The sequence below is a fragment of the Vigna angularis genome, chromosome 7 (assembly GCF_016808095.1).
Source record: "Vigna angularis cultivar LongXiaoDou No.4 chromosome 7, ASM1680809v1, whole genome shotgun sequence".
NCBI classification, from domain to species: Eukaryota; Viridiplantae; Streptophyta; class Magnoliopsida; order Fabales; family Fabaceae; genus Vigna; species Vigna angularis.
Window position 1 is genome coordinate 27,536,386 of NC_068976.1, and position 64,511 is coordinate 27,600,896.

General features: G+C 31.3%; 5 protein-coding genes, 1 long non-coding RNA gene and 1 other non-coding gene across 15 annotated transcripts in view; 5 read left to right on the forward strand and 2 right to left on the reverse strand.

Annotated features, from left to right (window-relative positions):
* Positions 1-381, forward strand: part of LOC108336180 (CBS domain-containing protein CBSX3, mitochondrial) — a 3,175-nt gene extending 2,794 nt beyond the window's left edge. For all 4 annotated transcript variants that reach the window (XM_017572517.2, XM_017572519.2, XM_017572518.2 and 1 more), the window contains exon 6: positions 1-381. This exon is cut by the window's left edge and continues 21 nt beyond it. In XM_017572517.2, the coding sequence (XP_017428006.1) occupies positions 1-122 (122 nt within the window). In that variant the 3' untranslated portion in view covers positions 123-381.
* A 5,016-nt stretch (positions 382-5,397) lies between these two features.
* LOC108337122 (uncharacterized) lies at positions 5,398-7,641 on the forward strand. Of its 6 annotated transcripts, none has more exons than XM_052880790.1 (8): positions 5,398-5,721; positions 5,926-6,014; positions 6,086-6,221; positions 6,383-6,457; positions 6,540-6,661; positions 6,739-6,810; positions 7,191-7,250; positions 7,410-7,641. In XM_052880790.1, exons 1-8 carry the CDS (start codon positions 5,611-5,613, stop codon positions 7,453-7,455), a joined length of 711 nt encoding a protein of 236 aa, XP_052736750.1. In that variant the 5' UTR covers positions 5,398-5,610; the 3' UTR covers positions 7,456-7,641. The 6 variants fall into 6 exon arrangements, with proteins under 6 accessions (XP_052736750.1, XP_052736751.1, XP_017429070.1 ...); XM_052880791.1 differs by having other exon boundaries at positions 5,399-5,721; positions 6,739-6,814; XM_017573581.2 differs by having other exon boundaries at positions 5,401-5,721; positions 7,349-7,641.
* Positions 7,642-10,628: 2,987 nt separating this feature from the next.
* Positions 10,629-12,944, forward strand: LOC108337265 (calcium uniporter protein 6, mitochondrial). The gene is made up of 2 exons (XM_017573750.2): positions 10,629-11,574; positions 12,320-12,944. The coding sequence occupies exons 1-2, from the start codon at positions 11,023-11,025 to the stop codon at positions 12,803-12,805; spliced, it is 1,038 nt and encodes a 345-aa protein (XP_017429239.1). The 5' UTR covers positions 10,629-11,022; the 3' UTR covers positions 12,806-12,944.
* Positions 12,945-18,191: 5,247 nt separating this feature from the next.
* Positions 18,192-18,264, reverse strand: TRNAF-GAA (transfer RNA phenylalanine (anticodon GAA)). Its single transcript has one exon. It is a non-coding gene; the product is annotated as a tRNA-Phe (tRNA).
* A 101-nt stretch (positions 18,265-18,365) lies between these two features.
* Positions 18,366-26,808, forward strand: LOC108338378 (sister chromatid cohesion protein SCC4). The gene is made up of 13 exons (XM_017575219.2): positions 18,366-18,800; positions 18,888-19,039; positions 20,882-21,023; positions 21,287-21,403; positions 21,842-22,343; positions 23,043-23,081; positions 23,182-23,303; positions 23,529-23,675; positions 23,895-23,984; positions 24,083-24,207; positions 24,794-24,999; positions 25,976-26,100; positions 26,187-26,808. The coding sequence occupies exons 1-13, from the start codon at positions 18,588-18,590 to the stop codon at positions 26,373-26,375; spliced, it is 2,169 nt and encodes a 722-aa protein (XP_017430708.2). The 5' UTR covers positions 18,366-18,587; the 3' UTR covers positions 26,376-26,808.
* Positions 26,809-28,301: 1,493 nt separating this feature from the next.
* Positions 28,302-49,479, forward strand: LOC108338172 (ABC transporter B family member 25, mitochondrial). Its single transcript, XM_017574912.2, has 20 exons — positions 28,302-28,870; positions 29,177-29,407; positions 29,506-29,680; positions 32,654-32,715; positions 33,062-33,105; positions 34,623-34,725; positions 34,943-35,050; positions 37,556-37,639; positions 37,728-37,788; positions 38,175-38,320; positions 38,604-38,720; positions 39,164-39,249; positions 39,399-39,487; positions 43,490-43,545; positions 44,218-44,298; positions 44,391-44,456; positions 44,554-44,646; positions 45,079-45,143; positions 48,495-48,630; positions 48,932-49,479. Exons 1-20 carry the CDS (start codon positions 28,577-28,579, stop codon positions 49,073-49,075), a joined length of 2,241 nt encoding a protein of 746 aa, XP_017430401.1. The 5' UTR covers positions 28,302-28,576; the 3' UTR covers positions 49,076-49,479.
* A 6,756-nt stretch (positions 49,480-56,235) lies between these two features.
* On the reverse strand, positions 56,236-59,983 carry LOC128197703 (uncharacterized). Its single transcript, XR_008250351.1, has 2 exons — positions 56,931-59,983; positions 56,236-56,672 (listed from the first exon to the last, which is right to left on the reverse strand). It is a non-coding gene; the product is annotated as an uncharacterized LOC128197703 (long non-coding RNA).
* Between the last annotated feature and the right edge of the window lie 4,528 nt (positions 59,984-64,511).

Here is a 64,511-nt window from a genome sequence, read left to right on the forward strand (position 1 = left end):
CTGTGATTGATGAGAAGGGGATGATTGGAATGGTGTCTATTGGAGATGTGGTTCGTGCTGTGGTGCGTGAGCATCGTCAAGAGGTTGAGCGTTTGAATGCTTTCATACAAGGGGGTTATTAGATGATGGTGATGATGATGATGATGAAAATCCCTGAAGAGCATTCAAGCTAATTTGGATTAAGTAATAAGCCTGAGTGCTTGTAAATATGTTTGTGATTTCAGTTCTATGAACATTAACCCCAATGGTGTAGCAGCTTGTTAATAATAACAACTGGATGCAGTTTGAATCTGTTTTCAACTTTCGAAAACATGTTTCGCTGATGATTGAGTGCAATTTCAAATCTGCACTCTGCAGATGGTAACTTTTCTTTTTGCCTTATCATGGATGTCACAGTTTAATATGTTACTTTTATACGTAATATTTTCAAATAAGTGCTTGAAAATAATTAAGAAAATAAAAAAAGAACTCCATTTATTTAGAGAAATTATGTATATAAGTTATCTGACCACTTTCTTTCAAAGAGAATAGGTTATATATTGATAGGATAATGTACTGTCGTCTAGGTATATATTATTTCATGATATTTACTTTTTTATCCTTGAAAAAATAAAATTTTAATTCGTAACTGTTAAATAAATTTATGAATAAAAGAAAATTATGATGTATAATACATTTATTTTAAAAATAACTTGTATTTGATACATTTATTTTAAAAATAATAAAATATGACGTGATATTTATGTATTTTTAAAATATGACGTGTGATATTTATGTATTGAAAAAACGTATAGTAATTTTTAAAAATATGATAATATATATTTATTATTGTATGAATCTAAATTAAAGTTATATGTAATAAAACTGTTAACATAAAATATTGTACGTTATTATTATTATAAAAATATTTTTATTATTTTATAGATTAGATATTTTATTAATAATAGAAAAAATTCAAAATTTTAAATTTTACACCTAAATATTAAATAAAAACGTTTTATTTCGTCATTTATTGATGTGTTGTATCATTAAGTTTTAGGTTGTACGTTGACTTGAGTAAAAACAACTTTTTACGTTCATAAAAATGGAAAATTTTAGATTAACACTCTTCATTTTCTCTGTACTTATAAATCATCTAATAAAATAATAATTCTTTTAATTTTAGAGGTAACCTTTTCTAAATTATTTTATATTTTAAAATAAAAAAGATATTATCATTAATGTTGGGTAGATATATGGAATAGGATTTCTGTGATGAGATTTCTAAAATAGGATTTCCGAAACATATGTATGAAATATATTTTGAAACAAGTTTTCGAGAATATGATTTCTGAAATAAGTTTTCTAAAATGTATATAATACTTTTCGAAATAAACTTTCCAAAATAAACATTCTCAAGCAAGCTTTCCAAAACCCATGAAATATATTTTAAAAGGAATTTTTCAAAACGAGCTTTTTTCTGCAACACGTTCTCTCTTTTCTTCTGCAGTCACAGTGATGCAACATCGGCAGCAGTGGTGTAGTACAGTGGAGGAGAGTATTTTAGTTTTTTAGGTAGTATGCGTTGCACTCATAAATGATGGGGTGCAGGAACCAAAAGTTTAAAACAAGAGCATGGGCTCAAACTTATACATGTAGGCCCACATTTTTTTTATTTGGGATGTTGTTCCTGCACCTCTAAGTGTCATTCCTCCATCTCTAAATTTCACTATGACAAATTTAACTTTTGAAATATATATATATATATATATATATATATATATATATATATATAATATAAATTAGATAAACAGTAATTTTTAATTACCAAACATATTTAGTATCCCAAGTTTATATTGACGTGTTTTCTCTAGTCTGTTTCAGCTTTATTTTCCGTTCAACGTAAAACTTGTGGTTTTATTTCGTTTATCCTTCTCATCTCCTTCATTTCCCTTTTCATTCATCTTTCAAGTAAACGTATTATTCATTTTTATTGGTTAAGTTTTTTTATAATTTAATATTTATTTTTATTATATTTTACATGTACATAATTTCGAAATCTAATTTAGAAAATTCGTCGAATTTTCTGGTTTAGAAAACTTAGATTTTGAAATTCATTTTAAGAAACTCATTTTATTTTGAAATTCAATTTCAGAATTTACTGGATTTCGAAATTTGGTTGACATTTCTCTTAGATTTTGAAATTTAGTGAACACTTTTCTTAGACTTCAAAATCTATATTGATTATTTTAAAAAAAATTATATTTGTTTTATTTAATATTTTTGTTTTTCTTTTTTAAATGTGTTTTACTTGTTTTGTTTTGATAACTTTGTAATATTCAATTATGTTATAGGTGGTTATAGTCTAAGATGAATAGATGAAAAGTTATGATCTCTTATTTAATATGATTTGTTTAAAGAACTTAGTCCTGATGAATATGCAAGGTTAGACTCAGAGGAGTGAGGGGTATGTGTTGTTATACTTTTACTTATTATGCTTTACCTTTTTCTTTCATAATAATTTGTTAATCAATTATAAACTAATATGGACAAGTTGATGACTATACCAAACATTGGTTATGTTATTGCTAATCGATATAATGTAATCTTAGTTTATTTGTTATATTGTCAAAATACTACAATCTTTTCACTCGTGCTAATATAAGACAACATGGGTTAATCAATATAAGACATGTTCATAGTTCTTATTTTGAGCAGGTAACGTGATTATTATTTTCTACCATTTTAAAATAAGTTCCATTTACTAATTTTATCTTTATAGGTTCACCTACAAGAAGGTTGACCTTTATCGATGGTGGATATTATATTGTCTACCCATGATTACTCAAAGACGCGGGTGTGATAATCTTTTTATGTTAGTAGGATACAAACATTTGTAGAGTTGATGGATGCTAATATCAGTCATGTAAAGTTGCATAAAGATTTATATTTGTGTTATGTAAACAAATTATTTAAATCAAAATACTAAGTTGTTTAATCATATAAAAATGAAGTTGTTTAATTACAAATATTACTTAGAAGTTCAAAACAATCAAACACATAATAAAAAATGTTGTTAGCTAGATGAACGTTTGCCACATACATTGTGACCTCCTCTATTGTTGGGAGCATGTTCTTCAAACGTCGCACAAACTATTTATAATGTCTTATTAGTCCAGTGTCAGGCCATAATGTCCTCACTCACTTCACGACAATCAATCATTGTTTATATGATTCTCAGAACGTGTTTGATAAAGGTCTACAATGACAATAAAATCAAATTATTTGGTATTCTTTAATAACATAAACACACAAACTTATAAACATTGTATGGTTACATACCAACAAACCACTGACTTTGATCCCCTAAAAACTAGAATGTCATCTAGAAGATTTTGACAAAGTTGAGGTACAAGACTTGGCTGGTTATCCTCAACATTAATAATAACATAAGGATGTGATACCCTTCTAAACCACTAGAGGTATCCCTCAACACATGTATATGAAGATGATGTCGTCATGAGATTCATTAACACGTGCTTGGCAAAGCCCAACCAACAATTATCAATGGTTGTTATGTCAGCCTCTAGAACAACCTTTAACTACTACAAGATCAACGACTCATAACCAAATTTCCTTAACAAGCATTCAGACAAATGTCGGTGTACACTCATACCCACTTTGATCTAACCAAAGTACATATTGATTGTCTAATGCAGACAACTAATCCAATGTGATTCATATGGGGCCAGATCACCCCATCATATGTCAATACATTAAATTGTGCCCTAATCTTTTGTAGGTTGAAAACTTGTCTCCCAATCAACCCTAAATCCCCAAATTTGTATCCTTAAATCCCTAACTTATGTCCTAATAGGTTCATCTACATAATTTTAACTATACTAAACATTTACAAAGAAATGTAAATGAAAGAAACGTAAACAAATGTGTACCTTTGAGTGGTTGCTTGAAAGTTGAACATGTGTATGAGTTGTGGTGGTGAGTAGTGTTGTCAAAACGAGTCATCCGGCCTTATCCAGTCCGACCCACCACAGGTTGACTACTTAGTGAGTCAACCAAACTCGGCTCATTTATTAACGAGTCGAAAAATCTGAACTCTACCTGACTCACCATGGGTTGGTAGGTTAAACAAGGTGGCTCACTGGTTCACTTAATTACAAGTTTTTTTTTAAATCCAAAAAAAATTACAATTCTTTTGTAATTCAAATTTAAATAATTTCACTCTAAAATATTTTAAACTTCAAAGACAATTCAAAATAAAAAAAATTAATATACAAGAACGAATAAACAAGTTTATAATATTGATAATTTTTGTGTCACTTGTAGTAGGTCGGATTAACCGGTTAATTCTAATCATTTTGATAATACTGGCGTGAGGGATGTGATGGAGGGAGTGGATAGCAAGAGCACTTCGGTTGTGGGGGCAGTGTGACGCTTAGAAGAAAGAAAAAAAATGTTAGAGTCAAAGTGAGCTGATAGGATAATTATAGGAGAGAGTTTTTCTTTACTCGTTGTAAAAAAAAGTAGTTTAGAAAAAAAACTTGGTGATAGAAGAATAAAGTCGTTTTATCTTTCTTGCACATTCTGATTCTCCGGTTCCAAAAAAACAATTGTAGTTATAATTGTATTTTCAAAGTTTACTCGTACTTTTTTTCTGTAATTTTTTGGAGATAGAAGTGTGAACTATAAACTATTTATTTCTTTTATAACTGATCCAATTATAATTTAAAAAGCCAAAGAAAAACAGTAATTGTTACTATCTTTTATTAAGTTTTGAATAACCGACAACAAATCACGTCAAAGCTTAACATAACGCAAAAGTTACAACCAATAACATGCGTGGCTTGTAGAATGGATCAGAGGACACAAGTGAAGCTTCTGCATCAAGAACCCACCATTGCGTCCTCATCTTCACTTCTTTTTATTATGACTTTTCTGATTTGAAAATTTTCATAAAACCTACTTTTTAGTTCTTGAGAAGATCTTATAGTTGAATTTTGTTTGAAATATTTAACACACAAAATATAATATTATTATTATTTAATAGATATATTTTTATAATAATTTTAATGTTTTGGAATGATAAAGTTATTCACAAATTTATTGTCAAGTGAGAAACGGTGTCATTCTTTTATATAAAGTTGACCTACTCGTATTATTATTAATACATTTTTCCAATGAACTCTCTTTAAAACGCATGATTAACAATGTAAATTTATAATTGATTAAGAATGCAAAAAGTCAGTGTATATATATTGCTCCAGCTTTAAACATTAAAAGAAGTGTCTTTTTGTCTTTGTCCCACCCAATTCCTATCCCTTTTGGTGGGTTTTGTTTGCTTCCCAAGGAATTTTGTGAAGTGGGAAAAGCGAAATGGATGGCCATAATGAACTTACGGTGACAAAATTCACACGGGTTTTGGCCTTTCAAAAATGACACAAAAATAATTCACTTACGAATTATTATGGACATGTTTTGTATTTGTTTTGAGGAGAGACTCCTCCAACATCATCATCGTATCTCTTCCTCATAATAGAATATACTTTTCATATCATGTAATGTCTTCGGTGCTGTTTGGTTTGATACAGAAAATCAGAACAAAAGGGCTTCATGGAATTCACTTATTCTTTTGGTTCATTCTCCTTTTATGAGTATGCTAGTCCAACCAAACTACTGCTATGGCTGACATCTATCTTCTCTGGCATAATCTTCTGTCTTATTGTAAGTTAACTCAGATTCCTCGTTAGTTGTGTTGTGTGTGAGTTTTATGAGTGGAGTTTCTGTTTGTTCCCTCTTCAATTTCTTCTTTTTGTCAAACATATGTTCAGTTTTATCTTAAAGGAGTTAATTCTAAGAATGACTGGTTGTAATGAAGAACTTTTTGTTGGCAATTTTAAAGCCTGATCCTTTTCTTCCTTCTTGAAGGCTTATACATCAACTGCTGTTTTGAGTTCTTTGTTGATCAAGGGATATGGCAAATTGAGCAGTGCAGAGAAAATTGAATGGAATAACAGGTGAAGTGTTTCTGCATAATCTTCCTGTTTGCATATTGATTGACTGAGTATTAACATAATCTGTAATGCAGGGGATTCTCTACGTTTCATGCTCTCTTTGTATCATCTGCATCTTTCTACCTCATCTTCTTATCGGATGTCTTCAATGCGAATTCACAGGAGGTAGTTATTAATAAATCATCAAGGTTATCAGATACAGTATTGGGGGTAAGTTGAAGACATAAGCAAATTTTAGTTGTTAGTCTCATAACATAATGTCACTTGTTTTGGAACATTGTTGTTAAGATTTTGTCTGTCATACTATGTGAAATTTATATACGAATGTTAACTTGTTCTGTTTTGGGTTTTCATTATACTTCCCTGCACAGATATCTATTGGTTATTTTCTAACAGATCTGGCTATGATTCTTTGGAACTTTCCAGCTTTAGGGGGTCTTGAATATATAAGTAGATATAGTCTTTCTTGTTATTGTTCTTAACACATTAACAACAGTATCAATGCACACTATCTGACACAATATTTAGGTTCTACACCACGGGCTATCCATAGGTTCCATTACACTATCCCTGCTAAGTGGTCAAGTTCATATCTACATACTAATGGTTCTTTTCTCTGAGAGCACTACTCCTTTTGTAAATCTTAGATGGTAAATCTCTTGTTCAGAATTTCATTTACCTTCATGTGCTTCTATAACATTACTTATAACAAAAGTTCTATATATAGGTACTTGGATATTGCTGGACTTAAGAGTTCCAAACTTTACATTTGGAATGGCATATCATTGTTCCTCGGGTGGTTGGTACTGCTACTGTCTGATAATTATAGTCTTCACCTAACTCTAATTACTCTGCTAAGTTGGTTAAGTATACTGTCTAGAACATTGTAATGATAAAATGTACAGATAAAATATGTATCATCCAACTAAAACATGGATCTGAAAATGCTGAAGCTATTTGTTTTTCGACAGCAGATGCAGAAATTTAGTCCTTACAATAAATGTTTGTACGAATGTCAAACTTTGTTGTGACTTTTGGTTTTTGTTGGTTGTTATGGAACTACTTTTCATGGTAGTTCCAGGTGCAAACCAGTCAGACCATAATGAACTTTTTGTGCAGAGTGAATTCAATTCAACCGCTTGAAATTTCTATCCTTAATTATTATCTATTCTGTGGTAGGTTGCAAGGATTTTCTTATTCATGTTCCTTTTTTACCATATATGGACCCATTTGGTTGAGGTTAGCATGTGCTCTATGATCCACTGTGGCCCTGTTACATAATTCTTCACAATTTTCCTTCTTTATTGCACTGAAGAAAAACTGTATATTTATTTTAGGTGCAGGAGGTGTTTCTTTTTGGCTTTTACACCTTGATTATGGTGCCTTCTGTGTTGGCAGTGATGAACATATTTTGGTTCTGGAAGATTGCAAAGGGCATGGTTAAAACTCTCACTAAAGCAAAACACAACAAGGGAGCATGACAATATACTCTTAACATAGTATCTTGACATGGCCAACAATTGTTTTATAGAACAGTTACAATCAACACTTTTGTTTTAACCTGAAATTTTAAGCTTTACTTGTATATTTTGAAATTTGAAATACTCAATTGAAATTCTTTGTGTCAAAATATGACCTCAATCATTTTCTTAGCTTTTTTTTTTCTAATGAACAAGAGTTAAATTAGGTTCTTCCTATTTTTACTGATCAGTTGGTAAGCTAGAAGGATCTAACTTATAGAAAATGCTAGTTATCCATTATGAATGAGAATTTAGTGCTGTTATCTTGTTTTCCTACTAAACTCAATTATCTCATACACAATTTAAATATATTTTTTTTATCCAGTGTTTTTTAATGATAAAACTCTGACGAATAAGGTTTCAAAATGAAAAATACTTCTGATAAATAAATTAGAAAATGATAATAAATATTATTGCCTTATATGGGAATAATGTATGCTTTTTAGAAGATATTTAGTCAAAGTTATTCTTAGTAGAAAACTTAGTATAATTATAATCTTTACGTAATTAATTCAGTGAATATTTACTAGAATAGTATGGAAGAAAAGAGTAAATGTAATTTTTAATTTTTAACTTTATAATAACTTTATTTTCATTAATAAGATATCGGTATGATGTATTTTAAATAATTAAGAGTAAATAAGTATAGTGTGACTTTTGAAGAAATTACAAAAGTGTATTAATATTTTCGCTAAAAAGAATTAAATATCTTTTAATTATAAATTATGACAAACTAAAATACTAAAAAGATTTATAATTCGTATTACAGTTACGTCTAAACGTAAAGATGGATAAATGATTCACAAACATTTTCGAAGGTATCTCTAATCTTCATGCCATGATACCATCCATAATCTTAAAATATTATTTAGTACAGATAAGTAAATAAATAAAAAAAATAACAAGATAATAACTAATAGTGAGTAAAAAGATACACTCTGAAATATTAAAAGTTCAAAAAAGATATGTCATCTCTGCACCCTTCTTTTTCTCTTTTTAGTATACATTCAGAGTTTTTTTAAAGGTATTATTTTTTACTACACACATAATGTTTTTTCATGAAAAGAATAATGTCTCCCGCATCACGTTATATTTATTTTTCTTTAAAATAAATAATAAATAAACAATTTTAAAAAAAATATTTTATCCGTATTTTCTTATAAAAAATAATAAGTCATACAATAAGTGGTCTAGGTCGGTTTCTTTCCTTTCTTTGCCACCATTTTTTAAAATAAAAGAATACAAAATCATCAAAATAAAAAAAAAAAGATGTCAATTCTAATCGGGTTCACCTTTCAAAAATCTCAAACAATCCATAATAATCTTCAAACAAATTCATAAACCTTTTTCTAGATAGAGAGCGATCCTTGATTGTTTATCATAATTTTTTTTTGTTTCTTAATAGTTTCTTTATATTATTATTGTTTTAGGAAAAATTAAATATTTTGAAAAACTACGTCAACTTTATATATTTAATTAAAGGTACTGTTTTTAGGCAGATGCAGTAGGTACTAATACTTTCTTTACGCAAACCACATTTTTATTTTATGGTTTTACATAGTTTTTCAATAATAAATTATGATGGTGACTCCCAAATTTTTTTTCTCAAACTCGTTTGTCTTCGGATCACCGTTGTGATTCCGATTGCGACAATAGACATTCTATTTAAATGTGTTATTATGTCATAAAAATTCAGATTTTCGATAATAAGAATAGAAAAATATTTTTAATTTTTAAAAAATTAAAATGTAAATAAAAAACTACTAAGGTGAGTATTTCATTGAAACAAAAATATTATCAAAACATGGTTTGATAGATAAAATCCATACAAAGTAAAATAAAAGATGAATAGCTATTCCACATTTCATTCTGATAATTCATTTTTAAAAATAATATCGTAACTAAAAAAAATAATTTTGTATTTTTAAAAAAATAATAATAAAAGATAAAATTATGGTTGTAAGATGGATGGTTTTTTTTTATTAAATATTAAGGAGACATGATCCTGTATTCAGTATCATTCTCTGTTTATGATATAACTTTACTTGAATATTAATATTAATTAGATTCACTTCTGTTATCTATAGTAAAAATAAAGAAATATTCTAATTGTTGTACATATTTCTACTTGTAAAATTACCATCAAATGTTACTTCTTTCCAAAATTATTCTTAATTATTTTTTTCATGGTTTTAACTAAAAGAAGAACTAAATAAAAATAACATGTTATCCAACATTTAAGGAAATTAAAAAAAAATAATTATTAAAATAAATAAATTTAAAGTTAAATTATAACTTGTTTAAATCAAATATTACAATAAAAGTAGAAATAGAAATGGTGACATTTTTACACTCATCAAAGAAAAATACTCTCATAATATCATAAACTATTAATATTTTTTTACATTTTAATTTAAAATATTAATGCTTGTATCAAAGGAGTGCAATTTTTTTTGTGGGTATTAAAGTTTTTTTTAATTAAAAACAAATGTTTGTACGGTTTTTTTTTCGTGTAACCATTACAGTTCTTAGGCACAAGAATAACATCAGAAAGCATCACGTTACCTGTACCCAAAATTCCAAAGAAGAATGAACATTTTAGCCACGAATCCAATTTCGGTTATGTTACACGACACCTAAGGAAAAATTTTAAGAATTGATGAGCATCAACTTTGCTTAAGCCGTGATCTCAGCACTTCTAAAAAAATGAAAAAATAAATGAAATTCTTCTCAAAAGGTATAAGTGAACAATGCAATAAAAAAATTATTTATAAATTAAAATTTATTATTATTCTTCAAACTTTAAAAATAAATAAATATAATTTTTTTAATCTAAATATATTTACAAGAAAATAATTTACATAATTTAACACGCGATGACTTCATTATTAATTAAAAATATATTTTACATATCAATTTATTTTAAATAACTAAATTAAAAACCTATATTTATTTAATTTTAAAATTTAAAGATCAAAATATATTACATTTTTTAAAGTGATTTTCGTATGTTGTAAACATATTCTTAAAAAAAAAATATCTTAAGTACAATACTTTCTCTGCTGAAGACCGTCAACTACCAATCAATTTTGTGGTGTAAGACTGTTAGCTATTCAGACGGAATGTTACGGAAACGGAACACTGATAATTCGTGGTTGTTGCATGTATACGTCTTTTCTTTCTATACACTTCAGAAGCTTTGCCTTTGCTTTCCCGAATTAGGTTTTGCTTTCTCTTTTTTTCATTCCGCGATGTCTTTGCCTCTATTTCCTCCCTTCCTCTTCTATTTTGTATTTTTTCATTTTATTTTTGGTAGCAGTAAATGCACACGTTCTATCTTTCTACAAAAGTTCTTATCATTCAAATCTGAGAACTATGATCGGTTGTGGTAACGCTTGATTTTGAGGATGGTGAGTCGTAATTACCGTGCTAGGTAGTGTCTGTTTAGGGTAGATAAAAGTTTGAGCCTTTTTTTTTTTGGCGTGTTCAAGATGTGGAGTAGATGGTGGTGTGCCGGTGGTGGAGGATCGATTCTGAGGCAAAGGGTGTCTTTTGTTTTTAGTGGAAGCCATGGTTGTGGGGGAAAGGTTCAGCCTTTTGATCCTTTGAGGGGTTTTGAAGGGGAATGTGGTGGAAGGAGAGGAGGGGTGGCGTTTGTGTTGAGGCAGATGAAGAGCGGTGTCTGTTCCACAGCTTCAGTTTCACACCCTGCTGATGCTGTCAGTGGGAATGGGAATGAGAATAGTAATAATAGTAATAATAATGATAATAATAAGAGTAATGATGATAATGGAAATGGAAAAAAAGGGTCTATGTCCTTCCGTGAGGCTAAGAAGCTAATGAGATTGGCGAATGTGGAATCGCTAAAGGAGAAGCTTGAAAGGGAGGAAAAGGAGATTATTCCCTACTGTGAGCTTCTTGAAGAGTGTAAGAAAATGGGTGTTGCAAGAGATGCTGAGGAGGCTGCAACATTTGCACATTGTCTTGATGATGCTGGGGTTATTCTCCTCTTCAGAGACAAGGTCTATCTGCATCCTGATAAGGTGACTGCTCTCTATCATGATTCTATCATTCAGTGTTTGATAATTGTTTCTCAGAAAGAAAATTTTGAATCTGTTACCGTGTGGCTCTCTTAAAACATGGCCAAATCAAGCATGTATTCAATGCCAGCAGATACCATTCATTACCCCTTTTCATGGTCCCCTAGCTTTTAGGCTTTGTTTGGAAGTTTAGAATACTTTGTACTGCGACATTCCTTTTTTTGTTAATTTGTGGGAGTTGCAAATTAATAGATTGTCTGAATGATAGGGGATGAAAGGATTGTGTTTGCTGTTAATCTTTGAACTTCACTTTCTGACATGGAAACGCTGTTGTCTGCATTAATGTGAGTTGGTTCAAACTCACCGAAACATGATCTTTCATCAAGTGGAATAATATTGTGTGATCCAAGTAGCCAACCTTATTAAATGAGTACAATATTGTTATTGGTACACTCGCTGATAGAAGGCATGGATACTTCAAAACTGTGACTTTGTTAAACACAAATCTATTGTTTTTATCAGCAATTTGTTGAGTACTTCTGTGTTGCTGTTGTTTTAAAATTGGAATTTTGTTTTACCAACTTATATTGAGCTTGTACACAAACCTTTATTATATTAATCATCCAAATAAAACTTACCAAAAAGATCTAGTTTATAAATATACCAAATGTTTCCTTCCATATAAGAAGCCCTGTGTTGTATGATTTGTAGATTGATGATCCCTTTTGTATTGCATGGTGAATATCAGGTGGTGGATATGGTTAGAAGAGCAGTTCCACTGGCACTAACAGAAGATGGTGATCCAATGATGGAGGAGCTAAAGAAGCTGCAAGAGAAGAAGACAGAAATTGACACGTTGGCACACAAGCAGGTTCGGAGAATCCTGTGGTCTGGACTAGGACTTGGTGTGTTTACTGTTGGACTGTTCTTCAGGCTAACATTCTGGGAATTCTCATGGGATGTGATGGAACCTATCACATATTTCACCACTTCCACTGGTTTGGTAGTAGGCTATGCCTACTTCTTGTTCACTTCTAGAGACCCCACTTACCAAGATTTCATGAAGAGACTCTTTCACTCCAGACAGAAGATCCTTCACAGGAACTACAATTTTGATGTTGACAGATTCAATGAGCTCCGATGCATGTGCCATAAACCCTTGAATGCCAAAGCCATTTTCAGAAATCGCTCTGGGGTGGAACAGGATTTGGAGGATGTTTTGCGCAAAGATTAACCGACTAACATTTCTTTTAGTATCGTATTCATACTTATGGTTTCTAAAGATAAAATCTTTACATTAACCGTTGTGAACAAAATAAGAAAAATCTTTCATTATTCATTTATTCCTTTTAGTTGTATAAACTTTATTTTCATGTCCTTTAAACTTGATGATAATAAGTCACTCTAGTTCCTTCATGTATTATTTTAATCTCTTTAATTGTTGTCATCTCATCTCATAAAGATTAAAAACAGTATGCTTAAAAACTAAAAGATTGAGTTTTTTTTCACCATATTAGTGCAATTTTAATCAAAAAATTTACAAATTTTATGCATAACATTCCAAAAATATAGCACAAAACTATACACAGGTGTTATCATTTAATAATATAATAGAACAATTGCTGCATTAATAAAGTTAAACTTACAGTTATTACAAAATAACCATAAAATTTAAAACTTTACAAAAACTTCCTATACTACTGCAAAATTAAACACATAACCGAACGGTTATTTACAGAACTAAAATGGTGACCGAACGGTTCATCCTAAACTATTCACACTACTATGACCGATCAGTCATGACTTATTCAGTAGGAGTCTCGCCGTCCAGCTCCTGTTCCAACGTAAAATCTTCCCCCTCTGCTCATATCCAAAAAGGATGATCATCGTAAGAGAAAACCGAACGGTAACATGAACAAACAGAAAATAAGGGTAAGCTACTATAATTTAATTGAGCATACATACATACATTTAGCACAAGTTCAAACAATACAAAGTCAATCACTACAACATACCAAAACCAATACAATTAAACATATACAAACTGGACATTATATTTCATGCATAAACTGAACACCTGACTTGACCATCCGGATTGTATGAATACGTAGCTTCAGGTCATTCGTGCACTCGAGTGGTGTAGTAACTCGAAAACCATCAACTGCCACCCGAGGTTAGTCCGTTATAACTCACCCAAGAACCTATGGGCTAGGACCTCCTGCCATTCTCACACAATGAATTACCCATCTCTACTTGAGAATTGGTAATCATCAGAATATCAGGATGAACTCCATGAATTTCACTGTCCGTATTCATACTTTACCACATCAATACATATTACACTGAGACATTCCTCCTTGGAATTCTCTTCCATATTACATGAAGCATCAACCTTACTTGAATACCAATAAGATTTTTCATACACATTAGATCCATACAATTATCTCAAATAATCAGAGTCACACTTTGAAAATATCATTTAAATATCAATATTTCATTCAGAGCAGAAGACCGAATGATGGCTACAAAAATCCCTGAATACTATCGGACGGAAACTCACTAACTTACAAAACCAAACACTAGAACTAAGACCGAACATTTATAATTAACTGAACCATTAGTATAAGACCAACCGGTATTCCACTATTCAGAAATCAGGACCGAACGATATTCCACTAAACAAGAATGAGAAATAGCTGACTACTAGAACCAACTAAAATACTACTACGAAACCGAACGGTATAACCTAAGACGAATACTTACAACTTAATTCGAACACTTAGGATTAAACCTACAAACTATTCATCAAACCTAATACTTTTAAGGAAACCGAACGTTAAAACAGTAAGACCAAATTATGTACAGAAACTATTATCTGATAATAAACGAACGTATTTTAAGCCTAGTACAAGTGCAAAGTTTAAAGTATAAGAATAATAGCTTACAAAAAACTACACAACCTGATAAGACCTCTCATTAATACAGAACCATTTGCCATTAAAGGTCGCCTACTCAATTAAGACCGAACGGTTATACTCAGATAAAGCCAAAGGAATATAATACTAATTGAAATCTTATTGTTTTGACCATGACCGAGCGGTCAACATCGAATACTTAGTTTTCTGCATAATTCTGCATAACCCCTACAGACTTATATAGAACCACCCAAAACCCAAGAATATAACAATTCATACAACATATACAAATCATCAAATCATTCAATCTCACACATACACAAAATCATCACACAAACAATTAAATTTAATAGCTTCCCTTACCTCGTAACAGAAGAAACACTCACAGTACAAAAATTTGCCCAAAACCAACAATTCTCAAATGCCAAGATTTCACTGTTTGAAGAAAACAGACCAACCACAAGATCATCAACGTGATCATGATCTTAGAAGAAGAAGAAGATAAACACATGCAAACAGAAACTTGGTTTGCATGTGCCAGAAACTAGACTTTCTTAGAAGTAGAAAGACCTACTAGCTCAAACCACCACTTGATCGTTAGAAAAGAGAACCCCTGCCACCAGCCAACCTCAATCACAATCTAATGAATGATCAGATGAAGAAAAACGTGAGGATCAATGGAGAAAAGGATGATAGTTTAGAGAGAAGTTAGAGAGAAGGAGGAGAAAATGAGAGTTCAGAAAGTTGGAGAAGAAAATGCATGCAGAAAGTGACACCAGATTTAGAATTTTTACTTAAATACTACCGTCAAAATCGATCGGTCCACTCTGCTGCTCACACCTGTCTTTCACTTTCTAAATTTTTAAATTCTCACATTTCCACCTAGCTTCCACTTTCTCTGCAGAATTTAAGGATTATGACATTTATACATATTGATAGCTCGTGTTTGTGTGACACAACTTTATCATAAAGAAGTCATGCTTGCACTACGAAGAAGTTATGCATGTATAACGATTTCAGACTTCTTTTCAAGTGAAATCGTATAAAATTGACTAATTTGAGTTCAAATTAAAAAAAAAAACTTAATTAGTCATTTGTTTTCAGAATTTGTTTTTGTTTCGATTAAATTTTAATTTTCAAAAAAATATTCAAATTCAATTAGGTTCTTTTCGTACTATACGTCAAAGACATTTTATGTGGTTTTTATATTAATATTTTTATTAAAATTAAACTTTTAACTTATTAAATTTAAATAATTACATATTAAATTAATTTATTGTTATAATAAGAAGAATAATAATAAAAATTTAATTTATATATATTAATAATTTAAATTATTGTATATTTTTTAATTATATGATAAAAATTGAATTTTTAAATTTTAATATTTTTAAGTCAGTTATTTTAAGTGAGACAATAATTTGTTATTTATCATATAAATATTATTATATTTATTAAATAAATTTGAGTTTCGTTATATAAGTATTTATAACTATTATATTATTAATTTATATTAGTTTATAAGATTAAAATAATTTATTTAAATGGTATCAATAATGTTCTTATAATTAGTTTAAAAATAATTTCAAAATATCTAATAAAAAAGCCAAAAATATAAATATTTATATAACATTAATAAAAATAATAAATTTGATTCAAAATGTTCTATTTTAAAAAACTGAATGTAATAAAAAAACATATATAAAGATTAAATTAAATATAAGAAAATTACACTTGCATTTATACTCACAAGTGATACTTACCTTGACAAGTAACATTGTGTGTCATGCTAGCATTGTCAATGTCACATATCATATTATATTATCAGTGCCACATGACATGTTAACATTTTCAATATTACATATCATGTATGAACCTGATATAAAAATTAAAAAAAAATAATAAAAATAAATAAATAAAAGCTAAAAAAAATTATTAACTGAGACGTGACGTGTTTTTAACATCCTATAGTACTAACCATAATAACCTAATTTGATCAAATTTTAAAAAAATTCAACTTAATTGAAAAAAAAAATCATGTGAAAGTTTTCAACAAAAATTGAAACTAGATGACAAATTAAGACAAAATAAAGTAACAAAATGGAAAAAGTAGTGTAGAATTAGCCCATCTTATTTTGAAGAAATTTAAAGTCGTAACATGTATATATAATTTTTTCAAGTACGAGGCAAGCATTAGTTACCAATCTCGTAAAGTTTAAACAATTTATCTATTTTCGTAATTTTTATTTTAAATTAAACTAATATAACGAAAAGATAATCAAAAAATGATTTATTTGGTTAGTATTAAAAGCTAAAAATTATCCAATTATAATTATAAAATGAGCAATCAAACAAGTGAAGAAAAATTAAGTTTTTTAACAAATTGAAATTAATATATGCACCCACTAAAAGTTAATTTTCTAAAAACTAAATGAAAGAGCTTTTATAAATTAAATTATACATAAAATAATTTCAAGTTACATAGATTTATATTTGTATAGAAGTGTTTATAGTTATAAATTTATCCAAACAAATTCATAAATTAGAACAAAAGTTTTGGTTAAATAACCATTGTGAATTTACATCTCAAAAGTTTTGGTTAAATAACCATTGTAAATACCTTTCAATCTCATAATATTTCTAATTTGTTAGTTGCACTAATTTTTGTACTTTATATGATAAAGTATTCCTTGGATATACTAGTATTGATCTATCCCTTGACAAATATATGTTGACTACTAAGTTGACATGTAATACATGTCAGACTACTAAGTCGACATGTAATACATGTCAGACAGCCAAGTCGACATGTAATATATGTCAGACTACTAAGTCAACATGTATTCAACCCATATTTACTTAATTCCCGTGATATTACACAAGTTACTTATTTACAATACTTCATGACTAACCATGATAATTTAAAAGTTAACTGATATTTGGACCAATGGACTCAATTAACACTAGTATAAATAATACATCTTATAAAATATGTTAAATACGTTAATTAATTATCACATTTACTACTTGTTAAGGCACTAGGTTGACTTGCACTTCAACACACCTTCTTCTGTAAACAAAACTCATGTTTACTTCAATAAAGAAGAGTACAAGAGAACAAATATATTAAAAATTGAAATAAAAGTGTTTTATACACATTCAACTCTATAAAAATAACTTTTAAAATTAAAACAATTTTAAAATATAATTTAAAACTACAAGTAATTAGTTCGGATAAGATTTTGAATATATATATATATATATATATATATATATATATATATATATATATATATATAAATATATAATATTATTGAAATCATTCGGAAGAAATTAACTTTAAAGTTCTTTAAAACGAAAAATTCAGAATGTTAAATATAATTTTTAATTAAATTGAGATATTTCCAGAAAAACCATATAAAACTATATAAAAAAAATTCTTCAAATATTTAACATTTCTCTTGAGATTAATATATTAGGTTATGTCCATAATAAAGTATAACCAAACAAAGAAGGGGTCAATTGCGATATGGATTAAGATAAGAATAGAAATCAATGTATTATTATGAATTGGTTTATTCAAAGCTCAATGAATAATTAGTTATCAGAAAAATAAAAAAAAAATGTGATGAATAGAATAAATATGTAAAAATAATATCATCCATATCGAAGTGGAAAAACAGAAAAAAAATAGCTTTTTAGGATTGCGGTGAACGTGGATCGAACACGTGACCTTCAGATCTTCAGTCTGACGCTCTCCCAACTGAGCTATCCCCGCAACTTGCTTGCGTGGTTGAATGTTACATTAATAAATATCAACAAATTAAGGTTCGAATAGCCCAAGCCCATTAAAGCACGACACCGAACGAAGAGCCGAACTGTTTTTGTTTTCTTCAAATTTCGTTTCTTTTCTTTTCCTTTTCGTGGCTGACTTTTGACTTCACATCTAAGCATAAGCAAAGTAGCAAGCGAGAAACGGGAAAAGCGAAACGCAAAAGCGGTTGTTGAATTTGGATGTGGAATTTTCGCCTTCGAATTGGAGGGAGAGAGAGCAAAACAGGATTAGCATAACCGCAGAAGCAGGACCAGAATCACGTTTCGATGGAGGCGGTGGCCGAGGGTCTATGGGGACTCGCGGAGTACCACGAGACGAGAGGAGAAATTGGGAAAGCAGTGAAGTGCCTGGAAGCCATATGCCAAAGCGAGGTTTCGTTTTTCCCAATCGTTGAGGTCAAGACTCGTCTTCGCATTGCCACACTTCTCCTCCACCATTCGCACAACGTCAACCACGCCAAGTCCCACCTCGAACGTTCCGTTAGTCTTTTTCTCCCTCTCGCTGCTGTTAGTTTCCACTTCTTCAAATTCTTTGCTCATGGTATCTGTTTTGGTTCTTTTTTGCAGCAATTGCTTTTGAAGTCTATTCCGTCTTGCTTCGAATTGAAGTGCAGAGCGTATAGCTTGCTCAGCCAGTGTTACCATCTCCTCGGAGCTATTCCACCGCAGAAACAGGTCTTGCACAAGGGACTTGAGCTCACTGCATCTGTTGGATACGAGTACGTGTTCTCTTTCCTAGATCTTTCTCTCTGGTATTTTGAGTTTAGGTTTTAGTTTTCTTAAACTAGTGGTTTGGACTTTGGAGAATGAAACGTAGTTGTAGCTTCAATGTTTGTTATTAGCGTGCTTGCTTCTTACCATAAATGGTTGTTGTCACTGCACTTTATTGTCTGATGATTTGCTTCACAGTTTGGACGATGCCCATCTGTTGTTGCCATTGCATTTGTTTGGACAAACTTCTTCTAGGAGAGAAAAATAAGAAGAAAATGTGCTTATCCATAAATTGAAATTAGCTTGTAGTGATGTGGGCTATGCTAGGTTTTGACTATGATGGGATTGCATTGGATGACTATAGGAAAGTTGCGGGTTTGATTATAACTGTTAGAATATTTATCATCGTTATATCGTGTGTCTAGGGTTATCATATTTATCATCGTTATAGGGTTATCATATTTATCATCGTTATAGGGTTATCTTATTTATCATCGTTATAGGATTATCTTATTTATCATCGTTAGAGGATTATCTTATTTATCATCGTTACAGGGTTATCTTATTTATCATCGTTACAGGGTTATCTTATTTATCATAGTAACAGGGTTATCTTTTTTATCATCATTATATTGTGTTAGGTTATAAGGTTACTCTATTTATCATGTATTTTGTATTAAACTTTCTTATATATACCATGAGAGTGAGATGGATCTTTTCAAGCCCTCTAAAAATATATTTTTCTTTTTCTAATATTAACAATAACAGTCCCTGAAATATAAACTCATTCTGAATGGATATGGAATTTGTGTCTCATCTCCATCCCCTTTGGATGACAGGTATAATTGGCATCCATTCGTGTGTTTATTAAATATTTTTCTTACAAAAAGTAAGGATTGTAGTAAAAAATGTATTTATTAACAATTCAATGTTAAACTGACACATATTTTCTTTTGTTATAAATAATAAGGAAAAAGTTATAGTTGGATAAGTCTCAAAATAAATAACCAAATTAGCTAATAATGTTTTAGTAATTTAAAAAGAAACAATATATACATACTAATTCTATTTCTATATCCGATTTAAAAAGTTGGGTATTCACCTACCCATACCCGTGCCCATCAATTTGGATATTCTTGTCAACATCTGGATGGGTTTGGACAATACCATAGATATGAATTTATTTGTAATCTCTAATATTGCATGTTTTTGGATGGGAACTTGGTGGCTTTAATTAGTAAAAAACAAAATGTAGTTGCAAAGTTCAATACCAACGCAAAATTTTAAGCTATGGCATGAGGGGTGAATGATTTCTTATGGTTGAATTTTTTTTGGATAATCCTCAAGTGGAATGTGAAATACCTATAATTCTCTTTTGGGATAATAATAGGATATTTGTATTGCTCACAATTCAGTCCACGATGATACCAAACTCATAGAGATAGACCAATACAACTTCAAAGAAAAACTGGATAATGGTCTTATAACTGATTCCAATATCCCATTAGGGCTTCAATTAGTAGATTTGTTTACGAAGGGTCTCCTTACAATGCGGTTTTATGATCTTACATTCAAGCTGCAAATGGTAAATATCTGTTCACCAGCTTGAAGGGGTGTTGAGATATGAGGAATTACTATTAATTATTGGGACTATGGAGATATAGTAGGGATGGGATGAATAATTATTAATTATTGTATTTGTTTCAATAATTTATTTCTAGAGTCAATCAGAATTTCTTCCCTATTTTAATCTCTTCCCTTACCTTTTTCAAGTCTGACTAAGGCTGCTACTACAACTACTGTCCCTACTGGTGCTACGTATTCATGGTGTCTAGTTTATTTTTTTGAAGGATTTCAATGAAGTTGTGGTCTTGCAACTTCAATTCACAGCTTGCAAATGCTTTATCTATTGAAGGGGACTACCAGGGTTCAATCTCTGCCTTAGAGTGTGGATATGTCTCTGCTACTGAAGTATGCTTGCCAGAGTTGCAGGTATGCTGTCAAAAGTTACAAATTTACAACTTACGTGAAAAGACATGTTTTTTCTTCCTTCTCTTCGTTTGCCACCAATTAGTTGGTGAATTTCTATCTCTAATAGATAGAACCTTCTGGAAGTTTGTTGTCTTTCACATCTATTGTGTGTTCAACTATTAACTCTCTACTTTGCTAAAACAAAGGGCACTCCATTATGAGTTTAATATAATATTGCCCATCAGCTCTGTTGTGTAATTTCTTGTTTTATGACAATGGAGCAGATGTTTTTTGCCACTTCAATATTGCATGTCCGACTCATGCAATGGGATGATGATAATTTGGTAGAGCAAGCTGTTAATAAATGCAACGAGATTTGGGAGTTAATCGATCTACATAAAGTGAGTGCAAATGTTCTTTCGCTTCTTACTTTTTTAGTTTTCTTTGTGCAGAGAATGCACAACTGTAGAGACTGCATGTTTTTAAGGTCTTGTTCTTTTGAGTGGATTTGAGGGGATTTGAAGATAAATTTTTTTGTCGTTTATTTGAGTGAATTTGGAGGTAAATGAGAGTGAATTTGGAAATAAATTTTTTTAATTTGTCACGTCAATACAATTCTATACTAATTTTCACAAATTTTATTTCCAAATTCACTCTCATTTACTTCCAAATTCACTCAAATAAACGACAAAATTTTTTATCTTCAAATCCTCTCAAATCCCTTCAAATCCACTCCCACAAATCCACTCAAAAGAACAAGGCCTAAGTGAGATATATCATGATTTTTTTTATACCTTTGCTCTAATTTATTTTCTCTCTTGCATCCTAACACTTCTCAGCGAAGACAATGCCCTGGCTTACTATTTTATAACGAATTACTTCACATATTCTACCGATTGCGACTATGTGATTACAAGAATGCTGCACCTCATGTAGACAATCTGGATGCTGCCATGAAGTTTGATATACAGCAAACACAGCAAATACAGGAGCTAGTGAAGGAGCTTGAAGTTCTAGATCAAAGTCTCTCACGGTCTGACCTTCACTACAGGGATAGGACAGCATTATCTAGAAAGCAAACAATGATTAAGGAGCAACTCAGCAGCATGACTGGATTGAATTTAATTGGGCAGGAATCACTGCAACCAGTTTATTTTGGGAATGTCAGAAGGACTATAGGAGATAAGCTTCAATTAGCACCTCCTCCCATTGATGGTGAATGGCTTCCTAAAAGTGCTGTCTATGCATTAGTTGATCTAATAGTTGTTGTATTTGGGCGCCCAAAGGGACTTTTTAAGGAATGTGCTAAACGCATACAATCTGGGATGCATATAATACAAGGTTGTTCAACAGCTTTTTTAGTGAGTTTGTGTGTTTTTTTCATCATCATTTGGGTTTGTTCCAATTTATTGCTTTCTTGAAAGTACATCTGCTACTTCTTTTAAGTACAAAATAATGATTTCTCATGTGAAATCAATTTGTATTTTGCTGTCCAAATAGCCCTGTGATAATTTTTGATGTTGTCTGATTTATGCCCTTTTACTTGCAGTTCCACCATCTCAGTTTTCAACTATTCTATATGTCCAATCAAAACCATAAAATGTCCTGTTTATAGTTTTCTTAGCTAGGATTTAATGTGAAATGTCTTATGAACCATCAACATATTAGAAACATTACTCTGTTGAATTATTTGTTCTGATTGCACGATTGATGAGTTGAGTTGTTTCTGTTATTCAAATGGATTTCCATGTTAGTCGCAGCTGTTTTATGGCCTACTTTAGAGAGTGAAGTTGTAGCCACTTTGAAATTATTTTCCTTATGAAAATAATATATCTTCTTCTGTAATAGTGTCTCACATTGTAAATATTGTAAATAATGTATTTTACAAATTTCTATGCTAATGGTTATTAGTTGTCATACATAAAAGGTTTTATTTTGGAACGGTACTAAAGTATTTAGGTCTATATGTTAAAATGGCCAACATATGTAAAATCATTTAATTATATAAAGTTATTCATATTTTCAAGTACTTCCTTGCAGATGAATTAGTAAAGCTTGGAATTACTGATGGTGTTAGAGGTGAGATTTGTTATTCCTAGCTTGTCTGCTGTGAGATGCTTAGGCTGTCATGCAATGAAGAATTTCTAATGCAATTTTGTTGAACCTTCTTTTTTACCAGAAGTGGATTTACAACACTCTTCTATCTGGATGGCTGGTGTGTACTTAATGCTACTAGTTCAATTTCTTGAAAACAAAGTGGCTATTGAACTCACACGAGCAGAATTTGTTGAAGCACAAGAGGTTGGTTATCTTCCTATGGTATATTTTGTCAGCACCAAGGATGAGAAGACATGATAGTTTGCATTTATTCCATACAATTTCAAAATCGCTACTGATAAATAATAATCCACCTTGTTAACTGGCTTGCTTCTGCTGATATTTTTCTTGTTCGTGTGGATTTATAAGGTGGTATTCCATTACATTCCGGAATTGAAATAGTTAATTAATACCACTGCAATTTTTCAGGCTTTGGTACAGATGAAAAATTGGTTCATGCGGTTTCCAACCATATTACAGGCGTGTGAATGCATCATTGAGATGCTTAGAGGTCAATATGCTCATTCAGTTGGCTGTTACAACGAAGCTGCTTTTCATTATATTGAGGCAGTGAAGGTATATATATATATATGCATATGACATCTCTATAACATAGATGGGATATTTTAGTAGTGAACAAGATGTAGTTTCTGCAGTTTTGATAATTTTGACACATATATATGCTGATTTGGCATGCTACATATATATTAATGTTTTTGTCTGTAGAGCTTGTTATAAATTGTTGATGAAGATAACTTCATAGTATCCAAGCAATGACTATATATTTCTGTGTAGCTTACAGACAGCAAATCAATGCAAGCTATGTGCCAAGTTTATGCAGCTGTCTCTTACATCTGCATTGGTGATGCTGAATCTTCTTCACAGGTGGAGAAATGCTTCTAACACAAATTAAATTGGTTCTACATATTTTTGAAGTAGTTTAATTCCAGGAGATTTTTTATTGAATTATATTTTTCCCTCAGGCACTTGATTTGATCGGCCCAGTTTATGGAGTAATGGATTCTTTTGTAGGAGTTAGAGAAAAGACAGGTGTTCTTTTTGCTTATGGTCTTTTATTGATGAAGCAACAGGATCTACAAGAAGCAAGGTAAGTTTTTAAATAACTAATGGAATAACCTGCACAGATGTTGAGCTTACAATCTAGAGTTTAATGTATTTGTTTGTTATTTTTTAATTTAACAGTAAATTTGTTAGTACATATGTTTATAAAAATATTGACAACACCTTGAACTGGTAAATTACAATAAAAAATTAGCAATGAAGAAATATTTAATTTAGCTTATTTTAACTATGCATCCAAATTGGAAAAATGCACTTTACTTGCATTTATTTTATTCATTATAATAATTTTGTTATATATTAAGATCCCCGGTTGAACTATTGACTGGATTACTTCGTTGCGTCAGTTTTTGAAACATGGATATGGGAAGAATTACTATGCCTTCTGTTGGGTTTCATTCATATAAAAGAACCGGTGCAATGAGTTCTACACCTTAGTTGGTGGATGTTTCTTTAAATGATTATGTCATGTAATGTAACGGATTTGACTGTTAAATGGACCTCAAAAGTAAGTAATCTCCAGAATGGAATCTCACTTGCGACTGATCTCTTACCTCCATCTGACATATATAAATTCTACTTCTTCCTTTGTCTAAGTTGCAAATTTGTTGCAGAAATCGCCTGGCAAGGGGATTGCAGCTGACGCATACATATTTGGGAAACCTTCAACTTGTTTCACAGTATTTAACAATCCTAGGCAGTTTGGCCCTTGCATTACGTGACACCGTACAAGCCAGGGAGATATTGAGATCTTCTTTGACTTTAGCAAAGAAACTTTATGATATTCCTACTCAGATTTGGGTGCTATCTGTTTTGACCGGTACTTTTATCTTATCTAAGACTACCTAGTTTGTGAATGCAACAAATCTATTATGACTTTAAGTGCTCCCTAGTTGCATAATTTGTTGACGAGTACTTAGATTGCCATCTGAGTGTCATGCGTTTCTTGCTTATTTATTGTGCTCATTTTTGGTTTGAACTTTTTTATGATAAACCTTGTGTAGATTGGCTGGTATGTAACTGGGATAATAATTAAATTGTTCAATTTCTGGCATGGTGTCGTGGCTTTATACGGTATATTTAATTGGAGGTTGCTGGTTCAAATCCTAGAATCAGTTTCTCCATTGGCAGGTGTATGGCTGTGCCCATCTTACCTTTCCCAAACCCCATCAAGTGGGAGCATCATGCACTAAGTGCTCTCCCACTTTCTATTTATATATTTATTATATCATCTCTCTATATATATAATATTGGAAGTCTTACATCGACTAGAGATAAGACCAATTTATAATATATATAAGTGGGTGCAAACTTCACCTTACAAGCCGGTTTTGTAGGGTTGAGTTAGACTTAAAGTTTACTTCTTATCATGGTATCAGAGCTAGGTTAAAGCCTATCATAGTGAGATTTGTGTGGACATATTGTTCCACATGCTATCGGGCCACTTTCGGACCACCATTAATGTCTAGTCTCACATTAATATCCACTCGAGATGTATGTACCTCGGCGTGTGGAAGGTGTGTTGGAAGTCTCACATCGACTAGAGATACGACCCATTTATAATATATAAGTGGGTGTAAACCTCACTTACAAGCCGGTTTTATAGGATTGAGTTAGACTTAAAATCTATTTTTTATCATATATATATATATATATATATATATATATATATATATATATATATATATATATATTCCTGTTTTTAAAATGGTCGTCCTTAATTGTATGTATCTCAACGTTTCTTATTAGGTTTCTTTTATTTAAAAATGTTCAAATATACTTCCTGGTTCTTGTAGCTTTATATAAAGAATTATGTGAAAGGGGAAACGAAATGGAGAATATGGAGTATCAGGCAAAAAAAACAGAAGATTTGCAGAGGAGGCTTGCTGATGCACATGCCTCCATTTATCATATTGAAATAGTAAGTTCATCTCGACAAAGAATCGGTATGCGGTATGTCTTTTGGATTTAGTTATTTATTGTTTATTTCACCACATTGATCAACAGATTGACAAAATAAGACTTCAAGTCCACCAATTAAACGATTTGGACATCAAGCGTGCAATGATAGACCCAGCTCTGGGAGTCAATCTTGATATCCCAGAATCTATTGGTCTGTCGGCAGCCATGCCTGCTCCTTCATCGTCAAGATTTGTTGATATAGACACCAGAAGACGTGGAAAACGGAGACTTTAGTGTGTTCCTTGTGCAGGCAAAACCATTATAATTTTTGTGAATTAGTTGCAAGCTATTGGTCCAAGGTCCAAGTGGGTTGAAGAGTTTAGCAGATAGGGTTTCCAGCAAGCCCTCTTTTCACGCGCATCACTGTAAAAGATTCTGTACAGTTAATTAGAATGTTTTGCATAAGTTATAGATGGAATAGATATTAGAAGTTACCAATTAACATTTAGAATAGATGTTTATTTCTATTTTATTCTTTTTGTACCGAAAGAGAGAAAAAAAAAAGTAGAATAGGTTTTTTAAGGCAGGTCCTTAGGATTGTGTTTGTTCAGCTGTTTATAGCATTTTTCAATTCAAAGAAGTCAGTATGCTTTCTTATTTGAAGATGTTATATGTAAATTAATTGCAATGGTTTTACTGAAATAGAAATTCATGTACACTACATCAAGATGAAATGTTTTGTTCTTTGTCAAAATTAATCATATCTACTTGTTTACAAAAGGAACTTCATTTGCTTTGGTCTTTTTGCAGTTGTTGTTCATGGTTATTCAGTACAGAATGTTCGAAGCTTAAATGTGTATATTTGATTGTTCGAATGTTGTAAAAATTGGCTTCAATTATCCACTCGGTCATCTCAGAGTGTGACAGTGCTTCTGACCTGCTATCTACTTTTGTGGGTTGTGGGAATACTACCTTGTTGTGGAGTGAGTTGACAATATTCTGGTGTTAAACTGGAGTAATAGTCATCGTTGTTAGCAAAAGGCAAGCTAGACATTGAATTAGGAAAATTAGCTTTTGTAAAATGTGTGGAAAAAAAAGGACTAAGTTTCAAGGGACGTAACCGAACTGCAAGTGTATAGTTTGAGATTGTGCAATTTTATTGAATGAGACAGGAAAATGTAATCTTATATATCTGGTAATAAATTTTGCTTGGAAGTTTAATAATGTGTTATATTTTACTTGGAAGTTTAAAAATGTGTTATATTTATCTAAATTTGTTATGCCATGCTGTTTTTTAGAAATGAAAGTTGTCCATAAAATAAATCTATAAATGTTATATGCATTCAATAAAAAAAGTGTACAGTGAGATCAATTGAATTATAATAAGAACTTAGATCCAAGTATTTATGACACCGTCATACTTTAACTTATATTTATAGTTTTTTAAAGTATAATTGTTTCAATATTAAACCTTAATTATACTTATTTAAGTAATGTATATGAAAGTTATATCAGAGTTTGATTTTTCATTGAACATTTGAAGCAAAATAATAAAAGTAGTACTTCTCTAGAATATTTTTAAAAAATTATGAACTTACAAATATCTAAATTGTTATTTCTTGTAAAGAGTTATGTTTTTGTAAAAAAAAACTTAAATGAGTTTTAATTTATAAAATTGAAAGTAAGTCTTTTTAATCTAAATTTAAATTTAATAGTATAATAATTTGAAAAATAAATTATGTATTTGTCTTTTTTACTCAAACAAGGTTAAAACTTCCCTAAGCTGAATAGATTACGATTTAAGTTACTTTTATTTTTATTCGTTACGAGACATCTTATATGAACATGTATATTTTTTTAGTTGTTCATTTGAATAAGACTAATAACTTGATTTGATGGTTCGAAACACTTTTTCCCTTGAAATTGTAAAAAAAACCTCAAAATTAATTTTAAATTTAGAGGATAAAAGTATATATTTAAGTTTTTTTTAAAATAACTTTTACATAAAATTTAGATAAATGAAAACCATGGTTTGTTGTAGATTACCCAAAAAGACTACTAGCTTGCGTTGGAATTAATTGAGATACCACAAATATTTTTAATTTTTTCATTAAATCGAATTTAGGTAAAACTAAAACCATATTTTTCCTCTTAAAAAAACATAATTTTTAAATTCTCTCCATGGTTTTCAGACTTTAAAGCGGAGAAACCTATAGCAATTGACTATGTTTCATTTTCCAGTTTATTCCGTGGGGGAATGAATGATGTGTGCACTAACTTCATACCAAAAATCTACACTTTCGAATCCTTATGTTTTTCAAATTCCTACAGGAATGTCTCCCCTTCCTTTTTCATCTAACATTCTTCTATTCGAATCCCATTAGGGTTTTCTCTGAACTTCCCAAATCGGTCAAACTCTAGAAAGTTCCGACCTTTGGTTTGGACCTATTTGCGGAAGGAAAGGAAACACAAACAAGCTTCAAACTTGTTCTAAAATGCTTGCTGCTGCTGCTTCAGCTTCTCGACACCTTCTTCAACGCGATGCCAGCATCGGTGCTTGCAGTGGCAGTGGCAATCGAGTTCGCTCTCTTTTTACAGTTTCTGTGATCGCCACAACCTACCCAAGTCGCACTAAAACATGTTATAGTCATGGTTATGGAATCAGTTTCAATGCCCCTAAACACAGAGCGTGCCCAGGTTTGCTTTTTGCTGTAAAGGGGTTCCTCTCTGATTCATCAAATTCTAATTCTCCACATGGCAGAGTTTCCAGACCTCACTTACCACATCCTGTTAGTCCAATTACCTACTTTTTTCTTTGGGGGCAAAACTTAGGTGCAGTTTCTTAGATGCTCTTGCTGCTGTTCTTCGATTATACTTGAAGTTTCACCTCATATGCATACTAAAGGATTACCTTAATGATCAACATTGGTTATCGAAGTGAAAATTCGATTTTGATTGGAGAGCACCACCAAAAGTATCTAAAAAAATGCATATAAGTTTTGTCGTTTTCCCTCTTGGTTCTCTTGAACGAATGCCTGTGATCAGTTATTGCATGACTTCGATACTGATCGTGGTTGTTGAATTGTGTGGATTAGAGTTCAAGTGTGGATGGGCGAGCATTGTTCTCAACTTCAGCTAAAGATGATGGAAGCCGAAGCCAAAAGGCTGCTTCTTCCACCATTCCTAAACCACCACCATCACTTCCTAATGGGCAAGTTGCTGATGTGAGGATCCTTCGCACACTTGCCAGTTACCTTTGGATGAAAGATAATCTTGAATTCCGGGTTCGGGTTATTGCCGCATTGGGCTTACTTATTGGGGCTAAGGTTCGTGACCTGGTTGCTTACTGTTTATGATTTATGCTACGGCTAACTTGCTTATGGTGATTGATGACACTTGCTTTTTGTTGGAACTTTGTGTTCAGGTTTTGAATGTTCAGGTCCCGTTCTTGTTCAAGCTTGCAGTTGATTCGTTGACGACTGCTTCGGGGAATGCTGCTGCTCTTGCTTCGAGTTCAAGTGGGTTGGCTCTTTTTGCAACCCCAGTGGCAGTGTTGGTTGGATATGGGATTGCGCGTTCAGGAGCTTCTGCTTTCAACGGTATTTATGTACTTGTTTTATCTTCCTTCTAAACCTGCTCTTATCTATGAGAGTGGCATTGGCATGCTTTACAATTCTAAATTCGTAAGTCTAGGATTCTCAAACGAAAAAACTTTTTTAAGTTATGGTTTATGCTGGTTGGACTTGGAGCTATATTTATGTTAGAGAGGTAACTAGATTAGGAGCGAGGAGGTATATCCTTATGAGAGCCGAAATGAGCTTATCTAAAGCACAAAAGCAAACTTAAAACTGGTGAATAGGAGTAGAGCAGGGTTGCTCAATCCGTCTGCATATTGACAAGGAAAAATCAATACCGGAGAGAGTTTGATAACATATCCCCATCCCAAAGCAAATTGAGGGGAAAATTTGAAACAGCTATATGCACTTTTAGAGATGCTGATCTCTTAGCAAATTGAATATTAAGTACAACCCCACAAGAATAACTAATACAATTCTCATTTGATAATAACTATATTTTAACCCAGGCAATGCTCATATTATTATTAAGTTTGCGCATACCACATGATTATAAAACTCCAGCGTAAATCCTTAAACCTCATCCTTTCTTCTTCAAATCCAATTTTTGTAATGGTGCCGCCCTTTATGCTGATTAATCTGAATATTTTCCATTTAAGTGAAGGGTGAAGCTCTGATCAGAGGCCTATGTCCCTCCATCCCTCTCTCTCTCTCTCTCTCTCTCTCTCTCTCTCTCTCTCTCTCTTTCTCTCTCTCTTCCAGGCGTATGCCTTGCTCTCTCTACTACACCCACTGCTGCTATCTGGTTTCACTTTATATGCAACCTGCATCTTTATGGCTGAAAGAACTTTTGAAATCCTTTTCTTTCTGATATTTCTCTTCTTGATTGTTCAAATGTTGTGAAGGAAGTCTCATGTTTTATTTAATCTCGTAGCTAATAATTGATTTTTGTTTTGAGCCCACAGTAAGGAAGCGGAAGTTACTAATTTCACCAACTCCATTTTTGTCCTCTATGGTGAACTTGGGCTCCTCATATATGCGGATCCATTTTTTCCACATATTAATAGTTCATTTTCAAACAGGTCAAGTTTGTGGGAATGGCTGAGAAGATGACATCTGTCAAAACTTGTCATTTGTGCTCCCTTAATTTGTTTAGAGTACCGTGCATGCACATGCACACACATACATACATACATATATTGATAGATAGATAGGTAGATTTAGGCTTCATAACTAATTAATAATGACTTTAATGTCAAGGTATGATTTTTAAACACTTGAGAACATACTTCAAGCCCAATAATAATCAAAGGCATGATTTACCCAAAAGAAAATAAAATGATACAGAAATTACATTATAAAAAATTGCTCATAAGGGTTTGTACTTTGAAGCATATCCAACCAGAGTTATGAATCTCTGTCTACACGGACTGGGTTAACAAATGAAGCAACTAGGTAATTTGCTTGGGTTGACACATAAGATGAGAAATGCATAACTTCGTATACACTTTTGTGACTTAGTGGGTTTCTAAAAGAACTGGTGAACTGGTAAGGTTGTATAGATAGGATGAGTCGAGCTTTTTTAAAGTGAAAACCTGCAAAATAAAGTCTAGTGCTTCTTATTAGAAAGTGGATTTTAAGCCTAACTCATCCTCACAAAATCGGCTTGTAAGGTGAGGTTTGCACCCCACTTATATATTATAATTTGGCCTTATCTCTAGTCGATGTGGAACTTCCAACATATTCCCTTTACGCCGAGGTATAGACATCTCGAACGTGATAGTAGAATTAATGGGGTGGTCCAAGAACGACCCGACAATAGGTGAAAACAAAAATGCTCAGATAGAACTCGCTAGGATATGCTCTAACCAGACTCTGATACCATATTAGAAAGTGAATTTTAATCTTAACTCATCCCCACAAAACTGGCTTGTAAGGTGAGGTTTGCACCCCACTTATATATTATAATTTGGCCTTATCTCTAGTTAATGTGGGACTTCCAACACTTCTTTACTGCCAGTGACCTGATCAATTTTTGGCCTTTTGTTTGTTCACAACAGGTACAGATTCGTCAATGTTCTTTCTGTTCTCATCATAGTTTACCCTAACTGTCAACATAACGGGGACTAGAAAATAGAAGGCGGTGCTTCAAATTTCAAAATTAATATTTAAATATATTATAAACATTTTATTACCTTTTGCTCCTTGGGGTCATGTGCTAGTTGCTAGTTCCCTTTACATGGCTTAGAGGGTTGGATTGGTCAACTTTATTAAAAAAGCCAAAATAATTGTTTTTGCTATATTTTTTGTTTGTAGTTTTAAAGGAAATAAAGGAAAATACTTATTGTGAATTTTGAAAATTTTCATTTTTAATTGATATTCAGATTAATTATATGCATAATATTGGTATTAAGGATATACCTGCTTTGACAGTTTGACCAATGACTCAATGGCTGAACCAGTAATCTACCTAAGTGAGTCAATGACTTGTCTTACTTTAATAATCTTTTACACACTCATTACTCTTTACTGTTACTGCTAGCGGGGTAGACTATGAAATTAATTTATCTTGGCTGGGCTCAGGGTGGTTCAATGATAATTTGTTCAATAAAAAAATAGCTTATTTTGTTGGCTTGAGCTCAACTAATTATAAACTCACAAGTAACAGCTTAATGAACTTAAAAAATTTGTGTCAACAACATATTACAAGTTCATTCTAAGCATATTAAAGTTAATCTATGCTCATTTACTAGACAGGCCAAAATGTCTAGTGGAGACTCAGTTCACGAATTAATGAGTTTAGTATTTTGGCCTGTTAGCAATGCAAGTCTCAAATAGCTCAGCGTGACTCATTAACAGCCCCAGCAGCTGAGGCTCTCCATCAGGAATATCTGCATGATTTGATTGCTTTTATCTACTCTTCTTTGAAAAAAGGCATGTGTTTTCATTATTTGTTCTGCTAAATTTTTATTTATTGGGTGCAACTACTTGTGGCAGAATTGCGGACCGCTATATTTTCTAAGGTTGCACTGCGAACAATTCGATTAGTATCAAGGAAGGTATGCATGCTTCTTCTTGGTTTCAATACATCAAATAAGGATATAAGTAGTTTTAATATATCTATTTTTATTTATTTAGGATTTGGTTTTTCTAAAATGATTAAGCAAGAAAATAACAGTTCATCCCTGTTTGTTTTAGAGAGGTTAGTTTTTGTGAGGTACATTCATTTAAATCATGGGTGATACACCCGTTACACTTGTTCTCTTTAGGGGAGGCAAATCCAAAGGTTTTAGAGTTAACTCCTCTTTCAAACATCTTCGGTCCCCTGTCTTTGTCAAAATCACACTTTATGTTCTTATATGATGTTAAAAATATTCAAATTACGCTTGTATCTGACTGTTGTAGGTCTTCTCACATTTGCATGACCTTGACCTTCGGTATCATCTAAGGTATGTGTTGTAATATAATTACTAGGATTTACTCCTATTCTTGGGCAGATTTATAATTGCTCAAATTTTATTTGATTTGTGCAGTTCATATTCCCTTAATTTTGGTTAGATAGAGTTTGTATATATGATATGTAATCACACTCTTTTTTGAGAGGACCTAATCCTTGGCGGGTTTTACTTTTGTCTAAACACTAGCTGGCTTCATTGTGTCCTTAGTACCCTAGCTACCATCATTGCTGCCAGTCCTGCATTGCATTAATTGCACCCACAGCCCCTATTTCCAGCGCTCAGGTTCTTCCTCTTTAGCTGCGAATTGATGTTAGTTGGAAAGTGCTTTGATCAGATGAGAGCACTACAACTGTATTTGCAATGCCTAGATTAGACTAGTCCCTTAACATCTCCACGAGAAAGCCATCCACATACTACCTTCCAGGCCATGGTTTGGTGTGCTGCTGCCACAAACCTTGTTGCTGACATCCTCTCTTCCTGTTCCAGGGGTCATTTAGCCTTATCTTTTAGCAATTTTGCTGTTTGAAGCACTCCATCACTGGTTGTTTGTTCTGTTTGACATCCTCTCTTTGTTCTGATTAATGCCTTACCTTGTGTGTTCCTCTGCTGCTTGACACATATTCACCATTTCTGAAGAGAGAATAGCCTTGGTTAAACTCTTAGCTTATATTCATGTTCCCATGTTGCTGGGCTCATATCATCTTGGTTTACGAAACTTTTGATCTATGTGTGATATATCTTTCGGATATCATGTGATATTTATTTCTAGGATGTCATGGATGTTTCTCTTTAGGATATCGTGGTATATTTGTTTCCCTTTTTTTTGTTATTTACTTTTTTAATTTTTACCTTATGATCGGAACTTCATAATAAATAGAACTTTTTGAAGGTTTGATTGAAAATGAAATTATAGTTTCACCACGGAATGCATTGGGAGTTCTTGGTTGCTTTTCTAATAGGCTTTGCCGAGTTATTTGTGAATAGTTTCCAAAGGAGCATTTTTCCTTGATCTCTGAATTAGTTTTCTGGTTATATTAGTTTCTTCTTAGCTCTCTCTTTTCCTAAAGAAATTCTTGAATATTATTAGTTAAGATCTGATTTTTATATAGTGGTCTGTATTTGATTTGGACTTTCTACACCAAAAAAGTACTATGTTTGGAATTTAAGAAGGCTTTGTGGTTGAAGCAGAACTAGGTCAACCATTCAACTGGGCTCGAGCATTGAACATCTTCTCTTCTAATTCATGATTCATGACTTATTTTGTTACTCTTGTGAACACCTACCAGTCACTATTTAGGACTGCAGTAAATTTCTGTCTGCAGTCTGCTTGCGTGAATTGTGTTTTTTCACACATTTTAGAACAGCAACATTTAAATGATTTAGATGTGAATTATTATTAACTAAATCATCGAAGTCACAAAATATTCACCTCTATTTGTGCTTGTCTTTTGTTTGTTTGTCTATTGTTTAATTGAGTACCCCATTCACCTAGTTATTGTTATTTCCAGCCGAGAAACGGGTGCATTAAGTAGAATAATTGATCGTGGTAGTCGTGGAATAAATTTCATTCTCTACTCTATGGTGTTCAATGTGGTACCTACCATGATAGAGGTACGCCTCGGTTGTTCCCTTGTTGCTTAGCTCAATGATGTATTCTCCCAATGTTGCTCACATTTAAACATAGAAAATAATTAGCAGGAACCGTATTTTAATTGTGGCTTCCTGTTCTCTTTGAGGTTTCTTTAATGATCTTCGAAAATTATTGTCATTCCAACTCTTGCTTGTGGTTTTTTAACAACTTCAACAGATTTAACATGTATCCATCCAGATATCTATGGTAGCAGGTATACTGGCCTACAAATTTGGAGCTCCCTTTGCGCTTATTACTTCCTTATCAGTTGCTGCTTATGTTATTTTCACTCTGTCTATCACACAGGTATCATGCCTTGAACCAATCTAATTATGCAATGTAGTTAAGCTTGAAAATGTTTGGTACTCTCTTGTATTTCTTTCTGGTCTTGTTATATATGTTAATGACATTGTGGCAACCTTGTACACTGATACTGTAATTTGTTTTATATATCTGACACCAATACTCTAGGATACTTCATTGGTACGTTTGATGAAGTATCCAAACCTATGAAGAACAAATACTTTTATGATGACAATGCTTTATACTTTTTTATTTTGGAAATGTTTTAGAAATGTTATTTTAAGTTGGATCTGCATAATTGTCGTTATATATTTATTAGTGTTATCGTTACCAAGATAATGGAAAATATTGGAGACCCCAAAAATCCTTTATGAAAATATATCTGAAGCCATAATGGGTTATTGGACGTAAAAAAAAATACAATATATACATGTAGATAATAGATAATTTAATACAAATGCAGAAATATAATTACAATACAAAAGTAAAAGACAACCATAATTAATTATAATATCATGTTTAGAAATTCAAATTACAATAAAATCAAATCAAAACATCCCCAAAAAAGGGGTGGGTTGCACTGAATAGAAAGAAATTTGAAAGAAAAGAAAAGGACTTGCATTTAACGTCTGCCGAGACAGCGGAAACGCACTATAATGAAGGAGGCTGTTGGTTCAACATGGGTAGGGTGGGCTAGGTTAACATTCTGCTGTAATGTTTGGTACGCTCCAGGTTGTATGGCCCAACTCCTTTTTTTTCAAGGGGAAAATAACACTTGGGATGACTAGGTATATAACTTGGTAGGAAAATAAAAAGAAAAGAGAAAAGATTAGGGCTTTGCTGGCTCGAGTCGGGTCACGCAGACCTGAGGCTTCTCCTCATTTGTTTTGCATGGCACCGTGCTGCCACTTTGCAACTTCTGCCACATCTCTTCTGTGATGCTACTTTGTGACACCCAAAGCAACTGTATCACGGATTTCTGCCACGATGCCACTATTGCTAATTTTTATAACATCGATTTTTATACAATTTTGAATATGCATGACATATAGTATACACTTATCTTTTAAATAAGCATATTGCTGTATCGGACATGCATCATATATGATACCGGGCCAATGAAACCTACGTAAAGTGGTGAGCGTTATGCTCCTAGAAATAGCACTTGGTAGTAGCTTGGATTACACATTGCCATAAAAGTTTAGCCCATTTATGACTACCAAAATCACATACCTTGTGTTAGAACAGGAAATTTTACAATTTTTAGAAAATTTAAATACATCGAGTTTGAATTGCTTATATTTCTATCTGTTTATTTTTTTAAATGTTTTGTTTGGATAAAACAGTTCAAATTTATTGAATTTTACTTTTCTTGTTTAGGTATCATTCTTGACCTTGATTGAAAAAAATTCCTACCAAATAACATTATTGATGCTGATTACAGAAAATGCTGCTAACATGGAAAGAAAATAGCTACTACAAACTTCAAACGATAAAATGTCTTACATCCACTGAAAGATAGCTCCACCAATATTGGTTGAGAAAATCCTAACAAACATCAACCAAAAATAACCTTGACCGACATTGGTGAATTAATAATTCCAACAATGACAACTTGGAAGTAACTCCTTTTAATGTCGACTAAAAAGCTGACTTACATCAGCTGAAAGATATTTTCATTGGCATTGATGAAAATCCAATCCAACATCCACAAGAAAGAGAAACAGTCCTATGAGTGTTGGTTGAGAAAACCCTAATTAACATCATTGGTTGATAAATAATCTGACTGACGCACTTGTTGATGTTCGTCGCACACAACCTTGTCCGACTTCAACTAAAAGTAATATTTGTTGACATTAACCTAGAAGGTTGTGTATCACATCATTTGAAAAACCCTGTTGATATTGACAGAAAACTGTTACTAGTGTCAATTGAGAAATAATGCTGACCTATATCAGCAAAATACAACCTTGATGGTAGTGACCAAAAGTAACTACAAGAAACCGATGATGTCCTTTACCAAAGCGTAGTTGACATTGTCCTGACTTAGATTGAATCAAAGAGAAAATATGAAGACAAAGAGACATGCTTTTGAGAGAAAAGTGTACAAAAGAATTCAAAATTACACTTTTTACTAAAAAGTTTAGGTAGAATTTAAAATTCTCTAATATTAAGGTACCAAATTATTAGTAAATTTCTGAAATTTCAATTTCTTTTAATATTATCCATGCGAACAACTCTTTTTGTCATAAAACATTTCAAATTTTCTATTAAAATGAATTTCCCTTTAAAAAGTATCCCTCCAAATACATTAATAAACCCCATTTAGTAGTTTTGCGGTTTTCATTTGTGTGAAATGAAGTTTCAGTTCTCAGTAACATATAATTTGTTTTTATTGGCCAACTAATGACTTGGTGGGGTAAATGGATTTTAGTATGATGCAGTGGATTTGTTGTAAAACTAATTGATTATAGTATTCATCAACTCATGTTTTCTGTTTTTTTTCAGTGGAGGACTAAGTTCAGGAAAGCCATGAATAGGGCTGATAATGATGCTAGTACGAGGGTTATTGATTCACTTATTAATTATGAGGTGAGCATTTCAGTCATCAATGCCAGTTTTTGAATGTTATCTTCCTTTTAGTGTTTTTGTTATCACTTCTTTTTTTCTTATTTTACAGACTGTCAAATATTTTAATAATGAAGTTTATGAAGCTGATAATTATGACAAGTACCTAAAGAGTAAGTGATCAATTTTCCTTGTTAAGTTGGGTGTGCAAAATGGCACTAGTTATTTTGTATATTCTAATTGCTCATATATTGTTCTTGGCCTATTTGTATGACCATTATTTCATAGGTCTTATGGGCTCTCTCAGTTAAGCTAGTAATGAGCCTCGGTTAAGCGAGCCTTTAATTTTCCATTGTTGCCCTTAAACTCACTTAAGAGAGAGGATCTAATCTTGCTTAAGTTAGCTTTTGAGTTCCAAGATTTAGGTGCTTCTTGACTTTATTTACTTAATTCTTTTTTATAATTGATGTTGCTTGCTTCTCTAGTTTTATTTGTGCTTCTCTTAATTCTTTTTTATAATTGTTGTTGTTTGTCCTGCTGTGGTAATATTATTGTCTAGGATATGAAGATGCTGCTCTGAAAACCCAACGAAGTCTTGCTGTCTTGAATTTTGGTCAAAATATTATATTTAGTACTGCTCTTTCATCAGCAATGGTGCTGTGCTCTCATGGGATCATGGATGGAACGCTGACTGTTGGTGATTTGGTACACGTTTTCTTAAATTTAGTTCTAGTTTGAGGGTTGAGTAGCTTTGCTCCATTGAAGCTTTTATTTTTTCTTTATGATTATGTTTGCTTTCATAGACAAAGAACTCCTTATCCTACAATCTCTTTGTAATTTTCTTCTTGCTATCATAATAAATATCTTTAATGATTATGTTTGCTTTCATAGACAAAGAACTCCTTATCCTACAATCTCTTTGTAATTTTCTTCTTGCTATCATAATAAATATCTTCTTTTCTTAACTTAATCTAAACTCAATATGCAGGTAATGGTGAATGGGCTTCTCTTCCAATTATCTCTTCCACTCAATTTCCTTGGTAGTGTTTATCGTGAGACTATACAGAGTTTAGTTGACATGAAATCCATGTTTCAGTTACTCGAGGTATCTTCCATGTGGAATTTTAGTAAATTATCTTGAAGTTACTTTTAAATGTGTATTGTTGATTATGAAATTTCTTTATTTCACTTCGTATGAGTTCAAGATACAGATTATTACTAGAACTTTTTGGCATCATAGATAATTATGTAATTTCTTCTTATTGGAGATAGTATTCTTTGTTCCCTGGCTGTTTGTTTATTTCTTTCTTTTGATCAGTTTTCTGGATTCTTGTGAGCATGGTGAAATTGCAAAAGAAACATCTTTGTTATTTTGTCCATAACGTCTGTATTGTTGTTTTTCATTTATTCAAAGATATGTTTAGTTATGTGATCATGCTTACTAGATCTACACCTTTCTGACTTTGTGATAATGCTTATTTGCTTTTTCTATTATTATTATTATTGTTGTTGTTGTTGTTATTATTATTATTATTATTATTATTACAGGAAAGAGCAGACGTTAGGGATAAAGAAAATGCACAGCCTCTTAGATATAATGGGGGGAGTATCAAATTTGAGAATGTACATTTTGGGTGCGTGATTGTCTCTTTACTACGTGATGTTTTACCATTCATATAGATTGACTTTCGGCTAATATATATGATAATATTAGTAGAGAGAGATTGATGCAGTAGAAAATTAAGAAGCCAGATTTATGTATATTGATGCATTTTATCTCCAGTTACCTCACAGAAAGAAAGATACTAGATGGAATATCGTTTGTTGTGCCAGCTGGTAAAAGTGTTGCAATTGTTGGGACTAGTGGAAGTGGTAAGGTTCAGCATGATAGTTTCTTATTTTCTTAAATTATTTTACATGCGAAGCTGTCCTTAGAAAAATTTTCTTGCTGCCTATTGCTATTTTTACTTTTTACCAACTATTTTGTAAATGTTTTCACTTATTAATTGAGAATGTCTGCGAGTGGTAACTATCTGCTGCCATTCTCTATCACTAATTCACATCACAAAGTGTTTCACTTTTTGTAATGTGAAGTGCTACCAAACTAGCAGCTGGTATTACCACAGAATTCAATCCCGGATAGTGGAGTGGATTAAAGTGGGATAGATGTGTGCTGATAGTGGAATGACCGCTATTCTATTATTCTACACATTTATAAAAGTTCAAAAAGGGAAAATAGATAAAAATTCATGCACTAATAAATCATTAATAATAAAAACTTTGTACATAAACAAAACATAAAGTACATCATAGTTGCCAATAGTTTATAGCAGTAGTAGACAGAGCCAGTAAAATTGTTTTGGCCTTATGGGCTAGGCCAAATAGCTGGTTAAATGGGTTTGGTTCGGCTGGAAATATAAGAGTCTAAATTTGAGTGGACCAATTTCGACCTGGTTCATTTATTCTACTGTCCAAATGGGTCTAGGTCGGCTTGACCCATTGGCTTGTTGGTCAGTCTTTTTTTACAATAAAAGTTATAATTTAAAAAATTGAAAATAATATTATTTGATTATAACATATACTTGTGTTTTGTTATAATTTATTATCATATTACGACATCTAAAAATTAAAATTAATATCATTTATGTGACTTAAATGATTAGGAGTGCATATTTTTTTATCATATTATTTATTTTTTTGGCTCCATTAAGAATATGGACCGACACAATGTTTCCACTTGGCCAACCAGATTCGCCAGCTCTAGTAGGAGGATGCTCTTGGATTTTTACATAAATATTGTTTGTTATATAACAATATATGTATGTTTGATAATATTGATATTCTTTTTGGAAATCCTTATACATATTGGAAAATGCTATTCAGAATGTATTAAAAAAGCTTCAAAACATATTCTAGAGGATTCTGGAATGCATTCTTACCTATTTCGGAATAAATAATCTGAAATTTATTTTTAACTGTTTGGGGTTACTTGTTCTGGAACACTCCCAAAGAATATTTTTCATCATTGTGGAATAAACTTTCTCAAACATTTAAAATCTGTTCCAGAATTTTTTTTTTCTGGAATAGTCTGAAGAACACGCACACACACACTGACACTTTTCCTTCACTGCAAAGCAAAAGAATGTTCTCCAAACTCCCATTCTGAAATCTACTACACAACACAGACAGCTTTACATTTTTCAACCTAATCCGAATTATATTATATGCATGACGAACCTTTATCTCCCACTCTATCTAATTCTGATACATTTCCTTTGTTTATTATCAAATTGTGGCAAAGGAATTGGATGGAATGCTTTTTCTTGGCACATGTTCTCTTTAGTCGCACCACTTTGAACATAGCAGTGCAGTGAACAATCCTAGGATTATATGAACAAACAAAGCTCTTGAGGTTCATTGCTTTCTATAGTTGTTCTATACAAGCACTAGTACAATAAATGTTCTTTTTTTTTGGTTAATTCTTGGGATCAAATAGAAACAGGGATGATGTTCTCGTGGTACTATCAATTGCAAGGAAGGGTTTTGCACACGAAATGGATGTTAATGCTGCATTCAAGCACTTGTTCATAATCCGACCGGACAAAGACAAAAATGAAACTAAACATGAAAAAATGAATTTGAAGAAAGCAAAACTATAAAGACTGAGAAGGTTTTCCGAATTGTTTCTTCCATATTGAAGTTTCGGGAATCCTTTGATCTGGGAGTCTTCTTATATAAGCTTGACAAGATAATCATAGTAGAATAAACTTCTTCCCATTCTTTTCTTTATTAAAGGCATGAAATATCAAACACACAATGTTGATGAAAGAGAGTCTAACACCAACAACAAACTTGACAATTTTTATGAAAAAGTTCTTTCTCTTTTATATGTATTAAAGAAATGAAATATCAAACCACACAAGGTTGAGGAAAGAGAGTCTAGCCTAACAACATGACAATTTTTGGGAAAAAGTTCTTTCTCTTTCATATAACTGTAAGACACATTTGTTCCTTTTCTTTTTATCTGGCTAACTTGAATAAATCAGATGGAGGAAAACCAGTGTATTCAAACTACACTGTTGTGCTTTTTATTGATGTATATATAGGAGTTTCAAACTAAGGCAAGGCACTTACCATAAACCCTAACCCTAGAGGTGGGTACATACAACAGAAACAATAATGAAATAACATTACATTTTAACAAGCGACTTTGGCATTCGTGCCAATTAGCTAACTTTCTTCCTTCATTGGCTTGTACAAAATTTATAGCTACATCTAATTCACAAATGCAAACATAATATTCAAAAAGATAGACAAATATATGATTGTTGAATCACTTAGCTGTTTTTTGAAAGCAGTTTAAGGTTTTAGCTCTACAAAACACTTTGTCGAAGATTATAATAGAGATAGCATATAACACAATTCTTTATAATTCTTTTTATGAAAAGCGGTTGTGGATGATTTTATTAAAGAGAAACCCCTCAAGGTGCGAACGCTTATGTAGAAAAACATTAAGACAACTTATATTAAGCATATATGGATGCTTGCATACATAACTCAACTATTTCTGAGTAATCACAATGCAATATGTATGTGCGTTTTATGTACTTTTCTAGTCCAAAAACACTTAAGTCATGTTGGGAAGTCTCACATTGTCCACCTAAATTCTTGGAGTGTAACTTATATAGTTGCTGGGCAACTTCGCTTAGTGTCAATTGTTCTTAAGATGAAATCTATCATATTAAAGCCAATAGATCTTGGTGAATTGCTCATTGTGATAGGCTCACCTGTTCCTGCGTGCATCTATGGAGGGGGGATTGTTGAGAAGTCCAACATTACCTACTTCAATTCTTGGAATGCAGCTTATAAATATATGTTCACATGATGTAAATTTATTTTAAGATGAAATTTGACAAGTCATACTCCTTAAAAAATAAAACTTCTGAGGACTTTAAAATTTATAAACTTTAAAATTTTTCTCATAGAATTTTTTAGGGATCAAATGCTTTATATGCGTATGGTTGCAACAATAATTATAATTTTCTCGTCTGCATTAAGTATGGTTAGGACTTAGTCCATGTATGCTATACCTTTCCCAACAAGATTACTGGGTGTATACTCTTTTTGGAATTAACTGGCCATTGGATTTAGAAGGGGCTGATCTGCGTGGCAAGTTTTGGATCCATTTTCCCTAATTGCTACCTTTTTAGGGTGGCCTTCATGGCTTGTAGCCATTTCCTTCCCAGACTATTTGAATCTTGTATCTGGGATTGCTGTCAAGCATAAGTCTGTATGGTCCTATGGAAATACCATCTTTCTAAATTTTTGGGGAGGAAGCTTGATAGCAAAATGTGTTTTACATGATTTGAAGATATGGAACCTGAGTCATATATTGATAGGAACAACCAGTATTATAGAACACTCCAAGACATTCTTGATAGATTTTATTAAGAACAGCACTGTCTATGCTAATGTGGTAGAAAACAGTAAGAACCGAACAACTGAAGGGCTTTCGAGAGGTCCTCACCCTCCTCCAACCCCTTACTTTCCAGAATACAATCAACAACCTTTTTCCCTCCCAAAACCCTGACTATTTATAATACTCAGTTACATGAAAAAATATAAAAACATATATAGGAGGTTATAGCCAACCTCATTTGAACAGAATTTTCTCTTCATAATGGGGTTTCCTATGATATTGAAGCTTAGTACTATTTAGTTTTTATCTGGTATACCTACTCCTAAAACATGGAATGCCTCTGTTCAAATTTAAATATGGTGCTTGTTGCGTTTTCTGGCTTTTGAATATTCTCTGCTTTTTAATAATAATATATGTTCATTTCTGACATGCTTCAAATTTATAATTCTGGACAGGAAAATCAACCATTCTTAGATTGCTATTCAGGTTCTTTGATCCTAATTCTGGAAGTGTAAGATATGAATCAATTGATCTATACTTTCGTGAATTTAAGCTATATTGCCATGATATATGTGACATTCAGTTTCGTCCTTTTCCCATTTGTACCATAAGATGCATGATTTTTAACACCTGTGCTATATAGTTCTAAAGATGTGTGTATAGGCTTCAATAATGAATGAACTATTAATTTGGTTAGTTACTTATCCATGGATACTTGACAAGTAATAAAGCTAGATGTTTTGGTTCTGATGGATGGATTTATATTCCATTATAACGTAAAGAACATCAATCCAAGTTTAGCTTGCTGTAGTTTACAAATAAGTGACCCTTTGCATGGAGCTTATGTTAAAAAAACAGCATAACCTGAATGCAGATGTTGCACCTATCTAATAGGACTTATGCATGAAATTTGAATTCATCAGACTTTTGCCATTTTTATGGTTGGAACTTCTGTTTCTTTTATGAATTTCTAGCCAGTAATAGTGAGTACTACTGATCACTTCTTGCAAGCAGGTTGTCTATATAATTAAGGCTTTTGATAGAGCCCAATGGCAGTTTTTTTATCTGCCATCTTTGTAATTATGCCACAAATTAGTAACTAACATAAAGTTTGGTTGTTGTCTTTTATCGTTAAATTAGACATTGTTTTTCTCTCCTTCTCATTTTTTCTCGTTCCTTACAGATAAAGATAGATAATCAAGATATTCGGGAGGTAACCCTTGAGAGTTTGCGGAAGTCCATTGGTGTTGTTCCACAAGATACTGTAAGTTGAACAAATCACCTATCTCTAAAATCTCATGCATGTTTCCCCTGCCAGATGTTGCAAATTGTGGAAACCTATGTTATTATGGACAGGTACTTTTTAATGATACTATATTTCACAACATTCACTATGGTCGGCTTTCTGCAACAAAAGAGGAGGTAACTTTTACTGTAATGCTGTATCTCTGCTTTCTTCTTCAACTTGCAAATTTCCACTGCTTGGTTCCAAGTTTTATTTATTACTATATGGATACAGGTCTATGAAGCTGCTCAACAAGCAGCAATTCATAACACTATCATGAATTTTCCTGATAAATACCAAACTGTTGTCGGAGAGCGAGGGCTCAAGGTGATAGAAATTCCTTCTTTTTTAAAATATACGTTTCTCAGTATTGTTCTTCTGGGTAATAACTTGTTCAGGGTATGGAGGGTTATGGATTGCAAATCTCATATCACTGAAATAAACACCCACAATCTAGATGTATTGAGAAAATCCGATGTTATTAACTTAGAAAAGGACATGACAATTAATTTAAAACGTACATGAATGCATTGTGTAAAGAAATTAGAAAAGAAGTTCTTTAAGTGAGAGGAGATGTGGCCTTTGTTGTGGCTAAATTTCCACATATCTATTTATGTTTTGCTACAAAAGTCATACCTGACATTTTTTTAGATTAAAGTGTTAAATAATATTAGAGGTATGAACTTAGTTATATTTTTCAAATGATAAAAGTCTACAATGAAAAACTCTTCAATTTTTACTTGTGGCTTGTCTTATTAGTTAAGTGGTGGTGAGAAGCAACGTGTTGCCTTGGCTCGTTCATTCTTAAAAGCGCCTGCAATTCTGTGAGTATTCTAATCATTTTATCTACTCGACACTTTTTGTTGTGTGGCTTTGTATTTTTATGTTTACTACGTTCCACATGAAAATAATTTGTCTTTATGGACTGAAATTATTTTAATGAATTTGTCTACTTTCTTTCCAAAGATGTAATAAAATAATTTCTATAAAATGTGTTTATTGAATTATCTTTCCTCAAGAAGAAAAAGATTACACTTGAACTAAGTAGGGAAATAAAAAATTATTTTATTGATAACAATCTCACCAATTACATTATCCTCAGCTTTATTTTTTAACAATTAAACTCTTTAAAATAAGGAAATAAATGTTAAAATGAATAAGAAAATTCTAAATATATTTTTTCCTAATCACTATGGGGATATTCTTATCCTAATAATTCCCTATTTAATCCTCTCCCTCTCAAGTTGGAAAAGACTGTAGATCATTTTCAACTTTTACAAGATTTTGTAATCTACCCTGAGGAAGCCCTTGGTGGAAATGTCTGCTATCTGAAGTCAGGGATATAGGTTGTTGTTGTAACCACAAGACCTTTGTCAATTTCAATATGTTTGGTCTTATCATGTTTACTGGATTATGGGTAATGCTCATGGTTGACTTGTTATCTATCTTTATTTTAAGGTCATTTAGTGTAATTTTTATCCAGAGTCCTTTACACACGAGGCTCGAAATTCAGCTTTTGCATTGGAAAGAGATACTGTCATGTTTTTTTATTTTTCCATGTTACCAGACTTTCTCTAAGAACCACACAGTATACGGAAGTTGATTTTCTTAGTAACAGAACCTATATAGTCTACATCAGTGTATACTTTTGAGATTCAAGTGTCTTCTTTCCTGAACAATAGCCCCTTTCCTGCACTTGACGGGAAGTACTAAAGAATTTTGTCAACTGTTTGGATGTGTTTTATTCTTGGATCATGCAGAAATGGGTTTACCACGCTAACTGCATTACTGTCTGGTCTTGTGTGGGGTAGATAAATGAGTTTTCCTGTCAATCTTTGATATTGGGTCTTTTCTATAGGAGAGCTATATTAACTTCTAATTTTATGATTCTGTTCAATAGAAACTCCTTAAGTTGTACTTCCCAACTTATCTGTATCATTGAGATCAAGTACACATTTTTTCTTTTGGAGATGAAAATCTCTTGTTGGGATAGGCAACCTCTATTCCAAGGAAATACTTGAATTTTCCCTGGTATTTCATTTCAAATTGGCCTGTCAATTATTCCTTTTAACCCCATTTCTTTGTTTCATCCTCTTGAAATAATCATATCATTCACGGAGACCAACAAGATAGTGAATTTACCTATAATAGTGTTTTATGAATAAAGTATGAACTCATTGGCTTTGTTTTTACCCTAAGGAAATATTTTATTTTCTTCTAAATATCCTAAATCATGTCCTTGGAGATTGCTTAAAACTATATAAGACCTTTAAGAGGCATACTTTAATCCTTCCACTGAGTTTTAGATCTTGAAAGAGTCATCATGTCCACTTCTTATTTTAAAGCTCCATGAAGAAAGTCATTCTTCATACCCAAATGGTGTGTATACACCAAAACTAATTGAGTTGTTAGAGCGATAACAACTGAAATTGTATTCATCTTTGCTACTGGAGCAAATGTCTTAGTCAATTCCATATATTTGAATGCATCCCTTTCCAATTAATCTAGCTTTATATTTCTCTTTCATCCCATCTAGTTTGTATCTCACAATAAATATCCATTTGCACCTTACAACCCTTTTGTCTTTCCATGTTTAGTTTCTTTCTAATATATTCATTTCCTCTCTCATGGCTTGAGTCAAATGTTCACTTTTTCTTGTACTGAGGTAAGAATTTCTGTGACTCAATGGCAGCAGTAAAACTTCTGTTTATTAGAGAGATTGTCCGTACAAACATATCACACGGTGTTTTTTCCTTTCTCAAGATGTATCTACACAATTGTGTATGTTGATGCCATTATTAATACTTGTAGTGATCACCATGGTATCTCCTAGTTAGAGTAGCACATGTGTGACCTTTTTTAAAGCAAAATATCTTTCTAGACTTTGTATTTCTTAGAAATATAGGAAAGGACAATCCAAGAGAAGTAGTGCATCTTGGAGGAAACTAGATTGATGAATGACAAACTTGTTCACACTTTTTATTGATTTCAATTCCAAACTTCTAAAAGGTAAAGGCAGCAAACCATTTTAGATCTGGAGAGGTACAAGGGACTGGTAAGGAAATTGAATTATTTCACTATCATTCGTCCATACATAGTTTCTTGACTTTTTGAACAGGATATTGGGATGTAGTAATTTGTATTTTGAAATATATCAAAGAATCTCTTATAAAAGGCCTTTCATATGAAGACAAATTTTGGCACTGGTCTCATTCCTTTCAATTTCTACAACACGAGATATGCATAAAATAAAACATCGCACTTGTGTCAAACTAATTAAACTTCAACTATCCTAATTATCAAGCTAATGAATTTTTAGTCCACATATTATCAAGCTAATGAATTTCATCGGGACAGAAATAAAAATTAGATATTTTGCAGATGAAGGAACCAATACATTACGCGTAAAAAGCCTTGTAACAATGAAATGAATAAAATACTCAGCAAATGTGGAAGAGAAAATTGCTTTTTACGCAGTAAAATTACTCAAGCAATAAAGGGTACACAATGATGGGGTAAATTTACTTAAAAGTGTCAAGCACTACCCCTAAAACATAATAGAAGTAAATATCTTTCTACTGCAAACCTGTTGAGGAAACCTCCTTGAAGAAACCATATGTGGATATCCTAACAGGTATCAAGACCTACTAAAAAAGGTTGGAAAATTAGAGAAAGGGTTTTTAAGTATTAATATGGTATAAGACTTAACAAATTAAGTTAAGCATTTACTTCAGCAACCTTACCATTAGAATGAATTTTTGTGTGGAATGCTTAAATCTATGTGGCACTGTAAGATCCAGAAAATTAAGATAAGCAACCATACACTGTGAATGTTCTGCATCTACAAGGGAATGTTGAAATTGTGACTTTTGGCTTATTTTAATTAAAAATTGCCTCTTATTGTGATGTATTATCTTTATCAAATTATAATCATAGTATGGTTATGGTAAATAAATAACCTATAGGTCCCCACTGAGATATTGTGGTCATGCTGCATTACTGATTTTGCAATCTGATAGAAATTATTAGATATACTTTGCCACTCTTCAATCATGGGAGATCCCTGTGATTCAGATAAAGTGAGAAGCGTCAATGTTTGTCAACATAGAATAAATAAATGTTAGTAATGTTTGTTCTAATTTCTTCCCTTTGCCCTTGTCCTGTCTCACTACTAGGTTGTGTGATGAAGCTACAAGTGCTCTTGACAGCACAACAGAAGCAGAAATTTTAAGTGCATTAAAGTCCGTAGCAAAAAATCGGACTTCCATATTCATTGCTCACAGGCTTACCACTGCAATGCAGTGTGATGAGGTAATCTCTATCTACTTTTTGTGTCCTTAAACAGTACTTGGTTCCTATATTATGTGTTTCTTAATTTTCACCTATTATAACAAACTTTAAGCCTACATAGATTGCTCCAGAACAGTTACTAATTTTTTTTTTCTAATAGTAATAATATGTATGTGGAAGTTGGACCATCTTTACATTAAGCCAAGACATCATAAAAAAAGCACATTTCATAGCAGTAGATATATGATGAACCCTAAAGAAAATCTGTGTTCTTTGAAGAGTACATTATTTACATCAAAAAGCTTTATTTGCCATTGTTCAGATTATTGTTCTGGAAAATGGGAAGGTGATTGAGCAAGGACCACATGAAGAGCTCTTATCAAAACCAGGAAGATATGCACAACTGTGGGGACAACAAAATAACACAATTGATGCAATTGATACAGCCATTGATGTGGGAGCATAAAAAGTTATAGAAAGCTTCTCCCTTCCTCTCGGTGAGAGAAAAAGACATTGTGCAATGTTAATAGTCCATGACTTCATTACAATTTTGAAGTTTTGTGATACCTAAGTCTGTTGTAAGCCTTTCTTAGCCTCTGTAGTACATTTTATATTTGTTTAGCTAGGTCAATTCTTGCAGCAGGGAATATCATGTCATTTCATGATATATCAATTCTTTGTACCGACATACGTGAGTTTTTGGTCTTCAAAGGCAACACTTGTATACATCAGTTCAAGATGATTGAAGGTCTTATGAGCTTTCAGCTGACAGCAAGAGTTTGTATTATTGGATTTGAATAATAGATTGTGGGGTACTATTGTTGCATAAATTAAAGCACTTTAAGCTAAGTAAAAGTGATTTCTTGTAAATCAAGCTCTTGTCTAAACTGTAACAGGAACAGCTTTTGGTGTAGTTGATTTTCCCATTATGAAAAAGAGGTGTAATTTAATAACCCATGCTTTTTAGGCATTTATTGTAATAAAAAAAATGGTTTTCTGGATAAGTAATTTATGCAATGGAATAATTTTTAGTAACGGTTGAAAAGGTATGTTTCGACAGTGGACCAGAATATTGATCATTCTGTTGTCCTACTATTAGTTATAATATAACATCAAACGGAGACTAATACATTATGTGTTTATTTTATAAGTTTTTCTATTCTTTGGTTAATGTAAGTTAATATAATAAAATATGTTGCTTACCATTTTCTAAAGATTATATCTTTTTTCCTACAAAATTATGTATTTTTCTTCAGAAATAAAATTTGTAAATTTGCATTAGAGGGGGTTTGGTTTACAAATTTTGTTCTAATAATAGTCTTTTAAGAACCAACATTTTCATGCTTTTACACCATTATTATGAACCTTGTATTTTAAAACATAATATCTTATAAGATTCAATTTGCAATTTTAATAACCCACTATATCACCTCAATTTGCTCTAATAAAAGCTTCTATAAGACTTAATTCCCAAATTTAATAACCTCCTTAATACCTTTAAGTTCTATTTAGTCTTACAAGATACACTACAAAATTTATTTTCTAATCTATATTTAGACAAGAACACAACAAAAACTATTTTCATCAACAATTAAAAGAAACATGGAGAGGTGTGAAGAGTGAAAAGGGTTTGTGCAAACAACATCATCCTTGTAATTTATATATATATATATAAATTTTTATGTTGTCAAATTTAGATTTTATCATAATCATGGGATCTATTACGGGTTTTGGCTGGAGTTTTTTTCAGATAATATTTATCCTCACTCCTAAAATTAACATCTCAGTAAAGAAAATTACTTTCTTCTAACATTTTTTTTTTCTCTACTATTATGGTGTGAATCAATAAAACAATTATTTATGAATAAGAGCATACAGAGAAGAGAAGTAGCTGCGGAATAATTGCCATGTGAAAAAAATAAACGAAGGAAAGGCAAAATGTGAAGATCAAACCAGCCAACCCTAATAAAAACAAAAAAGAAATAAATATTCAAGAACGATACATAATAAAGATAGTTATATAAATTAAATTAGGATTTATAACAGTGAATAATTTATTCAGTCACATTTATCTGCTCAAGAATGTTTATTTTGAGTATCAGTTTTTACTATTTATTTTTTTGTCATCTACACAATCTAAAACATTTCATACTTGTACAGACACTTTTTGATATTTTTTTTCCAAATATTTATACTTATATAAAGAAATTTTTTGTAGTTAGTATCCAAATTTATTTTTAATTTTAATTTTTAAATAAATAATTTTTTTGAAATTAAAATAATTATTCTATCAATTTTAATTTTTAATTGATCATTTCTTTAAATTTAACCGTTTTTCTAAACTTAATATTCTTAATCATAAAACTACATACAATATAAATAAAAACAATTTATAATAAAATTATAAAAATAATTTTAGTTTTATAATATTATAATAACAACAATAATAATTTTATTATTTTTGTTATAATTAAGAAAATAAATGTGAACACACTGCTTAGTTTTTTGTGATCCACCAGATGTTTTCTTCATACATTCAGTTTTAAGTGTATATTTTGGTAAGTGCTTCTATTATGCATGACTTTGCACAAAGGATGTTAATCCCACGAACAGAAGATGCTTGAAGAAATGAAAATCATCATCACTTTTTTCTTAGTGAAGTTATACTTGTATAGTCTTTACAGAAGGTTTTTGAAGATGTTCTGACCCTTAACATTTTCAGGAGAAACTTTCTTCCTATAATGAGCCCACAGATAGAGAAGGGGGAAGAAAATAACCGCAGCAGAGATGCAAATTCCTAAATTTGCTGGTAAGGAATTTTGGTGTATACTTAACCTTCATATGTAGTTTCTATTTTATGTTATTAGGCTCCTAACAAAAAATGTCTCATGGTGTCTCAGTTTCAGAAGCATGGACACCTCAAAATAGTCACTGTGTTATATGTCATTTTTCCTGAATTATCCTTCAACTAATGCTGAAGCAAAATAGCTAGTTATTTGTACAGAATCAGTTATCTTACTATTTTTGTCACTTACAACATAACATTACCATGTTAGTAACTAAAATATGAACATATAACCTACTAAAATTGCATAATGATAGATTTAGATCATTTGTACCTAATAAAATTGTACCAAGTTTTACCTTCTAATCAAGTTTTTGCCATTATTAACGAGAAAAACTAAATCAGAGATCCAAGAAACAAGGACACAAAACTGGATAAGAGTATCTTTAGCTAATTGAATTTCTGTAACGAATTCAAGATTTGTGATGTTTGCTGCCTTAGTTTTTCAATTGAAGTGTTTGCTAAATTCTTGCAGTTTCTTTGTTAAAGAATCCATGATCATAAAATTAACTAAAATGCTTTTTAACACTATCCTTATGTTTGAATGATTAAGTGCAACTAATTTTATTTTGAAAACAAAGATATGAGACACTTGAGGAAGAACATGGAGACAATTCACTGCATTGGACATAAATGTTCCTGAAAGAAACACTACTACTCTCGTAAGTGTCCTAAATGTGTTGATATATGTGCATTTTATGGACTGCTAAAAATCAAGATATAGAACTAGTAGAAAACACCCTTGTGCGGTCCAAATTTTGAAAAACATGACAGAAACTTACCAAACTCAATCTAGATGTCTATTTTACACTGTAACATGCACTTTCACCGAGTGTTGTACTTGATCTGCTAGCTTCTATAAACTATTGCATAAGTTGTAGAATTATATATATGAAGTGATTGAAATTTCAATCATTATTTTTAAGTGCTCTTTAATTAAACTTGTATTTTATATATCATTTGTAAAAATGCAAACAGGAGTGAAATACATGCTGTATCCATTTTGCTGCTTGTGTAATTTTATTTTCTGTACCTTTTTAATAAACTTCCAATTACGGATTTTTTAAAACTAGCTATAAACACCAACATTACTATTCCTCACATGACATGCTGATTTTGCAGTCAAATATCAAAGAGGATCTTCAGTGTCGGCAGAAAAGTCAGGAAGCAGCAACACATCTCAAGTTTTGGATGGAAGAACTGCATCACCAACCATTACTGAGAAGACAAAATTGGAAGATGCTAAGGCTAAGAGAGTAGGCAAAGGTAATATACATGTTATTCATCCATAACTGCTCAAACTTCTTGTTTTCTGAATCTGGAAACTCTTCATTTTATTGTTTCAATAAAACTAGACCTATCTGTACATGAAAATTCGGAATAAATGTTTGGTCCAAACATGAACCAGTCACAAGTTTCCAACCATGTACAAGTACTGAATGTGACAGCCATAATCAGACTAGTTATGCTCAAAAGATTTATTTGGTGCTTAGATTGACTTTGGAGTTGCCGATTTATTGAACACAGTTTTATGGATCTTACCAAAACTTATTTCTATTATCTCCAAATCTTTTGCTTGGTTGCTAAACTTAATATAATTATATATATATTTTTGTTTAAATTTTATATTGTGTATTTTCACATCTTAGTTACTTTGACACCTCATAGTATATCTTTCATTTGTAATTATAAAAATATTTATCAAAAATAAATATAAGCATGGAGAAAGAAATCAAACCCATGTAAGCAAACAAATAAAACTTTTAAAAAAATTATACAATTCTGAACATAGGATGATATCCATTAAAGAAAAAACCTAAGCTTATACCTGGTTGTAAACTATAATACAAAGTATAATATTTTCTATTTACTAAAGAATCAATTTTATCTGGAGAAGAATGATTATCCTTCCAAAAATTATGAAAAACTCAAAATTACGTAAGCATCTTCTGCATCTTTCTCTCAACTCCCAATACACAACTAAAATAGAAGAAAAGTTAAAAGGAAATGTCTTTTTTAACAACTTTTTTTTAACAATTTTTTGACACTGAGGTGGTGGCTTATGATGGGTTGGTTTCAAATATTTTATTGAAAACAAATTCAAACAGACCAATAAAGCAAAGACATGTGGCCCATTGTCAAAAAATTATTAAAATTTGTTGTTAAAATATCAGGATCCAAAGTTAAAATACACCAAAAAGAAAAGTTCAAGAAATTAAAACACGCATATACTCTACCACAAAAATTACCCATCAACTCTTCATGACTAGTTATAGTTTGAACTCTTCATATTTGGATAAAGAATGAATGTGTTCTGCCTTATCTCCATAGGATTTGTTTTCAATAGGTAGACTTTCACATTATTTAGAGTTATGATTCATTATACAAATTCAATCATGGTTATATTATTAAAAGAGATTAAGGTGTGATTGGATAAAGATTGCTATTTTCCTTTGACATAAAAAGTGAATGGATTGCTATTTAAGTTAGAAAAAAGACAATAATAATAATTTTCAATTGTACAATTTTATTAATTACTTCTACACACATTTAGACTATGATTTTATGAACATTATCAAAAAGACATTGGTAATAACTTAACTCGAATAACATCTAATCAAGTTTTGAAAAAGAAAAAAAAACACTAAAAGAATTTCTTTTATATGTAGACAGATTCTAATTTATGAAAAACATACATATTTATCTATTCCGAGTTCTTACATTTATTCAAATAAAATATAAACAGTTCAAACTTCATTATATAATAAAGACACGCGATTCACTAGTAATGCTTAGATGTATTTTAGACCTGAAAGAGGAAGATAAAAATTCCATTGTTAACTAGCAGTATAAAACCAATGCATGATTTAAACTATATGTTTAATGTAGCAAAAACGATATATTATGGAAGCAGATTGCCAGTGAAAGATTCAAGTTGTCCCCTATTAATAATTAAACATTAATTATTCAAGTTCCATAAATGAGTTCATTTGATAGGAGGAAGGAGTAGTGTGCAGCTAAGAGGTTAACTGCATACAAGACAGAAAGTATAATTCTAGTGACATCCACCTTAGCAAAATAAAATCTGAAGCCATGTTGTCTAGATTTTTGTTGTCTAGATTCTCCGAAGTTGATTATAATGATAACAAGAGATTATTAATTTGGCTGAAACTTAACCCTTTAGAATAAACATAAGCTTTCAGAGACTATACAGTAGCAGTGACAAGGACAGCTCAAAAACACTAGTTGAAGGTTTAATATATTATAAATTTAAAATCTAAAAAAGAGTATAATCCAAGTGAATAACTTCCCTTGCCCTTTTACCATATTTATGCATCATTGATGGCCCAGCTGCCATCACACTCAGCAGGACCACACCACCACAGGTGAAACCCCACACTTCAGTATTTAATGTACTGGCACTTGGACTGAGAGTGGTGTCACCATCCTCAAGTCTCTTCGTGAAAAACGAGGACTCGGGCCATGTTAGATTCATGGACTCAGACAAAATCTTCAAAATATTACAGATTATTATGAGTTAAGACTCATGAAGAACATCATGTGACTTCACAATCCAGTGTTCTTTCTAAATGGACTCATATTCTGACTATTATCAGCATTAACCCTGCTCTTACTAATGGTGCTTCTGAAGGCCTTCAACCCAAAAGCACACACAACACTAGGATATATATTAAGCACTTCAGAAGAAGAGAGATGCGATAGTGGGTCATGATAGTTCAGTCATCATCATCAAGCCCTTTATTGGCTTAAACCCTTATATCATTTGAGAAGAACTCTAGAAAATTAGCAGTGAAAACAAACCACTGTTCATGGCACATGCAATGTACTCCATAATGGGCTTTTTATTTATGTTATACTCTATTATACTTATTGCTTTTCTTTGTCCTTGTTCCCTTATTGTTTGTCCTATGGAATGCAAAACCCTCTCCACCAACCTTGTTGGTTGGCTTTTCAAGCTCAGCTTTCTCAGATAAATCTTTAGTGATTGGAAAAGCTTTCTGAGACCATGCACCCCACTTGCATATGTACCAGAAAACTTGTTTCACCATCTCTCTTTCAAGAATTCCAGCATGCATATGATGCCAGACATGCACTCATCATGTGAAGATTCAACATCGCTCACTATGCAGCAGGAATATACAATAAACATCATTCGTTCTTACTTTGGACCACTCTTGATGGAGGGTTAGTGTGAGGAGCTGCATAATTAAAGTATTTACAAAAAGCCGTACCACAATGGAGACAAGTGCCACTTTTGTATTATTATTAAAAGAATTAAAAACCTTTAACCAATATAAACTCTTAAAAATCAAATTATCAAATGGTTTTTCAACACGTGACATGAAACTGATTATAAAATATTAAACAAATTACTCATACACGTCCCTGGACAAACATGAAGGAATAGTGGTCCTGCATCACTGAGCATGATTATAAAAAAATAATGTATGGGGATTCTAACATATGGACAAAAGGGAATAGGAGGAAAATCCACTTCAGATTTAAGAGCACTTCATGACTTTTAACACATCACATGCCCATTTTATCAAGATATCTAGTATTAAATGAATAGATAAAAAAGTAAGAGATTCAGTTCAATTGTACTTTCATCTCGATCTCCTCAAGTAACTAGCCTAGTTTTAGTCCAGTTATACACATGCAAGCCTATATAATAATAACATGTCCTTTTGGAAGTATCCAGGAATACACAGTTTATCATTTCTTAATATGAAGCTCCTAAGTATATGAAACTCCTGAGCTGGGGTTTAAGATGATACTGTACTGTGACATTATCCTCAAAAACACATTATAAGTAATGTAAACAAACATGAAACATGGTTAAAACTTCTGTCAATGTTTCCACTGGCCCATACTTTATACATACATGAAACATCAGAATAGTGTAATACTATTAGATAGAAATATTTCCACTGGCCTATATTTTATACACTTTAAAGAAAAATAAATTGAAAGTAACAAGTGTATCAACAGTGCACGATATTTTAAGAGAAAATTAAAAAAAAAAAATCTTCCGAATGTCAAACAAACTAGAAGGTCCTAGCTCCAAGTTCCAATCAGTAGCTAGAGTGCTAGACCCAGCCTAGTGAACAGTAACGATACACAAAAGGCAGGGTCTGTGGCGCCGATTGCACGGCTCATATTTAATCATATTTAATTAATTTCAGGCACTGCAAAACTGGTCAGAGTACAGAAGATTGATCAGTTATGCAATTATTATTACAACAACGTTACTCCAAGAAGAAAATATGAAAAAAGAGCATGACACAGATGTAGATTGTCAGTCTATAAACAGCTATATAACAGCCTCTTTCTCATGTAGTAATATCATCACATAGTATAAATTAGTAATTTATAAGATTTTTTCTAAATATTATAGATTATTTATGAGTTGTTTCCTTCATCTTTTATGACAGTTTTCTGGTAAAAGCACTACCTGATAAATGACACATAAATATGTAGTCCCCTGTAAGCAGAATCATCACCATTAACTTGCCATCACGACAATGACACATTGTTTGCCTTCAAGAGCCTCCTCCTATGAGATAAATGCATGAAAAGGCAAATCTGTTTCGTGTGACCAATGCAATGTTTTCATTTGTTTAGTCATTTGGGAATAAAGTGAGAGTCACTGCAATTAATGGTGGCATGTTTCTAAGATAAATTTGAGAGTTCACAGCCTGCAAACTAACCAAGTGACCCAGCCAAAATGAATGTTCAAAGGAGAGATGTATAATGAATGATAATGCACCTCCTATTCTCACTTTTTCAATTTCTAGTAAAAATATTAGTGTGTTTTACAAGTAAAACTCTTTCTCTGTAAATACATCGAATGAGTATTTTCCCTTGATAAAAACAAATTAACTATAATCTATAATATAATTTAATGGTATACAGTCTACCATTTTCTCCACCTTTGACGTAATTTATAAAATACTTACAAAAACCAATGAACTGATGTTAAGTTTTTCTACTCACTCTCAATATGTCAAAAATATATAAATTGTTTTTTCGATTAACAATTGTCCAACTACCCCATAAAAAATCCATCCCTTAGGTGTTTTCCCGTGTTCTGTTTAGTAGAAGTAAAAGAAAAAATATATAAATAAATAATTAAATGAATGAAAATTAAAGATGCTCAGCAAAACAAAATTCATAAAAGTAAGTTAAAACTAGTAAGTAGTTGAATTTAAGTCAAGAGTTTAAGTCAAGAGCTTTGTTTAATTATATTGCATATATAAGACGAAAAATAAACGTAAAAGATGTCAATTTCACAAGTAAAAATTCACTTTGTAGGCAGGCAGCTATTTAACTAACATATAAAAAATATCCCATAAGTAATGTGTTAAACTAAAGAAACATAGATAAAATTTCCAACACAAAATGAAGTGTAAGGATTAGATTAGTAAAATGCATGCAACAATAACCAGTAAAACAAAAAACAAAATACCAAGGTTGCAGCCCTGCCAAAAATTTGTTAGAAAATAAATTACTAACAAAAACAAATTAATTAAATGATTATTTGTACAATGAGAAATTCGATTACGGTTTACAATGAGACTAAAAACATCTTCCGAAGCAAGATTATGTCAGGTGAAAATATATATTCATATATATTTAAGATTATAAGGAGAAAGAAGAGAAACTATCCCCATGATATCATTATAAACTTATAAACAGTTAGAGGGAGCTCCCTTCAGTCCAAGCACAGACAAGAAAAGGAAGAAATTACCTCCTGCATCATTCAAACATTCACAATAGCATACCATGATGTCAGATCTATTGTGTTTGAATGAATGAGTCAGCAGCTAATTCAAACCCCTCACCCATCCATGAGTGGACTGAAGGAAGCTCTCTTCAACCATTTCTAATAATAGGTCCATCTTAAACATTTATCTAATAGCAACTTTAATAGCATATGTACACAGTCTATCTAACAACATAAATCTTATCAATACTGTTAAAATATTTTAGTATACACAAAATCAAAACACAGCCATGGATGATGACTTAATTTTCATCCACAACTTTGTAGAATATATTCAGACTTCAAAACCCCATGGATAAAAAGTTAGATCTTTACTAAATAAGTGAAATTAATCACACTTGTCACTGACACAACAACAAAAATAATAATTACAAAATATAATTAGACTATGAAACAGAACTATTAGTATCAACAAAATCTTTATAAGTGAACTCACTGATAATTTCAAAAGTAATCTAATCAGTTTAATCAAATAAAGTTTTTTAGTCAGTAGAAACTACATGCAATCTTTAATCATAGCCTCCAAGTAATATGTAATAATGAGATATTTCAGATGTATTTCATAAATTGTTTTGGCTTGTGTATTTCTGTAAACCTTACTTGTTGAAGGTAAAATCAGATCATTTCACAAGAGAACGAATTATATTCTGCATAGAACTCTCATCCTTCCCATTTGAATATATGTTTATAAATTAGGAATTACAAAGTAACAGCACCATCAAATGACAGAGAAAGTACTGTATTTTATCTGAATAAGCATCAATTTTAAAACTTCAATTAAATGACTTTCAAAATATTGAAAGATGTACTCCACCAAGGAACCCTAACCCTAAGTGTTAAAGGAACAGACAAGAAAATCTGGACATAACACATTTTCAAAAAAATTCAGGATCAATTTCTCCCCAAATAATAGAATAGTGTGTACCCTTGTTTCCAGCTGATCCATGCACAGGTGAAGCACCAACGCATACATATTACGAATGTGACCAATTAAGCAAAAACCAGAGCTTCTTTTCTCTACTTGAACACGAATGCAGTGTTATATTCATAAGCAGAAAAATTAAAAGGTAAAGTTGTGTGATATAATGCAGATAACATGCAGATAGAAACAAATAAACCAACTACACTGCATCTTGCACTTACACATTACCATTCATAAAGTTCTACAATCTGAAGCTTGAACTTAAGGTGGAGATGAGAAGCACTGCTAAAAAATGGGAAGGAATAGGGATGAAGAAAACAGAATTAGAAGAGGCAATGAGTTGTAGAAGTAAATTAAAAAGCTAAATAAAAGAGTGGAAAAGTGATAAAAGAGAAAAGAGGAAGAGAGATTTAAAGGGTCAGAAGCAGAAAGCAGTGAAGAGAAGAGAAGAGAAGTGAAGGTGTGTGAAAGAAGTAGCAGAGGGAGAGAGAAAAGGATGGGAAGTGTCACTGTCTTCATTATAGTCAGAGAAAGGAAAGCGATTGGAGATCTCATAACCACACATACAAATCTGGCAAAGCACTGTTTCCAAAAGAAAAGAAAACAAAGGTAAGGGAAAATCATCTTTATCTTTTCCCAGCAAGGGAATTCTTTTGCAGTTGCAAACATGATAAGATAGATATAGAGAAACACAAGTAGGGCGTTTTTCTTTCTTGTTTCTTCTTCCTTTGTGATAAGAAAGTGATGAAGCTCCTCCTCCTCTTATACACACACCCTCTTTCTTTCCCTCCCTGAAAACTGAAAGAGACTCTTACCACACACACACACACATAAAATCCAACCTACCTGTACTGTTTAAGTACTGTAAAGAAAGAGATAAATAAATAAAAAGAATAGTGGGAAGAAAGGTGGGGTTCTCATTGCCCCTTTTGCTCATTCTCTCTCATCTTTTGTGCCACTCAACTCAACTGTGCTGCACTATTTTCTATTACATCAATCCGACACTATCCATTATTATCATATTTTTCCAAACACTTTCTTTCCATCCAAAAGTTTGGTAAAACCTAGATTTTTATAACAATTCTTTACTTTTAGTTCAAATTGAAAAATATATTTGTAATTCTGAAATTGTGGCTTTGTTTAAAAACCTTTTAAACTTCTCCATATTGTTTCAATTAATATGCTTTTAATCTCTGTAATGGAAATCCTTGAATGTTTTATTTATTTTTTCAAAACACTTATCAATTATATTAATTTTAAAAATTATCCTAAGTAGTAAACTGTTTAAAAACATACAAGTAGCAACTATCTTAACCACACTATTAGATAAGAAAGGAATGATTTTTATTACAAATTATTATACTAATATTTATCATTATAATTCTTTTATGTTCTTTATTAATGTAAGATAAACATATTTTAAAAGTTGTTTCCAACAATATTTTTAAAAAATCATATTTTAATCATTTGAAACCAATCTACATTATCGTACTAAAAGACTAAAAAATGTGGTTGTAATAGATTGTTTAAAACTTGTTTGAATTTATTATTTATTTAAATTTGTAAAATAACTTAGATGTGATTTATTCTAATTTATTTTTGGCTTATTAGACTAAAATTTAAATCATTTATAAAAAAAAACTTAGAAATTGCATAAAGCAATTAATGTTTTTTTTAAAATACTTAATCACAAATCTTACATATGGCATGCATAGGAGCTATTCATTTTAATTATCAAATAAACTAAAGTAAATTACACCACCCACCAAGTTTTGCCATATTTTCCCTTACACTTTAATTTTTACATTAATCTTTTTAGTTATTCAAAAGTATTGTATCAATGATCTTATAAAATAATATATTGCCATAAAACTTTAAAAAATGACCTTTTAAAGTGAGAAATTGGTATGAGAAATTTAAAAAATATATAATATATTTTCGTGTTTAATAATATAATATGGAATGATGTGCAACTTTTTTGAGTCTACTTTTTTGTACAGAAAGAAAGTGGTTGTACATAGGGAGTGATGCTGAAGATTGATGGGTTTGATTTGAAGTCACTAATTAATCTGGCGGAGAAAAAAAAGAAGCAACAGAGTACATAGAATTGTCCAATTTAAAATAACATGACTCAGCTACCTGCCAGGAATCATCAACACTTCTTCTCTCTCACTCCACTCACAACACAACATATTACCATCTTTCCCACCTTTACATTTTCAATCACTGCTTCTCCAACCCAAAAATTATTAATTTAAAAACAAAATGTTATCATTTACGATGAGGAATTATGTTTTTTGCCAAATTCGTTTTAAATTCAAAATTTGATATATATAATCTTAATTTCCTTTTATTATTAGTATGCTCCCCTTTATAATTAATTATTTTCCTGGAATACTTTGAAAATTAGTCTTCTCGTGGTTCTTAATTTTGCTTGAGGTTAAGTCTGAGTTGTTTGAGGTTTGGTGGGGGGATGGGGATTGTGTTTATTGAGGTTGTTGGGTAAATGAACTGAAAAGGAAAGGGGTAACATCTTTAGGATGATTAGAGGAAAAAAGAGATATTCATTTATGGGTTTGCTTGAATCAAGCTATTCATAAACAATTTTAGGAAAATGAAAGAGGAAAATTTTAAATAAATATTTAATAAATTAATTTGTGGAATTTTTTGGCTTCCTCTATGATAGATTTTTAACTTATAAACTTTTTTTCATCTTTTGTAAGTTTTTTTGGTAAATATTTGTCATAATAAAACCAATATTAATTACCTCATCTATTTATTTAAGTTTGTAGGTAAAATAGTTTCTTTTTTCTTATTAACTTTGACTTGACTAATTAGGTATCCTACGTTATCTTCATTGTACATTGCATTGTACACACATTTTAATTTATCATCTATTTCAAAACTTTCATTTTTGGTGTCATTAGGCACCACTGGTAAAATCATCACCTCCATCCAACTTGGTTAACTCCAACAAGATCCAAATCTTCATCAACAAGTGTAGAATTTCATTGACTTTGAACACAAGAAAATTTGTTCCTACAAATTCATTTCAACCAATTATGAACATAAGATAACATTTTAAAAGTAAAATAATAAGATGAAAACAACGTAGATTTGTTAGAACCAATATATACGCAAATAAAGAGAGAAATGCGAAGAGAAAATAAACGAACAATCATATTTTATGCTCTTTATTGCAAAAATATTTATTATATTCAACAATTTTATATTTCGGTTAGATATATTATTTTTATTTTATATTTATTTTTTATTTTTAGTTAAATTGTTATTATTTTTTATTATATATTTTTTTTATTATAAATAGATGATTCTAAGTGTATATGAGGGACATTAATCTCATACACAGTTTTTACTATATTCAATATAGTATCTAGAGTCTGGTTCTTTTAAGGAAAAAATTGTTGTCGTCTTTGTCATCTACTATTATCAATGGCGCCTTCATTTACTGTCATCGTCTAGTGTTGTCACTATAAGAGTTCTAGTTTCGACCATTGATCACATAATTTTGATCACCTCGGCCAGGCGACCATCATGACATCAACGACACCTTCATTTAAGCTCCTATGAAATCTCGACGCCTTTTGAAATTGTAGATATGCTCCCTTTTTCGTCGTGCATGGTGACATGTCTCGTCTCTTCTTAAACAGCGATTTAGAGCGTCGAGTTTTTTTTTTTTTCCTTTTTTAGGTTCTTCGTGTGTGGTCACACGTCATGTCTCCTCTTAGGCAGCTATTTAGAGCGTTGATGTCGCTCTTTTTCCTTTCATGTGTCATGATGGGAGAATCTTAGATTTTTAAGATTTCTCTCTCTTGTTCAACAATGCTTCTTTCGTGTTCTAACTTCCCTTTTGTCACCATTGTGTTTGACCCATCTATATATGTTTATAGTCGTGATAACTCTTCAACAATGACTTCTTTACCCACTGGATGTCAATAATGCATTCTTTAACGACGATTTATAAGAAAAGATTTATATGGAGCAACCACCCATGTTTGTTGCTCAAAAGAGTCTTTTAGGGTTGGTATTTGGTCTTTTACGTTGTCTTTGCAAATCATTAACAATTTGGTGTCAATAGAGTACAAAAATAGATATTTTCACTAAGTCTTTATTGCACCAGGTATAGGGAGCGTTAGACATTTATCTTATCTTTATGTTATATTTATCTTTTATCTTTAGTTAGTTTGTTATTATTTGTTATTTGTATTTTGGACTTGACTCATATTTCTTTTATTATTAATAGAAGACCCTATGTATATTGGACACAAGAGAGATTAATTTCATACATATTTTACTATATTCAAGAATTTTAATAAGTGAATAATTAATAAATTAGAACTTTCATAATAAATTCTAATTAAGTGCTAGTGATATGTTAGTTTACTCTGTAAAATTAATTATTACATGTTTTCTAAATTGGTTTTAACCAATTTTTCTAAAAAGTATTTTTTTAAATTGATTTTGAATAATATTTATGTGAAAAATACTTTCTAAGAGGGTAAGTAAATATAGCAAATAGACTCTCATCTTTTTATAGGGGAATTCTTGCATTTACTGACTATATATATATATATATATATATATATATATATATATATATATATAATATTTTGTTGCTATTATTTGGTTAGTAGAAGAGGTTGGACCAACAACCTCTCTCACAATTATTTCCTTACCCTTTACAACCTTTGTCGCACTTTCTTTTAATTTTTAAGAAGTTAATATATTTATGTTTGTCTTCCCATGAAATCAATTCATATCTTTAAGATATCTTCTCTCTTATTAGAATTTTTGTACATTTATGTTCAAATGAGGTAGATAAATTAAATATTTTTTATATCTGAAATTTGAATATTTTTATTCTTTTTTATATTTTTATTTATTGTTAATCTTTTTCACATGAAAATGTTTAACTTTTAATTTAAGTGTTTAGTAACTTAAATACTTGATCTAGTAGGTAATATTCTTTTTTTTCTTCTTTATTCTTTTATACTTAATTTTTGTTTCATTTGAAAAATGATTTTTATTTTTCATTATCTTTCAACAGTTTGACTAATTTGATATTGGAAAAGTTTTCTCAAATCTCTAAGATATTTCATCTTATCACACATTTAATTATACATTTGTTTTTCTTTATATGATATCATCAACATTGTATCAAATGATTTATAAGACACACAATTGATTTTTTTACGTCTTTTTAAGATTTTTATTTATTATAAAAAAATTCATTTACTATAATATAATAATTTATTGTCATTGTGATGAATTTTGTTTATCACCATCCAACATATATTGAAGTTTAA

Coding starts and splice junctions, on each gene's coding strand:
- LOC108337122 (XM_017573578.2), top strand. CDS start 5,611: ATGGAATTCACTTATTCTTTTGGTTCATTCTCCTTTTATGAGTATGCT. Junction 6,458..6,539: donor CTTTAGGGGGTCTTGAATAT/ATAAGTAGATAT, acceptor CACAATATTTAG/GTTCTACACCACGGGCTATC. Junction 6,815..7,190: donor CATTGTTCCTCGGGTGGTTG/GTACTGCTACTG, acceptor ATTCTGTGGTAG/GTTGCAAGGATTTTCTTATT.
- LOC108337265 (XM_017573750.2), top strand. CDS start 11,023: ATGTGGAGTAGATGGTGGTGTGCCGGTGGTGGAGGATCGATTCTGAGG. Junction 11,575..12,319: donor TCTATCTGCATCCTGATAAG/GTGACTGCTCTC, acceptor GGTGAATATCAG/GTGGTGGATATGGTTAGAAG.
- LOC108338378 (XM_017575219.2), top strand. CDS start 18,588: ATGGAGGCGGTGGCCGAGGGTCTATGGGGACTCGCGGAGTACCACGAG. Junction 23,985..24,082: donor ATGCTGAATCTTCTTCACAG/GTGGAGAAATGC, acceptor TTTTTCCCTCAG/GCACTTGATTTGATCGGCCC. Junction 24,208..24,793: donor CAGGATCTACAAGAAGCAAG/GTAAGTTTTTAA, acceptor AATTTGTTGCAG/AAATCGCCTGGCAAGGGGAT.
- LOC108338172 (XM_017574912.2), top strand. CDS start 28,577: ATGCTTGCTGCTGCTGCTTCAGCTTCTCGACACCTTCTTCAACGCGAT. Junction 39,488..43,489: donor TGTTGGGACTAGTGGAAGTG/GTAAGGTTCAGC, acceptor AATTCTGGACAG/GAAAATCAACCATTCTTAGA. Junction 48,631..48,931: donor CTGCAATGCAGTGTGATGAG/GTAATCTCTATC, acceptor GCCATTGTTCAG/ATTATTGTTCTGGAAAATGG.